General features: G+C 32.2%; 2 protein-coding genes, 1 long non-coding RNA gene and 1 other non-coding gene across 5 annotated transcripts; 1 reads left to right on the top strand and 3 right to left on the bottom strand.

The window, feature by feature from the left end:
• Positions 1–23,433: 23,433 nt before the first annotated feature.
• Positions 23,434–24,114, bottom strand: LOC105772028 (uncharacterized). Its single transcript, XM_012593380.1, has one exon. It carries the CDS (start codon positions 24,112–24,114, stop codon positions 23,434–23,436), a length of 681 nt encoding a protein of 226 aa, XP_012448834.1.
• A 20,174-nt stretch (positions 24,115–44,288) lies between these two features.
• Positions 44,289–46,701, bottom strand: LOC128041965 (uncharacterized). 2 transcript variants are annotated; one of them, XR_008197158.1, is made up of 4 exons: positions 46,478–46,701; positions 45,693–45,754; positions 44,671–44,730; positions 44,289–44,545 (listed from the first exon to the last, which is right to left on the bottom strand). It is a non-coding gene; the product is annotated as an uncharacterized LOC128041965 (long non-coding RNA). The 2 variants fall into 2 exon arrangements; XR_008197159.1 differs by having other exon boundaries at positions 44,289–44,542.
• Positions 46,702–54,906: 8,205 nt separating this feature from the next.
• LOC105773660 (pyruvate dehydrogenase E1 component subunit beta-3, chloroplastic) lies at positions 54,907–57,333 on the top strand. Its single transcript, XM_012595729.2, has 4 exons — positions 54,907–55,158; positions 55,242–55,348; positions 55,462–55,505; positions 56,211–57,333. Exons 1-4 carry the CDS (start codon positions 55,050–55,052, stop codon positions 57,181–57,183), a joined length of 1,233 nt encoding a protein of 410 aa, XP_012451183.1. The 5' UTR covers positions 54,907–55,049; the 3' UTR covers positions 57,184–57,333.
• A 10,826-nt stretch (positions 57,334–68,159) lies between these two features.
• On the bottom strand, positions 68,160–68,267 carry LOC128042122 (small nucleolar RNA R71). The gene has a single exon (XR_008197328.1). It is a non-coding gene; the product is annotated as a small nucleolar RNA R71 (small nucleolar RNA).
• Positions 68,268–72,089: the final 3,822 nt, after the last annotated feature.

Raw genomic sequence — 72,089 nt, 5'->3', positions numbered from 1 at the left:
AAACATATATATATATATATATATATATATATATATGGAATGAAATTTCGTGGTTGAGTTGGTATAATCTAAAAAAAAATTTGAGTTGGGTTTTTGATCGGTAATGCCTCGTTACTCTAATCTGGCAACGGACACGGGTCGGGTTGTTACATGCTAAACTTCCAGAATTGTTTCAAATTAGTCCCTGGCTATTTTTAAACTACTTTTAGGGTCCCGTGGACTCATAATAAGGGTTGTAAGAGTAACTTTTACTCTAAATTGGAATGATTTAGCAAAACTATATTAGGTGCATTCTACTAACATTATCGAAGATAAATTAAAAAGATAATCGTAGACGAAGTATAGACCAATACTGTGATGCTAAAAATTGGAATAGCCTTGTATGTATTGAAATTCTGACATTCTAGAAGGGTTAAATAGTGATAAGAGTGTAGACAGTGGAATACTAAGTTTAACAATGTATAAACAGTGATAAGAGTGTAGACAGTGGAAGACCAAGTTTAGCATTACATAGCATGAATCATTATTCAATTGTATAATATTCTATTATGATATGATTTGATTAATTATGACCTGACCCTGTATATTATATTGTTAATGGCTAGTATATATATTTGTAATTATGATTGATTAATTGTATGAAGTGTTAGTAATACCCGTGACCCTAATCTGACGATGGAGGGGGGTTAGGGGTGTTACAAATCCAATATTAGATGAGTCCTCATAATGAATTTGACAAATACCAGATACCAATCAGATCAATTATTGAAACAGCCCAACTCTCACCTTATTTTGACGGAGGTAACATTTTAAGTCAGCTTAGGAAGTTTTAGACAATCGTAACACATATCATAAGAACGCCAAGTTTGGTAAATAAGTTAAACTTTCGATAACCTTTTCTATACAATATGAAACATTCAGATTTGGCGAATAACAAATTATTCAAATTACCTCTTTAAATAGCATAAACAAATTCAAATATAACAAACCTTAAACTACTCATGATTTCAATTACACCAAATTACCTGTACTGACAGACTACTATGGCGAATTCAACATACAGATAATGCCACTGGGAACTCTTTTAGGAGTATCTTTTAAGTCAAATTGAAATTCTACCATAAGACTAACCAAACATAGATACCATTATACTTATTAGAAATTTATCATAGCATCAACTAGCGGGGAAGTCTCAAAGCTTACCCAGATCACGACATAGAAGTATTTGACCAAACTTCGCGTCAAGGACGTTACAGAATACGTCACACAAATATTATAGAATACGCCACATGGGCTTCATCGAACATGCCATTATAGAATACACCACATGGGCCTCACCAAATACGCCATTTTAGAATATGCCACACGTGATTCACCGAATACGCCATAAAGGCCTTACAGAACACGCCACGAAGGCATCACAGAGAGTTACATGTCTACTGTCCTGTTAGACTATTTGAGAGGATGCCATGGGGTTTCTCCCACATGGTCTTATACATAACTTCATGTCATGATCTACCAGTCCAGTTCATATCTCATTAGAGGCATCACCATGAGTATTTTCATTGTCCTACAATGTTAGAAACACAAAAATATATAGACTTTTTCAGCATCTTTTGAGCTTTAATTCATGCAGTTTCGTAGTAAAATTTGTCAAAATTCATACTTTAATTATAAAATAATTAATTTGCACTTAAAGTATTAACATGTTAAATTTTAATTATTTTTATAATAATTTTTCACAAATTTGGTTTATTTTCAATAGTTTTGTAAAAAGTGAAAATTGGTTCGATAGACACCTTGAAAGACTTGAACCATTGGGGAATTTTTGCATCAAGTGAACCAAGGGCAAGATTAAATATTTTTCCAGCCAAGGTCGGTCCAAATGAAGATCATTTTATATACTTTATATTTAATTTTTATCCAAGTTATATTGGGTTAAAAATTAATATAAAGCCTAAAGGAGAAAATGGCCTAGTGTGTTAAGCACTGAAGACTGATCCAATAAGAAAATTTACAGCCCAAAATCGACCCAAGAAGCTGATCCAATTAGTTTTGTAATACCCAAATTTTGCCCGGCCCAAACCCAATAAATACAAAACCAAATAAAATAAATTCTAAATAATAAAAACAGTTTAATTTCTTTACAAATTCAGCCCAAAAATAAAACTATTTTAGCCCAGCTAAATTACCCAATACCATACCCAAATATTAGCCCAAACCCGAGCCCAAAATGCTCTAACCCAGTTCATAGGGCCCGATTCAAAATGAAACCCTAGCCTTCAAACAATTTTCAGCTCCAGCCGCCGCACGAGGAAACTGGTTCATCCGCACGAGTGCCAGCAGTCTTCGACACCAGAAAAAGAGAAACAGAAACAAACAGTACCCACGAAAAAAAACGAAAACCGATAACAAACAAAAAGAGCAACAGAAAAAGAAAATAGAAAAAATAGTAAAGAAAAAGATATGTATTTTGATTCTTTTTTTGTATTTATTTTTTCCTTTTTATTCGATTCGGCTATATAAAGCCAGTTCCAACGTTGTAAAAGGACGATATTCTGGCTATTTAAAGCCATTTTCATTATCTGTAAAAGGGTGTCCGGTTTTTTTTTAAAAAATCAATAAAAAGGAAAAAACGATAAACAAAAGAAGGCGATTCTCCATTTTTTCTTTTCTATGTTACTTTGAGATTTGTTTTCTTTAGTAGCAAAATAGAAGAGAAATACGAGAAGGGCTATATAAAGCCATTTTCATGATCAGAATGAGGAATGAAGCGATTAGAGCAACTCGAATCTTCAGGCATGTGGTAATCTTGTTATACCTGAATCAACAAGAAAGGGTAGGCGACATCTTGGGGCATCGACAAAGCACTGTAGATCTCCTAAACACATGTCAAACTCAAAATGGTCTTCAAAAAGTTTTTACAGAGAAGTTCAAGCTACGATATCTGGGGCACCCAATTCTCCTATTATTTATATTGAATCTGTTGTTCTTGGAATACTTTTTTTCTTTTCCAAGATATACATTCCCAATAAATTTCTTTATTATTCTTCTTTACTATTTGTGATAATTTACGACACCCTAGGAATGGTGTAAGGAACTAGAACGATTTAGATCATGTATCCTTGAATGGTGATAGGAAATGATTGATTAAAAGCCACATATTTCTACCCTTGGATTACAGTGGGAGAATGGTGGTACAAATTTTGCGTCCCAGTGGATTAAACTTTAAGGTTTACAGTGGGGGGCAACCTGCCTAAAGGTTTTTCAGAAAAGCCAGTCAAGCGAGAAGGCGTTGTAGCACGCCAGTGTTAAAGCCTTAATAAGCTTTGAGTAATGATAACCTAAGTCATGGAAATGGATCATTCTCAATAAAATTCTGCATTCATGCAAACACCATTCACACATGCCTAGTTAGGAGCATTTGATTCATTCTGATCATGAGATCCTAATCACTAGGCATAATTAATTTCATAAACGAATTATACAGGTCATGTTCCCCAGAGAACAGATCGGTGAAATCACAAGTCCTATATCCCTGGCCAGCAGTGGAATAGGTTGGGAAACTACAGATCTTATCTCTCTAAGCAATAGTGGAGCAGATTGAAGACGGTGAATCCTATCTTCCTCCGGAGTAGGGAAATAGATTTAAGCCACAAGTCTTATTTCCTTGAGCAGCAGTGGGATAGGTTGGAAACTACATATCTTATCTCCTTAAGCAATAGTGGAGCAGATCGAAGACGGTGAATCTTATCTTCCCCAGGAGTAGGGAAACAGATTTAAGCCACAAGTCCTATTTCCCTGAACAGTAGTGGAATAGGTTGCAAACTACAGATCTTATCTCCCTAAGCAATAGTGGAGCAGATCGAAGACGGCAAATCTTATCTTCCCCAGGAGTAGGGAAACAGATTTAAGCCACAAGTCTTATTTCCCTGAGTAGCAGTAGAATAGGTTGGAAACTACAAATCTTATCTCCCTAAGCAGTAGTGGAGTAGATTGAAGAAGGCGAATTTTATGTTCCCCCAGGAGTAGGGAAACAAATTTAAGCCACTAGTCCTATCTCCCAGGTCAGCAGTGGGATAGGTTGAAGATTACAGATCTTATCTCCCTAAGCAGTAGTGGAGTAGACCGAAAATGAAAGATTTTACCTCCCTGTGGTTACAGTGGAGTACATTGAAGCCAGTAATTCTACTTCCCTGGGCAACAGTGGAATAGATTGAAGATTTCAGATCTTATCTCCCTAAGCATTAGTGGAGCAGATCGAATATGGCGGATTTTACCTCCCTGTGATTACAGTGGAGTACATTGAAGCCAATAATTCTATCTCCCTGGGCAGCAGTGGAATAGATTGAAGATTACAGATCTTATCTCCATAAGCAGTAGTGGAGTAGATCGACGATGGCAGATTTTACCTCCCTATGGTTACAGTGGAATACATTGAAGCCAGTAATTCTACTTCCCTGGGCAACAGTGGAATAGATTGAAGATTTCAGATCTTATCTCCCTAAGCATTAGTGGAGCAGATAGAATATGGCGAATTTTACCTCACTGTGATTACAATGGAGTACATTGAAGCCAGTAATTCTATCTCCCTAGGCAGCAGTGGAATAGATTGAAGATTTAAGATCTCATCTCCCTAAGTAGTAGTGGAGTAGATCGAAGATGGCGGATTTTACCTCCCTGTGGTTACAGTGGAGTACATTGAAGCCAGTAATTCTACTTCCCTGTGCAACAGTGGAATAGATTGAAGATTACAGATCTTATCTCCCTAAGTAGTAGTGGAGTAGATTGAAGATGTCGGATTTTACCTCCCTGTGGTTATAGTGGAGTACATTGAAGCCAGTAATTCTATCTCCCTGGTCAGTAGTGGAATAGATTGAAGATTACAGATCTTATCTCCCTAAGCAGTAGTGGAGTAGATCGAAGGTGACGGATTTTACCTCCCTGAGGTTACAGTGGAGTATATTGAAGCCACTAATCTTATCCCCCTAAAATTGTAGTGGGGCAGACTGAGAATAGCAAATCTTACTTCCCTGGCGGTGTAGTGGAATAGATTGAAGCTACAACAACGAATCTTACTTCCTCGACATCACAATTAAGTAGGTTTAGGTTACGAGTTACAAATCCTATCTCCCCGATGTCACGGTGGAGCGGATCGAGGCACCAATTCATATACCTCTGAAGATACAGTAGGATGGAATGAGGCAACTCGAAGAAGAAGAGCACCAAGGTCCAACGACCGGGCAAAATTGGCCATTTTTAAAGTCTTTGCTTCATTCTCATTACACGACAATGAGCAAAGAGGAGTAGTTGTAATACCCAAATTTTGCCTGGCCCAAACCCAATAAATACAAAACCAAATAAAATAAATTCTAAATAATAAAAATAGTTTAATTTCTTTACAAATTCAGCCCAAAAATAAAACTATTTTAGCCAGCTAAATTACCCAACACCATACCCAAATATTAGCCCAAACCCGAGCCCAAAATGCTCTAACCCAGTTCATAGGGCCCGATTCAAAATTAAACCCTAGCCTTCAAACAATTTTCAGCTCCAGTCGCCGCACGAGGAAACTGGTTCGTCCGCGCGAGTGCCAGTAGTCTTCGATGCCAGATCCACGCGCTCCATCTCCAGGCTAGATGGGCACCTGCAACAAACAAACGCAAGAGAAACAGAAACAAACAGTACCCACGGAAAAAAACGAAAACCGATAACAAACAAAAAGAGCAACAGAAAAAAATAGAAAAAATAGTAGAGAAAAAGATATGTATTTTGATTAATTTTTTGTATTTATTTTTTCTTTTCTATTTGATTCTGCTATATAAAGCCAGTTCCAACGTTGTAAAAGGACAATATTCTGGTTTTATAAAGCCATTTTCATTATCTGTAAAAGGGGGTCTGGTTTTTTTTTTTTAAAAATCAATAAAAAGGAAAAAACGATGAACAAAAGAAGGTGATTCTCCATTTTTTCTTTTCTCTGTTACTTTGAGATTTGTTTTCTTTACTAGAAAAATAAATGAGAAATACGAGAGAGGCTTACCTGTGTTTCGAAACTGACGAGTCTTTGAGTCCTAGTCGGCTTCATTGTGATCGGAGATCGAAAGGGACGGAGTTTTCATTGCGGCACGATTTTGATTGAAAGGGGGCTAGGGTTTTTACTTTGTTTCTTTTCGTTTTTAAAGTTTTGTTTATTTTGTTTTTTTTTCTTCTGTCTTTTAATTTTAAAAAGCGTCAAAACGGTGTCGTATTGTTCAAACCCGAAGACCCGATCTGAATGGTGACCCGATCCGGGTAGGATCCGCGCATTTTGGGGTCGAATGGTCTATTTTTCAACATGTCCCTCTTCGTTTTGATTAGTTTCAATTTGATCTCCTTTGTTTTTTAAATTTATACCGCAAATTTAATTTAATTTTCATTTGAATCCAGATTTAAACGATGTCGTTTCTGTGATTGATTGTGTTTTAAAATGCTTGCGTTTAATTGCTAAATTAGTCCTTCAATTTTGAAATAGATTTCAATTTAATACAAATCTAATTTTCTTTTTCAAATTTAACAAATTTTTTTTAAACTATAATTAATCCTACTTTCATATATTATAGTATTTAATATTCTTTATAATATTTAATTTTAATAGTGTTTTAATTATTATTATTATATTTTAAAATGTAAATAAATTATTATTTTAGTTTGTATTTTGTATTTTAAATTCATTAGACACTAATATTTTGAGTCTATTGTGTATTTATTTTTATTTTTGTTTTCTATATTGTTATTTTAATTTTGTTTAAGATTGGATTTAAAATTAGTTGATCATGGTTCTTGATTTTAAAAATGTTTATGTATTTAATTTTTCTTTCAAATTCCTTTTAAATAAATCAATTTTATTAATTCATTATTTTTAATATTATTTTAATATTGACTTAATATTATTTTTAAATTAATTATTAGTATAATTTCTTTGGTATGATACACTATTCTTCTAAATTATTATCCATATGATTTAAATTTATCAACATTATTTCAAATTCTTGTTACATATACTTTTATTTTTAATTTGATACATTATTACTTATGACATTATTCTTAATATATTTAAAAAAACCTTTTTAACATGTCACTTTATATTTCGCAATAATGTATTCTAGAATTCAATATTTTTGTTTTCACAATAATATTATATGATTATTATATGTATAATTTATATGGAATTATTTTTAGTGTATAAATGTGTATGTAAAATATATTATAATTCGTAACTTATAAAATTTTATATTCTATGTTTAAAACATTATTATTATTCATTTCAATTATTTTAATTAGTCTACTTGTGATTAAATTATTTTTAGATTTTCATATTAATTGTTATCTTTTTTATTTGTAATCAAAATGTCTTTTGGAGATTGATCATTAGTTTATTTGATTATTAATGTTGGTGTATTATATGTTTAGTTGCCCCATATTGTAAATTCAGTTTGCTATTCATTATCTACTTTTGCTATTTCAATTTTATTGTTTGTAAGAATTGCATTTTATTAAAGCATTATAATTGTTTTATTTCAAAATTCTTAAAAAAGTGTGGTGTTCATAAGTTCTCGAGAGAATTGAGCCCTAACTTCTGGGCTTCAATTCTTCTAGATGAATTTAGATCATCAAGTGTTCATTTTGTTAAAACCATACGATTGTAAAAAAAAGAATATATATATATATATATATATATAAAATTCTTAAGATTACAAAATGTTGGATCCTAACTTACTAGATACAACATTTTGTTGTCTCGATTTTAAAATAAAGGCAATGTTTGATGTTTAAGAACTTTGAGAAATCGAAACCTAACTTACTGGATTCTGATTTCTCGTTTGACTTAAATAACCAAATAACCTTATCAAAATGCATGAATTTTAAAATTTTAAAATTAAAAAGACACTTAATTTTGACGATTGAATTGTTGCACCCTAACTCACTGAGTGTGGCAATTTATTTCTTCGAAATAAGTGCGTCTTATTATTCAATTTGGTTTATTCAAATTTAAACTTCAAAGGATTGTATTTTAAAATCTTTTCAAAATTTCGACATTAAGACATTAAACAATCAATTTGGTACCAATTTTGGGCGTTACGAGGGTGCTAACCCTTCCTCGTACGTAACCGACTTCCGAACTTATTTTCTCAAAATTTCACAGACCAAAATCATTTTTAATGGTGAACCGGTCACACCTTAATAAAAGATCGGTGGCGACTCCCATTTTATTTTCGAAGTCGATCCCCGTTTTTCAAATTTAAAAATAGTTTCGACAAGTTTATTTAGCTGATTAAATTAACTACAAAATAACCCTCAAGTTTCTTTAAAATCCTATTCAAACTCCTCCACTTTTTGTGCCTTTGAAGATTTGCCCCAAGCTAAATTTAGCAAAGTTTGAAACATTCAAACTTTGCTCCATATGTGGCTAGCTAAGGGAAGTGTGTGGCTGCTAATTATTTTCTATTTTTAGTAGCCACTCCCACCTATAAATACCCCCTTCAGCTATTAACTCAACACACCTTCTTTCCTACACATCTCTCTCTTTCACTCACTTTCTCTATTTTGTTTTTCCCTTTTTCTTGTCCATTTCCCTTGTATATTTCCCTCTTGAAAAAGAGCCATGTTCCAACTTGGGTAGCAGCATTCAAGTGCTTATAGAAGCCTCAGTTCAACAGAATGAGCAGAGAAGGAGGAGCGGAGCAAAGTAGTCAGGCTTCGGAGAAACACGGGTTTTGCTTCTAGTTTCCTATCCTTTAACTTTTCTTGTTGTTGTTATGAACATGTCTATAAATATTTTTTATGTTTTTATGTAATTTTTTTGCTTAAGTAAAATCATGATTATATTATACTTGCATTAAAATTGTAAGGTAACTAATGAATTAATTATTAATAGTATTGAAATTGTAATTAATTGAGACAATACTTAAGCAAAGCATATTTAATCTTCTAAGGTAGTTGAGGTTAAATTAGCGACGGTATTAAATGGTACATTAGTCTTGCATAACTTGTAAGATTATTGTGATTAAACTGTTTCAATGTAGGTATACATTGTTACTTCACTTAATCTTTTACTTGCTTATTAAAATTGATTAATTGTTTGAATTGACATAGTAATATGTTCAAGAGATTAATTAATTTTGTAAGTCTCATATGCTATAGTTAACAAATTACCAAGTTACCGTGAATTTATTCGTAACAACATGAACATTGTTTTAGTAATATTAAGTTAAGAAGTGTAATTTGTCTAACACAATTATGTCATATTGATTAAACTTGTTTTTCAGAAATAGTGCATTGAAATTTTTACCTTTTAATTTTTCTTAGTTAATTTAATTAGTTAAAATCTAGTTTTATTAAACCTTTTTTCAAAACAAAAGATTTTCCTTCACCAAAGTGTTTTTAATTGCATTTAATAAATATTTTTCTTTCACAGTCCCTCTGGGTAGAATAACTCGACATTTACTTGTCATTTTTTTACTTGTTGCGATTGTGTACACTTGCACATTTCCGTCGTTCCAAGTGCCATGGGTCTTAGCCATATGGCCTTATACATTTTATTCTCATCTTGTGTTCTGGCAGTCCAATTTACATCTCATCGGAGGCTACACCATGAGTATTCTTATTGTCACCGTGATTTGCCTATCTAATTAGCAATATACTTGCTTTATCAGAGGCATCACAAATGGATGTTTTCTCAAAAGCCACTTTCCTAGATTTGCTCACATACCTGACTGATTCATACTCTTTCATATCATATTTCACATGCATACTTACCCCACATCCTCTTATTCCTACAATAACTATTTTACCTCATTTATGAACATGTATCACGTTATGATACTTCATACACACTTAAAATTTATCCAAGATAACACCAGTATACGAATTCTAATTATAAATTAATATAAATGAGTCAAATTAAGGACTCACCTGAAACTTATTTATACTGTAGCTTGGAGTTCTAAATCTGATTGTCTTTCTCAAACCAACAGTAGTAACTGCTTAAGAGAACATGGGACTTCCATCAAAATCTCATTTACAGATAGTTTACTAACATCTTGATTATAGATGACCCCCATGCAAGGGCTCTTATCCACACCCTACTATTCCTATGCTTCCAACACTCTTACTTTTTCAAAATCATAACCTGTAGAGTTATCAGACTTACAAGGAGCTTGAAGCATCTACAGATTACCCCAAAGTCTTTAGCTTCAATTTAAAGAAGAAGGAAAGAATATTTGAGTTTAATAATAATCTAAAATTTGAATCCAAAGGAAGGAAATATCCCTTCAAATATGCCCTTCTTACCATATATACCAATTTCCTCTTAGTGGAACTTGACAAGAGTCAACTATATATAGAAATTTTCTTTTAAATATCCTACAAGAACAAGGAGAAATATAAAAGAGAATCTTGTACAAATGTTATTTGACAGTCACTTCAGTTGGCTCATGACCAGATTAATTTACAAAACCCAATTGGCATAGTGTTCAAGCAGACTAGGAGCACCATACCTTTGGTGATACGTCTCTCAAGGCTTACTCTTCGTTTCTCATACTCTTCCTTTGACTACAGAATACCCCGAGACGAAATCTTTATATACTCCTAGAGGAAAATATTTTATGTGCCAAATTTTAGTTCGCCAAAAGTCTCTAGATTGGCGCCAAAATAGGTAACATTCATATCTACACGCCTTCTTCTTGAATTTGCCAAATTTAGGCTGTTACAAGTACCACAATAGAAGTTTGTGGTGGCAAAATAGAAGACTCAAAGTATGCTTTGGGGTGGATTTTGTAATTTTTATTTTATTTTTTTCTAGGACGGAATTATAGAAACTTTGGTTGGTTTGAGTCATTTAAATTTTTATGCTTTTATTTATGTGATAAGCATGATAATATTTATTTGACTATGAATACATGTTTACTTGTCATGCATATATTGATCATTCATGATTGAAACTAGACATTAAAAACCTGGCATGTTTTTAGAATATTGAGTGGGAAGAGGTTTCTAAATAAGACCTACGGCCTTCATCAATAGTCTTTTGTGATGACATGACAATTTAACTACCTCATGGTAGGATTACCATGTGGACCTCACTGAGGAGATTTCCTAAAAGTAAGTATAACTGTCTTGTAATCACATGATAATTGTACCGGCCGTGTAGTAGGTATTAACATGTGATATAACAAAGAGTTCTTTCTTCAAAGAGGACAAGTAGTCACTACATGTTACTCACTGGGATTATCTCAAGATGACTCATTTGTGGTACATGATGTAATAGGTGTAGAATTGATGGTTATTCACTTAAGATCTTCTAGTTAAGTAACTCCCTATAGAGCTCTACTTAAGTTACAATGCTAGTCAAATGTCATGCGAGTAATAGTACGTGTGAATGCCTAAGGAATTATGTTCATGTATAAATTTGATGAAAATTCATGTTCTTACTAGTTGATCATGATCACACCATGATGACTTGATTCAATAGGTGTAGGAATTATCGTTGTAATGACTTACAAGTATTTTCAAGGTTTAATGTAAGACGTATGCATCATCTTAATGCATATTGTAATGTTGCAAAACATTTTCAAATATTTTCTTAATACAAAGATATTAATGAATGAATGCTTTATTTTCAATTCGAAAATTGCACCTATGCCATTATTAGATATACTCACTAAGAACAAACAAAACATAAATAGTTATAAGTAATGAAAAAGGAACCTGATGATTGTTCTAAGATGTGGGAAACTTAAAACAGTTCATGATAATAAGTGCCCTCTGGCCACTCAAGCTGAGACTAGAAAATGCTAGGAGGAGTCTGATGAGATAACTCATTGCTATATGCTGGAAAGCGTGATCAGCACCCTTTATAAGCAACTAGAGAGCTGTAAGGCTACCAAAGAAATTCTAGACAAACTAGAAGACATGTTTAGAGGCCAAGCTATCTAGGCTCAACAGTTGACTATTACTAGTTTGATGAATGCCCAACAAAATTCAGCACTCTAGTCAAAGACTATATGTTTACTCTTATAGGATACTTGGTCGAGACCACAAATAATAAAGCCAATTTGGACCAATACATTTAAATTGAGATGGTGTTCAAGAGCTTGTCCAAATATTTTTTCAGCTTTCGGGCCGCATATAACCTTGGGAAAAAGACCCTAACGCTTACACAACTCATGAAGGAGTTACAATCTTATGAGTTGATGTTGAATGGCAGTAGTCGGTCCAAAGAGCATAAGTAAACATAATTGCTGCTTTTATCTCAAAAGGGAAGGGAAAACATGCTAAGAAGACAATGTGAAGGTCTTTAAGGCACCACAAGTGGAAAGGAAGAAAACCAAAAAGTCTAAAGACTTATCTAAGTCTAAATGCTCTTTTGCAGTAAGAAAGCACACCTCAAGGCAAATTTTATAGAGTGGAAGGAATACTTGGCCACCAAATGAAAAGGTGTGGAACTCTTTATGATAGACAATAGACCACTGGGTCATTGATTTGAGAGTCACTAATCACATATATGTTTCTCAACAAGGATTAGAGGAAAAAAATCTCAGTGATAAAAGTCTATCATTTCGAACCAGAATGAGACAACTGTGGCAGCTGAAGTAGTGAGAGATGTACATCTTTATTTTGATAATTCTAGGAAGATTATTTTGAAAGACGTTTTCTATGTATCAAGTTTCAAAAGAAACTTGATTTATGTTCCATGTTTATATAAATATGGCTTGACCATGAATTTTAATAATATTATTGCAATATTTAGAAATCACAAACTTATTTTTAATGGATGGATGTCAAATAATCTCTATTTTTTCAAACCAAAGATGTACACACTACTTAAGACTAAAATTTTAGGAAAAAACTTCAAAAATTTCTTACTCTAATGAGATGTAATTTTGGCATTTGAGACTTGGTCATATTGACATAGAAAGAATCATTAGGCTTGTGAAAGATGACACTTTAAGTTCACTTAAAGAACATTATCTCCCACTATGTGAATCTTACTTGAAAGGTAAGATGACCAAGCGATCTTTAATGCAAAAGGAAAAAGGGCTTTGAAACCCTTAGAGCTTGTGCACACTGACGTATGTGACCCTATGAGCATCAGCGTGAGAGGTGGTTAATAGTATTATATAACCTTTATTGATGATTATTCTAGATATAAGTATGTGCACCTAGTGCACTGTAAAAGTAAAACCTTTGAAAAGTTTAAAGAGTTTCGTACAGAAGTGGAGAAACAACTAGGTTTACCCATAGATGCACTTCGGTATGATCGAGGTGGGGAATATTTATTAGATGAGTTCTTAAAGTACCTCATAGAGAATGAGATTCTATCCTAGTTAACCGCGTCAGACACACCACAATAGAATGGCATAGCAAATAGAAAGAATCAAACTTTGTTAGACATAGTTCATTCGATGTTAAGTTATTCAAAGTTGCCAATCTCTTTTTGGGGATATGCAGTACAAGCGACTTGCTACATTCTGAATGATGTGCCAACTAAGGCAGTATTGAAAACTTCATATGAATTATGGCATGGCAAGAAGCTGAATCTAAACCATTTAAGGATTTGGGGATGCCCGAACCATGTATTGGATAAAGATGTGAGAAAGTTATATTTACAGACAAAATTATACATGTTTGTAAGATATCCAAAGGGAACAAATGGTGGTTTGTTTTATAACCCAAAATAGTAAACAATGATAGTGTCAACTCATGCTACTTTCCTTAAAAGAAGTTACATGAATGACTTCAAACCTCGAAGTAAAGAAGTACTCAAGGAACTTCCTAGAAATACACATAACCATACAAAAACAGTTTTAAAACCAACTCCTAATAGTAGACCTGCAAACAATTAGTAGCATAGGGTGATTCGTTGTAGTGGGAAGGTCTCTTGTAGGGCTAAATTCTTTCATTCTGGCGGAAGTGTTTTAAACATTGAGTCCGTTAAACTTGAAGATGATGACCCACCCACATATGAAAAAATGATGTAGCGTGTTGATTCCAAGCTTTGAGAAATAACTATGAAAGCTGAGAAGGATTCTATGGATTCCAACTCAATGTGAGAACTTGTAGACTTATCGGAAGGGATAACACCCATAGGATGTAAGAGGATCAACAAGCGGAAAAGAAATACTGATGGAAAAGTGGAAACTTATAAGGCCATACTTGTAGCAAAAGGTTATACTTAGAAAGAATGTATTGATTACAAAGAAACCTTATCTCTTGTTGTTATGCTTAAGTCAACCCACATATTGTTATCCATTAGAGTGACTCTCAATTACGAGATTTGGCAAATGGATGTCAAGACAGCACTTTTCAATGCCTATCTTGAAAAAAATATCTATATGATGCAACCCATCGTAAGTATAGCTAAAGGAAATTAACATAAAGTTTGCAAATTACTTAAATCCATATATGGAATTAAACAAGCATCTCACTCATGGAATCAAAGATTTTATCAAGTGATCAAGACTTTTGGATTTGAGCAAAACATAGATGAACCTTGTGTTTATAAATGTATTAGGGATGAAAAGGTGGCCTTTCTCGTTCTATATGTTAATGACATTTTACTCATTGAGAATGATGTAGAGACATTGTCATCGGTTAAATTTTGGTTAACCTAGTAATTTAGCATGAAGAACTTGGGAGAAGGTAATTTTGTTCTAGGTATTTGAATCCTAAGGGATCGAAAGAACAAAGTGATAACACTATCACAAGTTTCACACATAGATAAGATATTTGAACGTTATGCAATGATTGATTCAAAGAAGGGAAATCAACCTTTTGTATCGGGATTTCATCTCTTTGGAGAACTGTCCTAAGACAACAAAAGAAAGAAAGAAAATGAGAAAGGTTCCTTTTACTTCGGTAATAGAAAATCTCATGTATGCTATGTTGTGCACATGTCTAGATATTCGTTTCGTAGTGGGATTGGTGAGTTGATATCAGACGAACCCAAGACCAAGACACTAGTAAGTAGTTAAACATATACTTAAGTATTTACGATGAACTAAGGACTATATACTTTTGCATTTCAAAAAAGATCTTACTCCTATCGGATATACTGATTCTGACTTCCAAATGTGTTGAGATTTGAGGAAATCGATATCGAGCTACATTTTTGCACTATGCAGCGGGTCCATTGTGTGGAGAAGTGTAAAGCAAAGTTGTACTGCTGACTCCAATATGGAGGCCGAATATGTGGTTACTTATGAGGGTACCAAAAAAGCAACATGGCTTCGAAAGTCCCTTCCAAATCTTAAAGTCATTCCTAGTATGGAAATAGGTATCGCACTGTATTGTGACAACAGTGCAACAATAGCTAATACCAATGAGATGAGAAACCACAAGAGGACAAAACATATTGACTGGAGGTATCATATCATAAGGGAGGTAGTTGCAGACAAAATCATGGATGTAGTGTAGTTAGGTCGCATACGAGGATAACCTTGCAAACTCGTTTACTAAGAATATACTAGCTAGGAATTTTGAGAAATACATGGAGAGCCTAAGAATGCGGAATATGACTCATCTACTTCATTAGGGCAAGTGGGAGAATATTGGATCAAGAGCCCTGAGTGTAGTATATTCGTTTGTAAAGTTGTAATTTTTCGAATAGATTGGATTTGTGGATTACATTAATATACCGTGTATAAATTTCCTCATGTGGATTTTGCATGCAAAGCAAAATAGACGAAAATATTGGCTCACTAGTTGTCTAATATTTAAACTAATACTACTCGGTATTACGTGATCAGATCGTAATATGAAAAGATAGTTTATATTAGTAGACAAAGCTAAGCATGTCCTTAGTCTAATAAAAAATGAGCAAATCGACTAAAAAACTAATATGTTGTATATCAAGTCCAATTGGGGAGATGCATTGTCTTAAGCATCGGAGCGGATGACTCCTAGAAGATAGAGACATGGATGTGACTGACTAGAATGACAATACATCGACTAGACCCAAGAAGAATAGATCTTGAATCTATTTATAGATTTATTCATTTGTGGCATTCAAAGTGTGAAATACCTTAATCTTGAGTGGATGACAGACTATATATGCATGACTCGTATACTTTGATGTATGTAAAAGCTTGATTTAAAATATAAGGAACCGAAAGCCAGTGCGTTGTGTCACATTTCAAAAATCGAGTTAGTAGGAATTAGGTTAGTGAATTGAGAGAGTGGTCATGCCTTGTTTATAAATAAATGTTGTGAAATTACGTCAAGAAAATTGATCTGGTTCTGTGTTGTTTTTGTGTGTGAGAGGTCTTGTGTTCAAAACCCTTTTCTTGAATTTTTGTTAATTTTATCCCAATCTCTAACTTTGAATATTAAGTTTATCTATTAATTTTGCTCAATTATTGATAAGAATGAGCTTGTTGGTTCGGTGGTAAGGCTTCATCTTACCCAGAGGTCCCAAGTTCAAATCCAGTATGTGCGCAAAGTGGAATTCTTTTTCCTAATCCCTGTTTGTGCCACCGATGTGGTAGAAATTGGGTCAAATTTGAATTCTGAAAAATCTAATAGGTGGGTAGTTAAGGGGATTTCGTGGGATATGGGCAGTTTTTTTTAAAAAATTATTCCAAAAAGTTCTCGCCAAAAATCTCTCATTCCTAAAGTCTCATTCCTCTTCTTGCTCACATCAGTTTTTTTCTTTTCTTTTCTTTTTCTAGTTTCTTTCTTTCCCTTTCTTTTTTTTATTTCCTTTCTTTTCGTATTTGATACTGCAAATTGTTGCCACTATTTTGTCTTTTCTTTTTGTTCATTATTTCCTCATTATTATCTTGTTTTCACGTTATCATTCGTTGCCTTGTGTACCTTGTTCGTTTAACCCAAGCAATTTTAGGTGTTTTACTATTGTGTTTCTTTGTAAGTGTTTTACTTTCACTTCTTTGGGGGTTTTGGTATGACTATTATGCTTTTATTATTTTTTTTGTTAAAAGGGAGGTAGTAAAATGTGTGTGTGGCCGATTAGTGTTGGACTAATCGTAAATTCGTTTCTTTTGATTAGGTGAAGGTCAGAAGGCGATTAACCCTCTAGTGAACTAAGGGTTGGTAAGGCTGTTGTTGCTTCAATCAAGGGTAAGTGATCGAATGTTTGTAAGGGGTTGATTTTTTGGGACTAATGTCGAATGTTTAGTATATGCGTGTGGTCGATATAGTATTCGAATTTAGTTTATTATTGACAATTAGTACCACCACTTCCACATTTTCATATATCCTTTAGCATTTCAAAAGTAAGTATTTACCAAGATTTAAACCAAAACTATCATACCAATATAACATATATATGTTAACCCTATGTACATGCCACATAACCAAAACTAAAACAAGCATAAAACTACCAAATCGATGGAAAGATAGTGTGAGCTTCATGGTGGTCCACCCGACGCGTTCCGCAAAACCGATAATCTTCATGGAAAGGGAGACAACGAGTAAGCATTTAGAATGCTTAGTAAGTCCATGCAAAATTTACTTAGCTTACTTTAACATAACTTACTTTAACATTTCAACAATTTATGCAATTGTAATATATTGATATCTAACATGGCATCTTTGGCAACCTTACACTTTCATAAACATTTCAACGAATATATCAAATGGGTTAGTTCAAATACATATCATGAACTTATAACACAAATATATATAACATTCCTTCATATCAACTTATAACATATGTACAATTTCATTCATGTATATATATATTCATTTCGACCATTTCGTTTCCATTTAATACCATTTCCATTTTTGTCTTTCACCCTGAGAACTGAAGTAAATTGAACTTTGGATACACAGGACAGATTTGCTCACACAAGTTATAATATTTGAATTTTCTATCCATATGCACATTTAACCCTGTAACATCATCATATACACACTACTTAATCAAATATCAATTTCAAATTTAATCATTATCATGTATCTATTCATATTAGTCATTTATTTCATGTTTATGATATAGTCCTTTTGATGCCAAAACACATTATTTACCTAACAATTCGAACTAAAAAGTAAAATAATATAATAAAAACATAACATGAAATAATAAAGTAAGGCTCGTATGAACTTACCTAACAAAATGATAATAGACAAGGAGTCGGGGACTAATCCACAATTTCTTATTTTTCTCGATTATATCCGATTGATTCAAATCTCGATCTATAATAATTAATTTCAGTTTATCAATTTTAAACATATTTTAACATCTTTTCATAAACATATATCAATTCAATTTCATTTTTGGATCCCTAAAGTTTTGCATTTTATTTAATTTAGTCCCTAAAATCAAAATTGCTATAACTTTCAAATTTGAGTCTCGATTCCGAAATAGATCTCAACTTCATCCTTCTATAGCTCTCTATTATCAATAATTCATTAATTCAACATCATTTTTGAAATATTTACATTTTATTCCCTAAGCTCAAAACTATCAATTTTCACTTTACAAATTAGTCATTTTTCATATCTAAGCATCAAATCTAACAAATTAATACTAATTTCATCAAGTATTCAAAATAAAAACTTTTATAAATTTTAACAGTTTTACAAAATAGTACCCAGATTATCTAAAATCGAGCTGCCACGATCTCAAAAAATAAAATTTACGAAAAATGAACTTAATTTGACTTATCATGCAAGAGGACCAAACATGAAAGCTTCAAAAATGGCTTATTCCTTTTTTTTTTTTCATTCTAAAGGTGGGGAAAGAAATGGTTGAAGATGACCATTTGTTTATGTTTTAACTTATTTTAATATTAAATTAACATTTTTTAACATATTTTTCACTTAATATAAGAACTAACCGTCCATTTCTTTTGAAAAGTGGCTAATTGTCATTTTAAACCTTGGATAATTACTAATTATGCCTTTTAACAAATAAAATGTATAGTGATTAACTTTTATCACTTTTACAATTTAGTCCTTGTAATTAGTCATTAAATCGGAAAAATTACTTATTCAAAATTTAATTCACCTATAAAATAACTCTGTAAATATTTAATAAAAATATGTTCGGGCTCGATTTATGGAATCAAGATCTCGATACCTAATTTTTTGACACCACTGACTTTAGGATCGAAACACTTGTACCTTAACTAACTATCCAATTAACAAATTTGTCAGACCAAAATTTGATGTAACACTATAATTACTCATAAATATTAATTAAAAAATTTACGGACTTGATCACCGGAGAACGAGGTTTCAAAACCATTGTTTCTGGCATAACTAAAATCGGGCTGTTACAATGTCTAAAATTTATATTTTATCTTCATAAAAAGTACTTTTTGACAATAATGATAAACTCTATCAAAATTATCAAAAGTACTTTTTAAAAGATTTTTTTACTACACTTTTCAAAAACAGTTTCCAACCTTAATGGTAGACTAGTATCACGGGGCTAGAACTTTAGTTTCGCAAACCACAGGGCTTTAGGCGATTTTTTTGCTCCAAATCTCCCTAAGTCAGCCTAACTCTCACAAAAGTGAGAATTCTCAAAGAAATTCTGTAAGGCATTGAAAATATAGCGGAAACGCACTTGAAACAAAAGAGCAACAAAGAATAGAAAAGTCAAGGAAAAATAGCACGTCAAGTGTTTGAGTAAATGCTATCGAATACATTCACAACTATGATTGAGCTCTATTTATAATTGAGCTCCCCAAAAACCAACTGTATGGATTGAGTTACATCGACGATAAAGATAAGAAGTTTATCTAAAATTGAGAGTCTTAAAGATTTAAACTCTATAAATCTTATCCTTTTAGGATTTACACTATTTACCCTAATAACTCTAGTTTTACTGGAGTTTTTCACTAGGCTACCAAGGTTTCAAGTAGATGAGTTTTTTCATGCATGGGTTCCACAAGTCAAATCAGTTCTATCGAGTTAAATGAGCTCTATTTCATCAGTTGACCTTTATGGGACACTTTTTGCACAATCATCACGGGTTTTGATCCACAGTACATGACGTTAGTCCTAAGAAATGGGTTGTAATGTTTTTGTCAATAGAGGCCACCTAGCATTATTTCAAAAATAATTCTTTCAGATTTTAAAAATGTTGATCACTCTAATTTTTATTTTGTGAAATAAAAAAAATTCATTTTAGAATATTTAAAGTCTATTTACAAAATAATGTTCTTCTAAACAAATTACTAGTTATTGATCTGGTGGTAAATGTCTTTTAAAATTGTTTAAATTCAAAATTTGCATACAATACTTCTATTAACTTAAAATGGAATGCAAGTTTTGATTGTATAAATAATAAACTAAATCCTCGATTTTCCTAATTTCAAGGCACTCTTCTATTGAAAACTACACTAGAAAGACATGGCTTGGAATAAGCAAATATAAGGAGTAATTTTTTCGGGATAATTTCATATTTGGTACCTATAATCTTATAAAATATATAATGTAATATTAATAGTTTGAAAATGTTCAATGTGGTACAAAAACTATCAATTTATGTATTATTCAAGACCTATACTTTCATAAAATATCTAATAACATACCTACTTTGAAATGTCTAATGTGGTACTGGAGTTAACATCGTTAGTGAATGCAAAACTAGCCAAATAAAATTCAACATGTGGAAACTTTTCTTTTTGAAATAATTAATTTCACATGGATAATATATCGTTATGAGAAAAATTAAATAAAACAAAAAAATTAAACTAAAATAAATTAAAGAAACAAATAACTTAGTCTAAATTACATATAGTTAATAAAAAATTTAAGTAAATACTAAATTTACATAAGCAAAAACATCATCTTTTTCATTAAAGTAAATACTAAACTCATCTTTTTCGAAGAGCTTCCCATGTGAAATTAAATTTCCTCCACATGAAACCTTAAGATGAATCCACATTTAGAAGCAAAGTTGGAGAATCTCATGGTAGTCAACCTTCCATTCAAAGCTCACTAAGTCAAGAAAGAGACAAATATCGGAAAATTTTGATTTGTATAAATTTTAGAAATTTTAAGGTTTTAAAAAAATTAGAGAAATTTTGAGTTATAACTTCGCTCTTCAAATCCTCTTAGAGAAAAATCCCAAGCTTTTTAAAAACTAAACATATGTTTAGGTTTAATTAATTTAATTTAATTCTATTTATTTTGTTTTATTTAACTTTTCATATAATATTATATTATCTATGTGGAATTGATGGTTTGAAAGAAAAAAATTCACGTGTCGAATTCTCATTGGTTGGTTTAACATATACTAAGGATGTTAACTTCAAGTATCATAATAATGTATAAATTGATAATTCAATACCACACTGAATATTTTCAAAGTATAAGTACTATACTAGGCATTTTACAAAATTACAGATACCAAATAATACATAAATTAATAATTTAAGTATCACATTGAATATTTTCAAAATATGTATATTATATTAAATATTTTATTTTTTCTACTAGAAAAGTAATAATATTTTAATATTAATTCTGGAAATAGTGACTAGGACATACAGTTACCCCGTACCACACAAGATTATAAAGGTGAAATTATTCCCTATGCTGCTATCTAGATTTTGTGCAAAGTATTTAATTGAATACATACAAGTCATTGGCATGGTAAGGGTTGAATGAAATGGAGAGATTGAAAATAATAACACATTCACTACAATCCAAACCCATTTGCACAACTTGCTTACTTCCCAAGGGTAGACAACAAAATGGGATGGCAAAGCCTCCCATCAAAGGCACAACGAAAGAGACTAGCTCAATTCCAATAATAATTTTTTTTCTTCTTCTTCTTTCTAATTTATAATGATAAAAGAACTTTTTTCAATTCCTTTAAAAAAATGGAGAATTTTTCTCAATTGGATAGACCCATAATTGCTGGTATTAAAAGTTTCACATTTGACTAGCTAGAATGGAATTGATAAGTTAATGTAATAATTATACAGCGGGTTGTTGCCAGCCCCCCTAGATTTGCCTTTGGATATAGTATTAATATTTTAAAATTTTCACGGTATTGTTGTTGTAAGAGCACATTTAAGACATGAAAAGTTAACAATATATATTTGTTAAAAAATAAGTTCTCATAAGTAATACTTTTTCACATAATTTTAATTGAGAACTTATCCTAAATATTATAGAATTATAACCACTCACAGTTTTAAAATCTTATAATTAAGTTCAGTTGCATTCTATCATAATGAGCTTTAGATAGAATTATCATATTCGATGATCATATCTTTCATTTAAATGATTACATAAGTCAAATGGATACTGCATATACAATTTTAATTAATTTCAAGTTTTTAAACATATTTAATAACAAAAAAAATTAATAGTGAATCAAATCTTTAAGATTTCAAATATCATACATAAAATAATTGAACTATCCATCTTTCTCTATCTTTAATAAAATAACAAGTTCTTTAAGCCTAATCCTCAAATATCATCTAATCCATAATATTGTGCTTTCATTCAAAAATAAATTTTATTATAACATATTTATATATAAGTAAAAAAGGTTTATTAGTAAACTTATGAAATTATATTTTATTACTTATTTATATTTATATCGGATATAATGCAATATTTATTTACTTCATCATCTAAATACTTTCATAGACAAATCTGAAAAAGTTTTCCCTATTCAATGCTAGAGGAATAGAGTATAACGAAGTAGAGACAATGATTCTACTCAATGAGTTATTCTTTCAATTAAACTAGTGAATCACTAGCCATTCTCTCCAATTGAAAATGCTCTCTAAGTTTACAAATAAAAAGTTAAGTTTTGATATTATTAGTAAAAGTTGAAGTTTTAAGTTTTCGGTAATCAAGTTTGGGTCTTATAATAAGTAGATTTAATTCTATATAATAGTGGCTTAAACATGTATTTGTAATAATATCGTACTTATGATTGTATTGTATTTGTACTTAAACTCTAAAAGAAATATTTTAATAAAATCAAAGTGTTTAGATACGTAGAATTATTATATGAAAGTGTAATTATATTAGGATAGTTGTGTTTGTAAAAAATTATAATTGTTAAGATAGTTATGTTTACACGTACAAAGTAATTATAAGGAAGTGTAACTACTTATGATAATAATTATACCAATTTAGAAATTTTAATTTTTTTTTAAATGTGTTTGATTTATGAAATGTAATTATTCATAGAAAAAATTACAGGTAATCATTGGAGAGAATAATTGGATGGTATACCATGATTACTTGATGAGGGATGACTTTTCAAACACTCAAATCCGGCCCCAATCTTTCATGAAGGAATGATGGATTAAGATCAAACATTTTTAGTGAATCTAATAAAAGTTCAGCCTTTAGACATTGTAATGATTGAGTGAGAAGTTTATCATTGAGCGTAATTTGTGATATGAAAATCTTTAAATTTCAGAAAGTAAAGAACTAAACCTTAATTTATTAGATTTAAATATGGATTTGATTTACAGTATCTCCTTGCTCATCATATTCGTGATCCAAAGGTTGGGTGTTTCTAATACCTTGAAGCCTAATCTGCGTATTGAAGTTGTGAATAAACTCTTCAACTCTCCTGTTGAGTTCCTCATCTGTCATTCTCCAATACTCGTTTTCATCTTCTGCTTCATGGTGTTTAGTCTTTGAACTCTGCAAATTGTTCACTTTATCAGACTCGTTTCTTGGGATAGTTTTTGGTTTAGTTGCTTCATTATCAGCTTTCATGGGATGTTGTTGCAAATTATCATCCGAGTTTCTCACTCGGATTTCATTCTTCTTTCCATCTTCATTGGGACTGCTTTTTGTGACAATTCTAGTGTATTGTGAGACAAATGACGGAACAACAGTAGTACATGTCCTTCTTGCGCCGTGCAAGGCATATTCACCATAAAGGTCGAGGTTGTGATCTTTGGAGGAAGCGAAAGCGCCATAATCAGCTGCAATAAAGAGGATGAGAGTGTTGGAAATAGCAAACCAGAACTTGGAATTACTGAAAAGAGTGGATGGAGAAAGGCTAAAGACGTAGATGATAGAGATGTAAATCACAAGGGAGAAAAGGAAGGCAAAGGAGGGCATTCCTTTCCCCTTCTCATCAAAGCTTTTGGATTTGTGGGTTTTCATTGGAATATTCATGTGCTTGGCTAGATTAGTTAGTGGAGATGAAGAAAATATGGCTATTTGAAGCAACTTTTTAGGGTTTTAAAATGTATTTTTGGTCAAGTTCCAAGATCAAAGGGCTTTTATAGAAAAAAAAAAAAAACCAAAGGTTGGCAAATAATTGACCGACCACAATCTCAAATATCTCCCACAATTTTCCATGTACTTCTTTTGTATGTCCCACGACCTTTCTTTATAACCCATCAATTATAATACGATAACTAATTGACCTATTATAACTTTGTTTAATAATGAATATAAAGCTTCAAATGGTGAAACATGTATGCTTGCATAAATACATACTTATTTCTTATCTCGTGAAACATGAGATTTTTTTTTTAATAAAAAAGACAGAAAGCATAAGTAAAGACTATTCAGCTCAATCCTAGAACTCTCAGCAACTCTATCGCAAGCTAGTAGTACCTAAATTTCAGGTGAAGCCACTCGAATCAAGCTAACCCTTGTAATAGATTAAACCCCAATTCTGTAGTGAAATTTTCACGATAGTAAAATGAAAATGATCTCAAAAATAAATTTAATTTTTCGAATTTAATGAAGTTTTAAAATGAAAATAAATCGTAGTGAACCATTGAATACAGAAATATTAAATATATTTTATCATAAATTTTTTACGGTAAAGTCGTAATGATTTTAAAGAAATTAGAATTGGATTGAGAAGATTATTTAATTAAAAATATATTGAAGTTTATTTTGGAAAATAAAAAAATAAATATTGAGTTGGATCAAATTGTTAAGTATTGGGTTAAAAGCTCGAGAAGTATTTGTAATTGGACCCGATATAGGAGAGACCCAAAAGCCCTTCATGTTAAAGGGGTGGACGACGAACCCTAGTAATATTAACTAGGGTTGCCGCCACCTATACTTTTAGTTTAACTAGGAGCTCGTTTTTCTAGTTGAAATAAGCTTTTACAATTCAATAAGGGTTCTACCTTACTCCCTATAAATGGTTGGCACCGATAAGGCTGTTTACACAACTTTCAGATATCATTATTTTGCTCGAAAATAGAGAGACTTTTATTCTCTAAGAATTAAATATATTTTCTGGAATAACGATTCTGTCGATTTCTATTTGAGAAGAAATTTTCACTTTCACATTAAAGAAAAGAAAACTATTTTTGGTTCTCTATTTGATTCAATTCGTTCTATCCCACACTCGGACTCGAAGTAGTTCGTGGTACGAGAATAGCAGAGAAGTTCGTTTGGTTGAAAGCCAGGAACGACAAGGATTCATCTATTCGAAAACACAGGTGCAAATTTGGTTTAAGGTTTATTGCTATATCACAAATTGAGTCGGTTTACAAAATTTTTATTTTTCACTATACAAAAAATCGTTTTCGAACCGAATTTTTTCCAACACTCTAATTGAAAGAAGGAACATTACTATCAAGTTAATCTAATACGATACAATTTGATTCGACCAACATGGTTTATCTATATAAGAAAATAGAGTCAATCCTAATCAGAAGACATCACACTATCACAGGTTATTGTGACATATATTTCTAGACTCAACATGCACTACTTTTCAATCCTAGAATCGACTAAATATTAGCTTCGGTACCACTACATGTAACACCCCTTACCCGAACAGATTGCCAGGTCCGAGCTACAGGATGCCATATTCGTTATCGGAGCAACTATTGTCAGTTATACAGTAAAATAATCATTCAAACATACAATTATATGTTAAACACATTTGCATTATGATTCACAATCAAATTTGAACCTTAACCAAGCTTATGAAAGCTCTTTTGTTGACCCTAACATGAAATATGATTAAACTAAAAATTTTCAAACCATACCAAATGGTTATCACGATATCCAGAGCTTGGAATCATGATTTCAAAGGCATTAATTCTATCATACATAACAAGAAAATAATAACATACATTCATGCCCCTAAATATGCATACAAGTATAAGAATGACACATCTTATCAAAATTAATCACATATGGAGAAGAGAGAAAATTCTGGTCTTAGTTTATATTATAAACATAGCACAACCTAACATTTTGATTCCAATAGTTGGAAAAAATCGGGTTCGAAAACAGTTTTCTTGTACAGCAAAAAATAAAAATTTTAAAAATCGAGCCAATTTGTGATATTTATAGCAATAAACTCTTTACTGAAATTGCAACTATGTTTTTGGCTAGATGGATCCTTATCATTCTTGGCTTTCAATCGAACGACCTCTGTTATTCTTGTACCATGAACTACTTTGAGTTTGGGCTCGAACAAGTCTAATCAAACACAATTAAAAATAGTTTTCTTTACTCTTAGTGTGAAAGAAAAACCTCCCTCAATAGAAACCGACAAAATTTTTATACTGAAAATAGAATTAATACTTAAAGAATAAGCTTTCACTATTTTTGGGCAGAATAATAATATCTCATAATTGGGTTTTTAGCCCTATCAGTGCCATCTATTTATAGGGAGAATAAGTGAAATCCTTATTGAATTGTAGAAGTCTATTTCAATAGAAAAACAAACTCCTAGTTTAACTAGGATCAAGTGGGGCCCCCTAGTTAAACAAACTAGGGTTTGTCGTCCCTCTCTTTAAACATGAGGGGCTTTTAGGCTTCTTCCATATCGGGTTCAATTACAAGTACACTTTTAACCCAATATTTTATAATTCAATCCAACCCAATATTTGTTTTTTCTATTTCTTAAAATAAACATCTTAAATTAATTTAAATAAACTAATTTCTCAATTAAATAATTTTCTCAACCCAATTTTAATTTCATTAAAATTATGGCGACTTTAATGTAAAAGAATCCATGAGAAAATATGTTTAATATTTCTACATTCAACGAATTTACCATGACCAATAAATTTATTTCCATTTTGAACTTCAATTATTTAATCAATTAAATAATAATATGAAAACCATAAATTCATTTTTCAAGTCATTTTCGCTTAGAGAAAATCACATTCATTTCAAGTGTTTCACATTTCTCTAACTTTACCATTTACATCCATTTTTGTTTATTTGATTCAATATGCAATTCATTTCTAGTTTCAATGAGCTAACAGAGGGACAGATTGAACATATGTAATTAGGGCTCAAATGATTTATAATTAAGTTCTAACTTTTCGCCTATTAATAATAAACTCATTTAGTCATGAAGTCATTTCACTATAGTATTGTGACTGAACATTCCCTAATGACATATCATTATGAAAGCAACTCAATCAGCGTTTGTCCAATGACCTTGTCATAAGTGTGTTACCCTCATAGGATATTCTTAATCTCTTTGGGATAAATCTGTTCTCCCAATATGATTCTATTTTATCTCATGGTAACCATTACATCTTCCTTCATGAAAAATTAATTACTATTAAATAGTAATCAAGTCATTCATCAAAAAGACGAACGACCCCTGGCTAAGTTTACTTTTCATCAACCATGTAATGCCAATTAGAGGATACCATTTACCCACATCTCAAGCTATGAATTACAATGCTTTGAATGATGCTACATACTATAGAAGTTGATAACTCTGGAATATAGAGTTATCTTCGATGCTTTTAAACTAATAATTCATGCAAATTATGAGTGGTTGATAATAAATTTCGTAGTTTTTATTATAATTTTGTTTTGTTGAATAATGCTAAGGTAAATTTGTTATCTTGATTAATTTATATACTAAACATATGATTTTTGCATCTTTGAAGGTAGTTGCTGCTTTAGGAAGAAAGAACTTGAAACTCACTTATTGATGTTCAATGCTGTAGCATCTCTACAGTAAAAAACCTAAGAAATTGAGCTAATGTTTTGTCATCTTTGGATGCCCCAAAGATGGTAATTGGACTTCAAAGTTCCTCTTAACCCAATTCTAGAATGGATTAAAAATTCTGGACAGCTTAAAGGAGCCGAAATCATCCACATGCATGCCTAAACCATCCACATGCATGCCCAAACCATCCATGTGACTTGTTCTTCACCTACCTCAACCACCAAATTAGCCATGGAGAGGATCTCGCAACTACTTACCATCTATGGAGAAAATTAAGCAACTTCTCTCCACAAAGCAAGCAAAATCGTCCACCCTCTCCTTTAAATCAAGCAAACCTTCCACCCTATTCCCCAAATCAAGGAGGTTGACCACCTAAATGGAGAAATCAAGGGATGACATGCTAAAAATAGTAAAGAACAAATGGGCTTAACAAGTATAAATAGGGGCAAGCATTTGGGATCAGTTATAGAGCAATTCAGAGGTGTTGAGAGCAACCAATATTCAGAAACTTGAGAGCATTTGTGCATAGGTGTAACCACAAAAAATATATATACTTTTTCAGCACATTTTGAGCTTTAATTCATGCAGTTTCGTAGTAAATTTTGTCGAAATTCATACTTTAATTATAAAATAATTAATTTACACTTAAATTATTAAAATATTGAATTTTAATTATTTTTAAAATAAAATTTCACAATTTTAGGTTATTTTCGACATTTTTACACAAAAGATGGAAATTGACTCAGTAAACACCTTGAAAGGCTTGAACTATTGAGGTAATTTTTGCATCAAGTGCACCAAGAGCAAGGCTGAATATATTTCCAGACAAGGATGTTACAAATGATGATTATTTTATGTACTTTATATTTAATTTTTATCCAAATTTAATTGGGTTAAAAATTAATATAAAGCTTGAAGGAGAAAGTGGCTTAGTATGCTAAGTAGAGAAGACTGATCCACCAAGCAAATTGGTAGCCTAAAACTGTCCCTATAGCTAATCCAATCAGCTGATTTTTTTTTATTCTTGCAAAACAACCCTTTAGCTTTCTTTAAACTCCATTCTAACCCTTCCACTTTTCGTGCCTTTGAATATTTGCCCCAAGCTAAATATAGCAAAGTTTGAATTATTCAAACTTGCTCCTTTTCTGGCTGGCCAAGGAAGAGTGTATGGCTGCTAATTATTTAATATTTTTAGCAGACATTCACACCTATAAATACCCCCCTTTGTTACCTCATTCAACACACCTTCTTTTCCCACACATATCTTCTTTCTTCTCGTCAATTTTCCTTTGTTTTCCCATTTCCCTTTGTCCATTTCCTTGATGATTTCCCCTCTTGGAAAAGAGCCACTATTCACCTATTTTTAGCAATATTTAAAGTGTTCATACATGCCTTGATCAACAGAACGAGCAAAGAAGAGGAAAAGCGTATTAGTCTGGCTAGAGAGAAACGTCGGGATTACTTTCTAGCTCCCTTCTCTTTAGATTCTCTTATTTATGTTATGAGCATGATGATGGATATTTATTGTTTTGTTATTCTTTATTTAATTAAAATGACTTAAATTAAATTGGTGTTGGATTAATTGCATTATGTTCGCTTAAATTACTGAACTCATGTTTGTGTTGTTATATGTCTTGATTAAGTAAAATCATGTTTATGTTATGCTTGCATTATAATTGTAAGGTAACAATTGAATTAATTATTTAAATAGAATGAAATTTTAATTAATGGACGCGGTACTTAATTGGTGCATGTTTAATCTTCTAAGGTAGCTGAAGGTTAAAATTAGCGACGGTATTAAACAATACATTAGCCTTGCATAACTTGCAAGTTTATTGTGATTAAACTGTTTTAATATAAGTATATGTTGTTGCTTCACTTAAACTTATATGTGCTTATGAAGATTGATTAGTTGTTTGAATTGGCATTTGGAAAATGTTCAAGAGATTGGTTGATTTAATAAGTATGTATGTGCACTAGTTAGAAAGTTATCAAGTTGCCATGAAATTTTTCGTAACAACATGAGCATGAGTTTAGAAATTCTAAGTTAAATAATGTGATTGATCCAACACATTTATGTCATCTTGATTTAAACCCATTTTTTTGAAATCATGCATTCAAATTTTTACTTTTAATTTTTCCTTAGTTAATTACTTAGTTAAGTTTTAGTTTTTCAATCACTTTCTCAAAGTCAAAATATTTTCAATCACCAAAGTATTTGATTTACATTTAATAGATATTTTTCTTTCACAATCCATGTGGGTAGGATAATTCGATACTTACTTGTTAACAATTGTGTACATTGCACATTTTCGTCGTTCCAATAGGAGTAAAGGAGAAGAGAGAAGGAGGAGCAACATGAGCAGTGCCACGGAAAATCACTTAAATCAACTTACAATTTCCTTTCCTTTAATCTTTTATTTTTTTCATTGTTGAAAAACATGATTGTAATTTACGATTTGTCTTTTAATTTAATGATTATGACTTAATTTTGTTGATGTTTGTTGATGCTAGACTGATCACATTTCCTTACCTTATGTTATTAATACTTTGCTTATGATGTTCTTTGCATTGGTTGTTATTCATTCAAATAATATTATGAACATGCTTACCCATGCATAATTAATGTTGGGAAGTGCATGAATAATTTATTACTTTGAGCAAGATGCATGTTTGACCTTTTAATGATTGAATTAGTAATGATATTTATCAATATTGTTACCTTGCATAATCTCTAAGTATGATGCTTGCGTATGGACCTTGAAGTGAATTGAACATAGAAATATGCTAAAGAAACTAAAAGGTAAAAAAGTAGAACTTCATAGCTTATAAATTTTGGGTTAGTAAATTGTCAAATTGCCATGAATCTATCGTAACATACATTAGCACTGTTTTTAGTAATTCTAGGTTTAGGGAAGATGATTATTCTAACTCCTTCAAGTCATAGTAATTAAATCTTGTGATTTGCTACTTATGATTCTGTGTTAACACTTTTATTAGCTTTACATACCTAGTAATTTTACTTAGGTTAATTAGTTAACTTAATTCACTTTTAATTATTTCCATCATTAACTTGCTAATTGATAATTTCAAAATATTTACGTTTCATATACAGTCCCTGTGGAGACGATACCCTTACGCACTACTTTATTACTTGCTAACAAATTTGTACAATTGCACATCATGCAATAATTTCATGATAGAAGTCGTATACCTAGCACACCAGCTTTCGATTCGTTATCTATTTAAACTCAAGCTTTTTCTTACATCAAAGTATACGACACACACATATAGTCTGTCATCCACTCAAGATTAAGTTATGTTATACTTTGAATGCCACAAGTGAATAAATCCATAAATGGATTCAGAATCTATTCTTCTTAGGTCTAGTCTGATGTGCTATTAGTCCAGTCAGTCACATTTATATCTCTATCTTTTGGGAGTTATCCGCTCTGATGCCAAACACAATGCATCTCCCTAATTAGACTTGATAGAAGAAATATTAGTCTTCCAATCGGTTTACTCATTTCATATTAGACTAAAGACATGTTTAGGTTTGTCTACTAATATAAGTTGTCTTTCCGTATTACGATTCGACCACATAATACCACTTAGTATTAGTTTAAACATTAGACAACCTGTGAGCCAATATTTGTTTCTATTTTGCTTTTCATGCGGAAACCATATTAGAACATTATACAAAGTATATTAATGTAATCTATGAAATATTTTATTAACCAATTTTTTCTAAAAAAATTATAAGTTTACAAATGAATATACTACACTTAGGACACCAGATCCAACATTCTTCCCATCACCAAAAGTTACCTTTCCAACAGGAGAATCCTCAAAATCAGTAAGATAAGTATTGTTACCTTTCATGAGCCTAGAGCAACCACTATCAAAATACCATACTTTGTCAATAATAGACTTTAATGAACAATGTGAAATAATTAGGCACTCAGTCTCCTTCTTCACCTATACTTTTTCTACATTTTCCTAGCCGATGAGCCATAAGGAGTGCGCACTAAATGCCTCCACCTTAAATCATACATCATCTGGAAGAAACGTGGTCTTATATGACCAAGGGGACCACAATAGTGGAAAATAACCTTATGAGATTGAGAAATCTTCCAGTATGAATTGAGTATCATAGGTTTAGAACTTCCACCAACTTCTTGTGAATTGGAAGCTTTTACAAAAACTAAAAAGCTTGTTATAACAACTTTTCCTTTATTAACAAAGCCCAAGCCTCCTTTACTTGGATCTCTTTTTCTAACAGTAAGAATTTCATCAAGTTTACTGCTACTACTGGTGAACTTCTTAAGCATAAGATTAGCATCTACAAGTTATATTCTAACCTTTACAAGATTGTCTTAACTTCTCTGTAAGAAAAGCCTTTTTAGCGACTACCAATTTACCTAATATATTATTTTCCTATGACAATTGAGTGTTGATTTCACAAATTAGACCCCATTTGCGTAGCATCACTTTATAAATCTTTAAAAAATCTTCATCTATCCTAACATTTGAATCTCTATCAGAATCTTCATCGTCAATACTACTGGTAGCGAAAGTAATAAAATTTTTATGATCCTTTTGTAAATCAGATCCAATGGATGAATCCTCATCACTCCAACTAACACAAAGTTAATTCATTTTCTTCTTTTGAATATTAGCACATTCAGATTGGATATAACTATATCCTTGACACTCATAACACTACACACCCTTCTTCTTGTCTTTTTCTATTTCCTTCTTAATGATAATTCCCTCTGACTTGTTCCTGGGAACATTAATATTAGCTTTAAAATTTTTAAATCTCCTTACTTATTTCTTGAAGGCCTTATTGAAACTTTGACTAAGTAACACAATCTGCTCTTGAAGATCTTTAATTAAAGCGTTTTCAGGAGTTGGCATGTAACGCCAAAAATTTATTGGTTTTGAATTGCTAAATAATGTCAAGTGGTTTGATCTGGTTCAATTGTTAAATGTCTAGATGTGTGCTTGAGGACCTGTGTTCGATTCCATTTCCTTAGGGATTTCTTTCTTAATTTTGTTTCCATATCTGATTTGGTTCGTAAAGGTTATCTTTGATTTTGTAAATTGGCTGACAAGAATAACCATGTTGGTTCAGTGGTAAGGCTTAGCTTACCCATAGGTCCCAAGTTTAAATCCTGTTGTGTGCAAAAAGTGGAATTCTTTTTGCTTCTCCTTGTTTTGCCGCCCATGTTGTTAGAAATTGGGTTAAATTCAAACTCTGGTTAATTTTATAGGTTAGTAGTTAATGTGGGTTGTTGGGATATTATGTTTTCTTTTAAAAAAACTTGAGAAATTTTCTCCTAAATTTTCTCCCCACTTTTGTCATCCCTTCCTCCCTTTTCTCACGTTCTATTTCTTTTATTTTATTTTCTTTTCTTTCTTTCTCTTGCCTTTTGTTTTCTTTTCTCTGTTTCTTTTTCTCAATTCCTGTTGCTGAATTTACTTTGTGTTCTTTTGGATATCTTTCTATTTTATTTTCTTTTTCCCGTTAGTTTTGTTGCAACGTGGTTCACACCTTCTTTGATTTCTCCCTTACTATTGTTCAGATGCCAGACTTTCTTAGTGCTATGCTAGCATCTTTTTACTTAATGTTGGTGTGCGAGCTTTAGAAATTTGGTAAAGTTTCATAGCTTATGTAAGTATATTCATATGTGTTATTTTTAATAAGTTGATTTTGGGACTTGTTGAGATGTTTCTTTGATTCAGTTGATGTCGACGAGGTTTGTGTTTGTTTAGGAAAGGACTTTATGATGGGTAACCTTCTAACTAGTTGAGAGCTTTGGGGAACCGTTTCTTTTCTGGGTAAGTGTTCGAGTGCTCAAATTTAAGGGTTGAATGAGGTTGGTTGGTAATGGTTGAATGCTTTCTGTCTCTTAGGCCGAATACTCAATTTGAGTAAATGCCAAATGGTAGTTTCGATTGTAGAGTTTCTGCTAATTAGCTAAATTGTGGATGTTGTGTGTACAGAACTTAAAGTGTTGTTGTTCTGCTGACATCCCAAAATAGATTATGTGTGTGAATCTATCTTGAAAACTCATAAAACTATGCAAAATCGAAACTGTCAACACCCCAAGATCGTGTGGTAGGCCGTGTGGGTCACACGGGCATGTGTCCGGACATGTGGGCCATATTTACCATCAGGTAAGGGCGTATAGGCCGCCCGAGCATATGGACCCATCCTAAGCAGGTTCATTCGGGGTGTGTTTTGGGTCGTTTCTTTGAGATTAATGTCCTTTTTGTATCTGTAAATTTGTTAGGATGTAACCAATTAAGATTGTCTAGTATGGTAATGATGTACGTATGTTTTCTGGTAACATGCTAAGTTACGTAAAATGGTATAACTAATTTACAAACTCGTATTCGTTATTGGCTTGTTTCTTTCTGCTTTGTTCATAAATGAGCATGTTACATGTAATTACATTATTCTGATTACAGCTGAACCTATGATATGACTATGCATGTGTATTGGGTTGGGTTATGTTTATGTTGAGGAGGAAGTTCTAGCAGACTACGTTTTGCAAATTCTGGCAGTATACCCACAAATTTTCTATTATTATTCTAACGGTTTTCCACAATAAATCTAATAGTTTGGCTACAAAATTTATAGTGGCTAAAGACCATGATTATGGTGTGTTGGGTTAGATGGGTATTATATACTCTAACTGGTGTATTGGGTGGAACAGAGTTGGTGTGTAGCGAATGGGGGTAGGATATGATTTTGTATGACATTTTGCATCACGATGCATGCCATGCTTCTGCATATGTTCTGTTCTATTGAAATTTGTGATTAAATTCTATTATCTGTTATGTATGTGGGCCAAGTCACACACTGGGCTTTCTAGTTCACTCAATTTATTAATCTTTTCAGGTAACCCCCAGACTTAGGATTGGGCGACGATTAGGAGCTCGGTTTGGTCTCATGCTTATGTTAGTTAAATGAGGTTTTACTTATGTTTTACGAGTTTTTAGACTGTGTTGGTATTTTTTAACTTTCTTTTGTTTTTTTTTAAATATTCAGAAGCTATCTTAAACAAACTATCTGTTTTTCTGAAAAATAAATTTGACGTTTGTTTTGAAATTAACAAAATATGGTTTTTCGCTGTAAAATATTTAAATGAGCATTTGACTTTAAACAAATAAATAGATAAAGAGATTTACTCATCGACTTTTTTTTCTTACAAACGTTTTGGAGGACACACAAGATAACCAATAAGCCTTATAGATAATAAATCAAGGCGAGTCTTTACTAAACTAATGACACAAGATTAAGACATGTTTTACTAAACGTATGTACATGGTTTCAAGAAATTAATGTGACCTTCAAGATCCGGTCATAGCGTCTAGGCCAGATTTGGGGTGTTATATAACACTTCCTCATTTACTTGAAGAGCAATATTTCTATTTCCTTTTACTCTCTTGCATTTAACCTCATCAAAATTCATCTCAAAGGTCTGCAATGAACCAATAAGTTCATCAATAGCCAATCTTTTAAGATCCTTAACCTCTTTAATGGTTATGACCTTAATAGAGAATCTATTAGGAAGAGAACTAAATATAATTCCCCAAGTAATATGATCTCATTGACGGGCTAGATACAATCCACATAATCAACACAACCAATAAACTTTGAAAATTTTATAGAAACTTTTTCAAATATGGAAACTACCTAGACCATTGCAGTTATTCTGGGAGTGGGCATTCCTTCTCACTTTCTATATTTTAAAATAGTTTCTTTTGTGCCTATCTTCTAGATGTTATTGTTAGCTAACTAGTTGTCTTTGTTGGAAATTTAGTTTAGAAAAACAATTTTCAGTCACAACGAAAATTTAAAACTTTGAAATTGAGTTGATTTGTAATATTTATAATAATAAATATTCTACCGAAAAGTACCTGTGTTTTGCGCAAGGCAGATCCAAAATATTCTCGACTTTCAATCAAACGACCTTCTCCACTATCCTCGTACCCCAAATTGTGTCGAGTGTGGGCTCAAGCAACACGGACCAAATATAAAATAAGAAATGATCCAATTACTTTCAGTAGGAAAACAATTCTCTCAATAGAAACTATTAGAAATTGTAATTCTCAAAAAATAAAATTTATTCTTAAAAAATAAATTCCCACTAGTTTCTGGCAAAATAACAATATATGAAACTTGTGTGTAAAACTTATGTTAATAGCTCTTCTAGTGTCATTGACCTCCTCTCTGTTTTTTTATTTCTTTTTCATTTTCTTTCCCTTTTCTACTCTTCTATATTTTTTCAACTTTCCCAACTGAAGAAAATAACCATAATATCTTGCATGATTTCTCATCAACCAAGGCTCAATAGCCTCTTATATGACAAGGATTTGTTTTTTTCTTTTCTTTCATCAAGATTGTCAAAAAAAAAGAAAGAGTAAAAACTTTGATTTGTCTTTTCTTTAAATCTAAAATATTAATAAAAATTCCATTTCATGCAAGTCAAGTTCAAGAACCTAACAAAAATAAGATAAATATTTAATTTCTATTGTTCTAATAAAAAGGTATTTAAAAAACTATATTTTTATTTACACTAAGATGTAAAACCTAGAAAGCTTTGAGGTTTTTTTTTTAAAAATCATTTTTTATTTTTCAAAAATGTCTGACCATATAGGGCTTAATCACCCCTTACTCAAGTGGCAAGCTACTTGGCCTAACCTATTGGGCTACTTTCTCTTGTATCAGATAAAAAAACAAGTTCAGTAGTCATTAATTAAATAAAACCTTTAAATTAATTATAATTAATTAATTAATTTACATAACTTAGCTATAATTTCATTAAAATCATGACGACTTTATTTTATTAGAATTTATGTGCAAACTTATTTAATAATCAATTTTTTTTATTCTGAATAAAATTTAACTATGAAAACTAATTAGTTTAATTTTCACATTGGACTCGATTATTTAGTTACTTTTATCTACTATAATGAAACCGATCATTGCTCAACCTAGTAATGATTAAATCATTAATCCTAATTAAATGACTCATGTCCATGTTCCATTTTCATAAACCATACAATGTCAGTGAAAGAAAACAATTTACTATTTAATGAGCTATGATTCCACTATTGTAAGTAAAACTATGTCATGCATAAGTTATACACCCAACATACCAACTTTCAGCTTACTACTTTGAGACGCATAAATTTCCAATACATCAAATTATTTAAGTCATGCAAACATTGTTATTCACTTACTCCAAATTTAGGTAAGTCACACTATGAATGTCAGAATTGAAGTAACTCATAAATGAATCTAGGATTAATTCATCTTGGGTTCACTCTAATATATTGTAAGTTTAGACAACTACATCTATGTCTCTATCTTAGGAGTCAATCCAACTTCAATAGCCAAGACAAGTTATCTCCCGATTTGGACTTATAGACAACATAATAGTCTTAACATGATTCATTACCTCATTCATGACCCCATGGAAATATTTGTATTAGTTACTAATGTAAGATGTCTTCTCCATTACAAACATTCTTTGTTATGAAACTTAATATTAGTTAAACCTTCAATAATAAATAAGCCAATATTTGTTTAATCATTTTGCTTTTCTTGAAAAAATCATTTGAGGGCAATATATATATACAAAGATTATGAAATTAATTCAAGTGGAAATTTTGTAATCCAAAATAGTTTTAAACATTATAAGTAATTATGACAAAAAAATAAACTAAGGGCACAAATCCTAATAGCTCTATGGTAAGCATACTAAAGATAGTATTGTTGTTGAGAACCTATTAGAAGACGCTCCTGTTGAAATAACAATAGATTCAACATCCCCTATTTAGCCCTTGGCAGCAACTAAAAAAGCTAAGGTAATTGATCATTCAAAGGCTAAATCTGACTCTCCTAATGCTAACATTTAAAGGTTAGCTAGAAGAAGATGAATGCTACTAGCTACTTTATGACTTGGATAAGTCTACTTCGTGAAGGGGAGTTCTTTGGCATCTTTTCCCCAAAAGGGGAGAACAAATTGGCAATGAATGGAAACAAGTGTGCATCAACAAGTCTTAATCATGTTGGTGTCGATTTTGTTGACTAGTTAAAAACCTTTAACTTTTTATTTTCCTCATCTTTGGAAATAATATAGCTTGTGGTAAGTTAAATGGATGCTTGATGATTATCTGTATACTCCTTATTTCTACTTTAATAATTTATACTTATATATCACTATGCTTAATGATTGAAAATGCAAATTGATATGGGGAGTTGTTTAATTGATGATCAAAGATGTTTCTGGTAGAGGATTATAGTAATGACTGATCTAATTCCCTTAATTTAGCTTTTTAATATATGAAAATTGTGTGATTCATTTGTTCTCGGGTTTTGTCAAAATGCCAAAGGGAGGATTGTTTGGATATTAATTGTTTGAACTCAATATTGCAACCTAATTTAAAAAAAAAGACAGAAACACAATTTTTGTCTAAAGATAGTGTTTCGATATGAGTTTCAACAAAAAATATGATAGTCAATGTACATTATGGTAAACCAGTAGTTTTGATTTGTAACATTATGTCTATTATTTTATTTTGAAATAAGCAACAAATACATAAATTTCATGTAAATAGGAACTAGATAAATTATGTTTGAGTCCATTTACTAAATGAGACTTTGGGAGACTTATAATAGTTCAATTTTGGTGGAACTCTTTTGGGTAATTATAAGAGGCAACCAGATCTACTAAGGAAGGTTTTTAAAATGTGGATTATCAGCCTATTATCTTAGGATTTCTCAAAATTAAAAAAAAATTTGATAAAGAGATACATCCATGGTTTAAATGTTGTATTTACTTCTTATAGTTTGTCAATCTTTATAGCTTAGAACCAAGTTTTGAAAGTTTTTTTTTTTTGAAACAAAAACGACCACAAGGGTCAACACAATTTATTACGAAACATCACGAATTACAGCATTATGGATATCCGACGGATAATCCATTTCAAACAAACTGTTTATGGCCTCGCTAAACATTTTTTTACAAAGTAAATGGGCTACATTATTACATGACCGTTCGATCCAAACTAACTTGGCAGATTTAAAAAAATTAAAAGCAGCTTTGCATTCCTTGATCCTTGCGCCAATAACAGTGACGTCCTTGTCTAGATAACAAGTTTTGAAAGCTTTATTTGTTCATCTTAGGGAACATTTTACTGGATAGATCTTCATTGTTATCTTAGATATTCATTAGTGAGATTATTCATTTGGGATTGAGGATGTTTAAAGAGAATGAATGTAAACAATTGTACAACAGTGGGACTACTATTATCCTTGTATGAGTTGAGTAGATAGATCTTAAATCATTAATTGGATTGGGAAATTGTTTAGTAAATTCATTCTTGGAAGAAATCTCTACAGAGGTAGAATTGTTAATTAACACATCAAATTAACAAATAAAAACACATTCAAACACCACCCAATTATAGCATTCAATGTATCACTATCCAACAAGGAAAATTGCATAATCAAACACATAATCATGCATAATTATCTACTAATCAAGAGTTGAAATTCATCTCCCAAAATATTATAGGTCAAACTACCAAAATATGCCAAAACATCAAAATAGACATTAAGTTGCAAAACCAACCTAGGTAGATGCCATTTAACCAAATATATAAATACAAAATATGCATAACTTGACTTCTGAGCTGAGCTGCTAGGTTCAATGCTTGTGGACTTTTGATCTACTTTAACATTCGCTCAAGTCTATACACGGAAACAAAAATAATCGTATGTTGAGTAATGTATGCGCAGTGGTGCTAACATAATTCAAAATCACTTATAAACATAATAGTAATCAAACAAACAAACTAAGTACATAAGTACATTTATGATCATGAATTATTTCATCATCAATATACTTATAACAAAGTATTCATATAAATCATTAAACCCTTAGTGTCACACCCCAAATTTGACGGATCTGAATAAAAGGCGAGTAGATATGAATGTTACCTATTTTGGCGCACTATTGTAGTATAGTCCGCCATTTTTTAGAATTTTGGCAAGTGAAAATCTTAGCTCATAATGTGTTCGCCCGTGAAGTATCCAAGGATTTTGTTTCGGGGTGATTCTCAATTGAAGAAAGAGTATGCTGATCGAAGAGTATACCACAAAGTTTTGGATTGAACATGACGTTCTTACCAAGTATATGGGAAATATATGAGGGATTAAATCGTCTTTAAGAGCATGCCTTATGAGAGTTACCGCCAAAAGTATGGTATGCTCGATTTGCTCGAACATTGTGCAATGTGGGTTCTATAACGTGATTGGTTGGGAGTAAATAAAATAAACTGATTGGTCAAACAACATATGCACCAGATTCTCTTTTATATTTTTCTCATTTTTTGTAGGGTATTTAAGGGACAATTTTTGTATAAATTCAACACTTGTTAAGATCCACTAAGAGGATTTGAGTATATATATATGGCAAGAAGGAATATTCTGATGGTTTTTCTTCCTTTTGTTCTACACTTTGGTTTTTCTTCTTAAACCTAAATATTCTCTTCTTTTTCGTTAATCTGGAAGCTAAGGTTTTTTGGGTTAATCAGTGGATGTTTCAACCTCCTAGTAAGTCTGATAGCTCTACATGTTATGATTTTGAAAGAATAAGGATGTTAAAAGACATAAAAATAATAAGGTGTGAATAGAAGGCCTGCATTAGGGTTGTCTGAAATTGAGATGTTGGTAAACTATTTGTAAATGGGATTTTAATGGAAGTTTTATAATCTTTTAAGCAGTTGCTGCTGGTGGTTCGGGTAGGATCATCGAAATAGAAACTCTAAGTTGAAGTAAAGGTGAGTCTCAGGTGAGTCCCTATCCTCGACCCCTACATTTCATTCTAAAAAGAATCTTCATATGATTGATGTTCCTGTAATGGTACATGTGTGTGAGCTTCATGAAGTACATGAAGCGCATAATTGTATGGTGCGTGGTATGCATGAGTGCAAGTGTTTTCTAGGAAACAATTGTATGTTTGTACATGAAGCGCATAATATGCTACATGATTATGTTAATGTGTGGTAAACATGCATGGAAATATGATTATGTTATGGGCATGACTGAAGTTTGCATGAATGTGTACTTATGTTATATGTATGATGGGTAGTTGAGAATGTTGAAGAAATGGGGGTTCGGCAGAATGTCAGGATATGACGTGATATATGTAATTATGGATGTGATCCCTTCAGTAGGGCAACTATTTTGCAAACTGGATTCGTAGATCACGGTCTAATATTACGGAATAACCCCACAGTGGTAATTTGTTGAGTCCATCGGGATAGTAAACATAAAGGCCATTATGGCAGATATGTGGAAAGACCATGGCTATGATGCATTCTATGAAAATTTTGCACAATGAGTTCTAATGCTTTTGTGGCGTATTCAATAATGCCTTTGGGGTGTATTTCGGAATGCCTTGTTTAGTATTTTGTAATGTCTACGAGGTAAGTTTTGCATCGCCTAAGTGGCAAGTATTTGTTAGCCCATTTTCGTGGCAAGATCTAAATATGGGTTTGAAAAAATTTCTGAAAGGGTTTTCTCTACATATATCTGATATATGAATCTGCAATGGTTTCTCCAGAATAGAGAATTCGATGTGCTCGAGGTTATGTGTAGTGTAAGTGTCAGCCAAACAGGAGTATTTTCACTCTAAGTATAGAGGTTAACTGGTTTCTATATAATCCACCAAACATGGGTATCTCTCTTTTTGAAATATAGTGTTTTAGGATTCCATTGAATGGCTTAAAATATTGCATCCACTAGAATTGGTTGTTCCCTGGATTGATTTAAGGATATGAGCTGACCAGTATTCACACAACCGTAGAATTTGTGTATGAGTTCATCAGAGATAGGATCTGTTTGTAAATCGTTTTGAGATGATTACCCAATGTTTGTCTATATAAGAATCTACCAAGAAAAATAATTGTGTATAGTATTCTAAGAAAAGAATTCAACGTCTGTTTGTATAAGAATCCATCGAACGTAACTTCTGCATGAATATCACTCTGAGAAATGTATCCATCTTCTACCTTTCTAAAGAGTAAGAAATAAGACCCGCGTTGAGGGGTAAATTTTGCAATTCGCCTAATGGGTGAAATGATTATATGGGGATCAAGTGTAGAGTTTTGAGTATAGGTATACGTCTAAAGTTTAAGAAAGTGTCTGCCAAAGACTGAAAAGTAATTCGAGTTGAGGAATTCAGCAACAAATGTTCAAAGGTAAACTTGGTTAAAATTCACTAAATTCATTTGAACTTATAAGTGTCTGATTGTGATGCAGGTTCTGAGGTAAAAGCTGATATGCCAAAAGGGACCCAACCAAGAATGCATCAAGCGGCAGTTCGTGTTGCGATACCATGCATACAAAGGGCACCATAATAATATGACGCTTAGGGCTCTACGCCATGAAAAAGTTCGTCTTTAACAAAGTTTTAAGTTGTAACGCCATATATTGCTTTTGAAAATCTAATATAATTATTAAACTTTCTTTTTTATTAACCTCTTGTTTAAAGAATAGTAATTAAAGAAATAAGAAGTTTGTTTTAGAATGGTTCTACGCTTGTTGTAAATTTTTTGCTAAGTGTTTAAATTTTGTAACATTCGATATCTGGATCCAGTAATTCGGGTCGGGTATAGAGTGCTACACTTAGGCATTCCACAACCATACATCACATATCTATATTCATATAAACGTAATAATTGTTAACAAATATTGAAGTTAAGATGCACCCCAGGATATCAAAATTTGTTTAATCAAATAAAAATCATATTTCCTATTATCATTATAATCATATTTCAACAACACATTTACTTCGCATATAATCTCATATTTTTAATCCCTATTAACAGAATCGAACTCAAGGATGAATACTCGGATCAATCCACTAACACACCAGTATACACACCAAAGTGTCGAAGTGCTAATCGAACATAAATGCACAAATCCCACCAACTACACCAGAATACACTCGTACCCCCGAAGTATTTAAGCTGTTGATATGTTCTCAACCCCCAAGGTATTAGAGAACTATCACAATATATATGCTCATAGAGTCGAAACTCTCACCTATCAAAATGGACCCTATAGCATGCCAACTATACTCGTAACTCTATCCAACAATGTTAATAAGACATTTTTCCATTATTAATTATCACAACATATGTTTCCATTAAAATAGTTATCAAATAGCACATAGAAAACAAATACATATTTGATTAATATCTCAAGTAGTCACATATTCACATATTCACTTATCTTACCTCAATCATATCACATAATAAGAAAATATATGTACCTTTCGGTCACATACGATGTATATATATAATGAAATCGAATTATGAAAGCACAAATTGAGAAAAAAGGCTATTCGTCTACAATTTTTGCTTTTTCTTTGTCTCATGAAGACCCTCCTTTGTCTTTAGCTACGTAAATTGAATTTAGTTATGGAAAATTCAATTAGTCATGCAATTTAAACATAAGTCACAACAATATAAGTAGGAATGCATTTATTTCAAATTTTCCCTCCAATTCCTATGTTTGAAACACTCGTATGTCACGATTTACTCAATTGAAATTAAATTTGACTTAATAAATATAGTGTAGAGACCTCATTCTATCATTTTTCATTATTAACCCTCAAAGTTTTCATCCCCTACGATTAGGTCCCTAACAACACATAATCAACACTACAGCAAAACAGACTTTTACCGGCGTTTTTTTAGGCCTATAGCGGTGTTTTTAAGCGCCGCTAAAACTATTTGCAGCGTTTTCACAAGCGCAGCAAAAAATGCCGCTATAAACATCGCCGCTAAATTTTGCGATGTTTATGTGAAAAAATGCCACTATAGAACATGATCATTAGCGGCGCTTTTATCACAAACGCCGCTAAAGAACATGACATTTAACGGCGCTTTTATCACAAACGCCACTAAAGAACATGATCTTTAGCGGTGCTTTTATCACAAACGCTCTAAAATAACATGATCTTTGGCGGCGGTTTACCCACAAATGCCGCTAAAGATCATTACCTTTAGTGGCGCTTTTATCTTAAACGCCGCTAAAGATCATGTCCTTTAGCGGCGTTTACAGAAAACGCCACTAGCTTTTAAAAATAGTAAATATTAAAAATCAAACATTATTAATATTAAAAATTAATTAGTATTGAATATATACTTCTAGTCAAAAAGATAGTATTTAATCATATAATAAATTAATATTTTTTAGTCAAAATATTGAAAAATCATGTTAATATTTAAATAGAAAAATTACAAGTTCAAATAGTGCAACGAATTGATTGCAAAAAAAATGCACAAGTTCAAAATGTGCAGTAATAAACTTGAAAATTTATAGACTAAAATGGAAATTAAAAAACCCTTTGAAATTAGACTAAAATATGTTTACTACATTCACTGTTTACTACAGGGGTTTATTGCTTCTATAAACTCCAATTAGACATTGAAACAGGGGTGTTTATATATTACAAGAGGCATGAAAAAATAGGAGTCCATCTCCACACCTCAGAAACCAGGGCAAATGCATACCCCAACATTGCCCTCATATTCAGCATCCATCTCCAGCTGCTTCAGTGTTCGGCGAGCCAAAAGGAGTCCAACACAATAAGTTGTGTTCAAAATGTCATTAAATAAGATAATATCCTCAAACAGAAGAAAAAGATCATCTTAACATCTAGAAAAGTAAATCCCACCTGCTGCATAATTTGTAAGGCCAACTTCAAGTCCATAGCGAGGAAGCTCATGTCTGTAAGCTGTTGCAAGAACTATATCACTAGAAATACATGAACATACCCGTATCCAATACATATACACAAGTCCGAGTATCATAGAACCACAACAAGTGCTAAGTGTAACAACTCGATGGTTGCAGTTACTTTTTTTTATCTTATAGCATCATCCTAAAGCAAGATTAATTGGGGAAACATCTCCATTCTTGAATCCTAATATCAATTCCAATCCCAGGCTTGTATTAAAATGCATTGCGGGGTACAAACAAGTGCATTTCATTCAAGTAATTATCTAATCACAATGCAAAAATTCTCAATGAATATCAATGACTTAAACCAAATAAAAGGTCCCAAACTTGGTCTATTATTATGTTCATTAACATCATAAAAAATCATCAATTACATCCTAATAACAATTTTAACTCCAAAGTTGACTAAAGAAGCTTTGTAGGATATGAAAACACAAGTGCATTTCCATTCAAGTAAATTGTTGTGTTGTAATCACAAAGTTCAAATGAAAACAAATGACTTGAACCCATAAAAAATTCAACTTAGTCTATTGTATTAATTAACATCAACATAAAAAAAATCAATTACTTCCTAATAACAATTCCAACCCCAAAGTTCAATTAAAAAGCATTGCAGGATACACAAATGCAAATGCATTTCCATTCAAGTAATAATAGTGTTTTAATCACAAAGCTCCAAATGAAAACCATGACTTAAACCCATTATAGATTACAAACTTAGTCCATATGGTCATTAACATGAACATTAAAAAAACAATTCTAAAATAAATAACAGGGAAGTTCCTCCTTAAAATGCAAAGATTAAATAGTTACTTATATCCAATTTATAAAACATTATGACATAGTAGAGGTGAAGAGCAACCTGTAACCAAGAAAATAAATTATATTTCTTCTACGGTCTATAGAGAACTGACAATCGAAGAACCAAAAGTAATAGACATAATATAAATTATTAACCTGAGAACTGCTGATCTTTTCTCTTCCAGCAACCTGCACAACTCGACCTTTAACCCTACAACCTGCATGTGAATGTTTATAATAAATTAAAGAGTAAAACATCACAAAAGAGGCCAACAAAATTCTCATGCATGAACTTAAGGCAAGCAAATATACATTTTAAGTAAGATGTAGCCTATTATCTATTCAACTTGCCAAACATTAATCTAAACCCACAACAGCCACTTCAATTTCAGCACTTCAATGAAATGACAGCCATTGTTGGCCCACCGACATAACCAGCACCGATGCAACAGATCTTCACCATTTCTGATATCTTACAACATTAAAAAAAATCCAATTTATTTGGAAGATCATGGTATTTTTTATTAAACATCAGAATTAGCAAATATTTATGTTAACAGCAATACATTAATTAACTGAGATTCATTTCAAGGTAAAACAAACCCAAGACAAATACTGATGAAACACAGAGAGAAGTCAGACTCAGATCTATGGTTTCCCAAATTAAAAGCAGGACACTAACACACTCTGAGATCCGACATGTAAACCGACCAAAATACGCAATCAATCTACAAATTCCTTTTAAAACAATAAACAAGAAGTTCAGTGAACACATTCATGTCAGAGATCTGACCAAAAAAATGATGGAAACAATATGAGATCCACCAACTAACAAAACCCAAAAACCATAAACAACCAAAAAAGGAGTGACCCAAAAGAACAAAGTTGACAAGTGAAAATCAAAAGCCAAAAGACTAAAAAGGAAGTAAAGATGAAATTACCTTGGTGGGTTTTGAGTTGTTAGATCAAAGAAAAAGAAACAGAATCAGGGTGAAGAAGAAGAACAATGGGAAAAGGAGAGAAACAGGAAAAAAAGGATCTTTGAGGTGAAGAATGAGAAAAACCACATATACCACTACCAATCTCAAGTAAGCAAAGATAAACCAATATGAAATTAGTTAATCACATTGAGTCCAGAAATGAGAACTGAAACTATGCACTTGTAAGAAATGAGAACTAAAATAATGAAAAATGATAATAAATGAAAAGGACGGTGTTTTGTAAAGTTAGGGGTTTGAGGGGGGGAAATTAGGGATTTCGAAATTTTTGGGATAATATGGTGCGATTTTTTTTAAAAGTATTTGCGGCGTTTTTACAAAAAGCGCCGCTATTGCTTACCTTTTGCGGCGTTTTTCATAAAAACGCCACAAAAAATCATTTCATTTTAGCAGATAAAATAAAGGATTTTTAGCATAACAAAACGACGCCGTTTTGTTCAAAATGAAAAGATTTTTTCTGGCGTTTTTATGAAAAACGCCGCAAAAGGTAAGCAATAGTGGCGTTTTTACAAAAAAAGGCCGCAAACTAATAATTTTTAGCAGATAAAATAAAGGATTTTTAGCATAACAAAACAACGTCGTTTTGTTATGCTAAAAATCCTTTATTTTATCTGCTAAAAACTATTAGTTAAGTGATTTTATAAAACATTTATTATTACTATTTTTATAAATTAGATTTTTGTAAAAAACTAAGTACTTTCAAAATAAATATCGATATTTTAATAAGAAAACAAATTGGATTTTTATAAATATCGTATATTTGTTATAATTTGTCCTATCCAAAATAGATAGTTACCTATCCATATCAATCATTACTTTTTATTTATTTATTTATCAATTTTTTAAATCTAATATTTAAATATATCAAATGGTTTAAATTTCATCATTTAACAAATCTCAAGTAAACCATTTAATATATATAAAGTTTATCTATTATCTCTTAAATAATTTAAACTATAATCATAATTTTAATATATTAAAATTTATATTATCTCTTTTACAATTATATAAGAAATTATTTAATATATAAATTAAAAACACTAATTAATCTAAACCCTAAACCCCTAACCCCTTAACCCCTAACCCTCTAATCCCTAAATCTTGAACCCCAACCCTTAAACCGTAAATCATAAACCCTAAACCCTAAACCCATAATCCCTAAACCCATAATCCATAAACCTTAAAATAGCATCTTTTAAACCTTAAACCCTAAACTATAAACCCTAAACTATAATGATAATTAATTCAATATTTTAAAATTAATACTATCTCTTTTACGATTATATAAGAAATTATTTAATATATAAATAATTAATCTGAACCCAAAACCTTAACTTGACCCCTGAATCTTTAAACCCTAAATCCCTAACTCTTAACCCCTAATGTCTAACCCCTAACCCATAAACCCATAACCCCTAAACCTTAAATCCCAACCCCTAAACCATAATCCCTAATCCATACTCCCTAAACCTTAAAATAGTAACTCCTAAACCGGCCTTAAATCTTAAATAAATTATATACCGTAATACCTAAACTATAGTGATAATTAATTCAATATTTTAAAATTAATACTATCTCTTTTACGATTATATAAGAAATTTTTAATATATAAATTAAAAAACAATCAAGAATCATGTACCTAAAAACTTTAAAATTATTTTAAATAATAGTACTTTAATTCTTCCATGTGCTTTATTTCAAATTATTTCTACGTGTCATTATTTTTTTCTGAAGATTTTAAATATTCAATTAGAAAAAATTTAAATTTTATTTAATTAATATAAATAAACCAATAAAGATAAAATATTTTTAGCGGTGCCTTTTCAAAAACGCTACTAAATCCCCCAGCATTAGCGCGCTTTCTCAAAAATGCCGCTAAAGTTACCAGCATTAGCGGCGCTTTTTCAAAAAACGCCGCTAAAGACCCGAAAGGTAAGAAAACGACGCCGTTGGGCTTTAGTTTTTTGCGGCGTTTTTACAAAAAATGCCACTAATGCTCATTTTTAGTGGCGATTTCCATAAAGCGCCGCTAATGCTCGATTTTTACCGGCATTTTTTTGTCTAAGCGCTGCTAAAAGCCTGTTTTTGTGTAGTGCTTAATTCTATACCATCTACAACATTTATAACATGATATTCCCATATTAACTAACTAACAACACCCATGCATGACTTTGAATCTTTAACAACCAATTTCTAAAGCTTTCCAACAACGGAAATCTACATTAAAACATATGAATTCATTAATCTAGCATGTGGGTATTATTACTCTAAGATTATAAACTAAATTTCCATAAAATTTCAATTGAAAATTTATACCTTACCTTCAAATTTTAGGATCGGCAATGGAAGAATAAACTAGCCTATTTCTTTCTTTGTTTCTTCTTTGACCGATTGTAGAAGAAAGAGAAGAGAAAAATGTATTCTCTTTCATCCCACGATCACACTAATATATTTAATTTTGATTCACAATAACATTATGAGTGGTGGAATCCAACGGTTGATAATATTGTTGGGCACTAATCCTTCATTTATGATGGGATAATTGTTTTTAAGGATCTGTCGATTGTCTTAACAAGGACTTATCTCAAGACTTCAATTATATCTTCTCATATACTCCACTTATGGTTTAGTCCCTATGCTTTATATATATTAACTTAACCCATTTAACTAATTAATTCGATTTAATGGTTTGACCCTAAAATTTCATAATTGACATGTACTTATTTGATTCTAATTTTCGATTAATTCAATTTAAAAATTAAATTTTCGGACATCGTAAAAGAACACAATCAAAATAATATCTAAAAGATATCCAAAGTCAAACCAATAGTTGTGGAATGACCTAAACACAGTGGTATTTGAGCAAAAACAAGTCGCACATAAATGATAGGGGATGAAAGTGGAACTTAAAATATTAAAGTTTGGAAAATTTATGAATAGTTTAGGAACAATATATCTAATTTCTTCAAAATATTTACATCACGTTTAATGCATATTATACGGGTTTAAAAGAAATATGTAAAAATAATTATTTTGTAAAAGAGAAAATAATAAAAAACGAATATGAATAATTTGGATAGAGGAATAGGAATTTCAATTATTTTGAGTTTAGGAGTCCCCGTAGAAATAATGAAGAGAAGGAGGCTTGAAAATGACCAAGAATGCGTGTTTTGGGCACTGAAATTTCACCATCTCCGCAACAATTAGAAAGTTTTGGTTGGCAGTTTGATATTGATCCATTTCAAACCAACTTGTTATTTGTCTCTCACCATCAAAGGAATTTTAGTCTATGTATTATAAGTTTGATTTTGAAATTCAACCCATTGTAATTGGAAACATGGCATCTTCAACTGTCATTGTCCGTTTACTTATGAATGCAAATTGCTCTTGACTCAATAGTACAACCTTTAATCATAAAATGAGAAGATGAAATTGTCTGTTTAGATAACTTATTTTCATAAAGGGAGGTGAATGAAAAGGAGTTGAAAATCTCCTACTTTCTTTACCTTTATTCCATTTTTTTAGTGCCCCGGTTTGGGGGAATGAGATGAATATATAGGTTTTATATTTTAGATTGTTATCTCTTTATTTTTTTAAAAAATTTTAACACTCTTATTTTTATTTTCTATTTTTTAGGTTACTAGGAGTATTTAATTTTAAACTTGTTTGATATTTATTTTTGAATTATTAGATATCATTAGATTAAATTTTTAGATTATTATCTGTTTATTTTAAAATTTATTTTGTTAGATGAGTAGGAGTCCTTAACTTGTAATTTGGTTAACATGGTTTTGATCAAATAAGCTTGTTTTAAACCACAATATGTTGATATATGATTGATTAACACTTCAAAATATTAGTATTTTTCTATATTTTTAATTTAATTTTGTTATTATATAAATTTAGAAAATATATGTAGAACAAGTCATTTCCTTTCCTTTCCACAATTAACCAAATACAAATCTTTTCCTTCCATTTATAAATTTTAATTATCCAAACAGGAAATAAATATATCTATTTTATGTCCTCTACTATTCTTTTCCATTTCCTCTACACTATGTTTGGATCGGGGCAAAGAGAGGAAAAGAAAAGGAAAGGAAGGGGAAGGAAGTTTGGATTAATATTTTAACTTAAGCAATGGAGAGTAAAGGACTTTCTTTTAAAATACTTGATTTTCATTTACCTTAATTTGGGGATAAAAGCTAGAGAAAGGAAAGGAAAATGATTTTTGAAGCTATAAATTAATTATTTTTGTCCTCCTCATTTTCTATATAATTGTCAAAAAATCATCCTAATAAACATTTTCCTTTCCTTTCCATTGGTTAATCAAACAAAATTTGTTAAAATTAGTTTACTTTCCTTTCCTTTAATAATTTTAACCATCCAAATAAAATAATAGGTAATTATTTTCTCTCCTTAACCTTCCTTTTTCTTTTTCTTTTACTTCAATATTGTTAATCCAAACATAAGCTAGGTAGTTGGTACAATTGAATGATCAAATTGTACAATAACAAATTCAATCCAAATAGTAAGAACTGCTATTTGCTCAATTTAGAAATTTTCTTACTATTTACAGCTCATTATTTTAGTCTCAAGTGATTAGTACATGTTTGCATACTCATTTACTTCATAATTTTTTTTAAAGTCTTAAATGTTAAAAATGCCTTTGTAAACTATCAGAAAAAAAAAATCATTTAAGCCCGTAATTGAAGTATTTCTTGGTACAACGCCGGTGTCCATTGCACCAATTGAATTAAAGGAGTTGAAAGCACAACTATAAAAATTGTTAGACCAGGATTTTATATTCCCTAACATATCACCTTGGGGAGCACCAGTGTTGTTTGTTAAGAACAAGGATAGTTCTTTGAGACTTTGTATTGATTATTGACAACTGAATAAGGTGACCGTAAAGAATAAGTATCCACTACCGATGATCCATGATTTGTTTGATAAGTTAAGATAAGATACATTGTTCTTAAAGATTTATCTTTAATAAAGGTATTACCAGTTAAAGGTGAATGAGTCTCATGTTTCTAAAACAACATTCAGAACACGATATTGACATTATGAGTTTTTGGTTATGCCATTTAGACTCACTAACACACCAACAATTTTCATGTATTTGATGAACCAAATCTTTCAACCGTACTTGGATCAGGTTGTAGTGGTCTTCATTAATGATATCCTCATGTATTCCAAAACTGAAGAAGATTATTATCAAAACTTGAGAATTATGTTACAAGTTCTTACAGACAAAAACTATATGCAAAGTTTTAGCTATTTTTGGCTTCAAGAGGTTGCTTTTTTTGGGCCATATTATAACGACTACGAGATGTGAGTTGCTTTGAAAAATATTAAAACCATATTGGAGTGGAAAACACTTAAGAATATTTTAGAAATTCAAAGTTTCTTAGGTTTGGTTGGATATTATCAAAGGTTCATAAAAGGATTTTCAATTATTGCTTCACCAATGACCAAAATACTTCAGAAAAAATGTCTCATTTGAATCAAATGATAAATGACAAGAGAGCATTAAGAAACTCAAAGAAATTCTTACTGAAGCTCCAATTTTAAACCAACTTGAATTGGGTAAGGACTATGTTATTTATAGTGATGCATCACACAACGATTTCAGTTGTGTTTTGATGCAAGATGAGAAAGTGGTAGTTTATGCCTCGAGATAGTTGAAACAGCATGAAAAGTATCACCCAAAAAATGATTTAGAACTAGCTGCTATTGTTTTGGCTTTCAAGATATGTTAACATTATATATATTGGGAGAATGCTACATTTATGCAGACCACAAGAGCCTTAAGTATCTGTTATCTCAAAAGGAATTTAATTTGAAACAACGAAGGTAGATAAAGCTTCTCAAAGATTATGATTTTATTATAGACTACCAACTTGGTAAAGCAAAGATGCATTGAGCAGAAACCCCTTTACAACTAATAAAAGTATATAGTAATTGAAATTTCTAATTAGATATTGTTGATTAATGAATAATCTTAATTGTATCTTATTTAACTTGTAGCATAAAAAGCTATGAATGCTCGACTAGAGATGATGAGTGGTGGTGCTTTGTTGGCTGAATTGAGAATTAGACCGACATTACGTAAACAACTAAAAGAGGTTCAATTGAAAGATGATAAATAATGAATACGTGAAAAACAAGTTGATAATGGAGAATCAAAATAATGAGTTAAGTGCTAATGATTGTTTATGTTTCAGATGAAGAGTGTATGTGCCTAGTGTTAATGAGTTGAAGAAACATATCCTTCGAGGAGCTCCTAGTATCTCAAAGTTCATTATTGGTGGCCAAGGATGAAACAAGACATGACAAAGTTTGTATCGAAGTGTTTGACATGTCAATAGATGAAAGTTAAAACACCAAGTTCTTTCAGGTTTGCTTCATCCTATGGCAATACCTGAATGGAAATGTGGTAAGATTACTATAGATTTTGTGGTAGGGTTGCCACTTACACCAAGAAAGAAGAATTCAATTTGGGTGATAGTTGATAGATTAAGAATTCAATTTGGGTGATAGTTGATAGATTAAGAATTCAATTTGGGTGATAGTTGATAGATTGATAAAGTTTGCTTATTTTTTGTTAGTTTGAAATTTAAACCTTAATTTACTTGTATTGGAAATAATATAAATTTGAATGGAACATGCTAAACACAGAGACATGGAAATAATGACATTAGGTATAATATAAATGATACAAACTTCAACAACAAAGATTTCAGGTTAAACTTAGGAGCAAGTTCATCCCTCTATTATAAAAGTGAGCAATTTAGTCTTACATTTAATTTCAAAGCAAATAGGTAAAACTGTAAATGATAGTAAGATTGAAGTCCTTATCATGTTCTAAGTCAAATTTTTAGACATTCAACATTACAACATTTAAAATTTTTATCTTTTCGCTTCAAAATTAAAAATTAAACATAGAGAGGCTGCACAATTCCTTTTTTTTTTTTTTGCAAAATAAGTGAAATACAAAAAGGATTGTTGAGAACAATCCAAACAAGTTCAAACACAATTTAAAAAAAAACAAATAAAACAAAACAACCTAGCCAATACTACAAAGTAGACAAAAACACTTCAACAACAGACTTCCCCGTTGTACTCTGCTACAGCAAACAGCAGACCATCCCAGCATCAATCACTCTACTTCAGCAGCAAAACACCAAGTAGCTTTAAAGAAGTTTTCCTTGACATGCTTGCCATAGCAAAAGATTCTGCAAAAATCGAGGCAACCGCCATACCAATCAAACCTCAACATGAGACTACAATTCGAACCTCAACCACTACCAAAAAAAACCTCCCAAAATCACGAATAGGTTTTGTTTTATTTGTTTTTTTTTTAAAAACTGTGTTTGAACTTGTTTTTTAAAAATTCTGATGACTTTGCTTGAAGACTAAAAAATAAAAAGATACAGGACATAATTCTTGTTATTTGGATATAACAGCAGAGAGTATAATGGGGCCTTGCAAATTAGATCATGCTGAGATGTTTAGCTTGAATGTTAGGATCCATGGCATGCCTTGAGTTTTGCGTGAGCATAATTTTTGAATTTTACTAAGGATACGTATATTCATTTGCAGGGTTAACTGTATGATTACTCGGAAAAATATGAGTTCCCACAAAATTTCAATTTAAAATAATCAATATTAACAACTAAAAGAAGAGTATTAAGTAGCAGAAAAGGGATACCCACAAAGGGATTATGAACAAACAAGCCGATTCAGATCAGAAAAAATTAGATTGAGAAACCAATTATTCAAGAACGTGAAGAATTGGAAAATACAATGATTAGGAACAAAAACGATTACCGTCTTTTTATTTGTCGACAACCACTTGATTTTAAGTCTTAGAACATAAATTCGTCGGTGAAGAAGACCTACCTGGACCCTCCATTGAATCCTCTTTTGTTTCTGTAGGTGAATAAAAAATTCTGATGATAATAGCTTTCTTAGTCAACTGAAAAAGAAAACTAAAAAAAGGGGAGATTAATGGTTTTTTAACTAAGATTTAGGGTTTAAAATTTTTAATTAATTAAATTTATTTAATTAAAAATCTATTCTCATCCCAAATTGGCACTTAAAATTTAGTTAGACTGCCACGTAGGATTACCGTTAGGAAGCTAACAGAACTTAACGGGAGAGTGATCACTTCGTAACAAAATAATAACATAAGTGACTAAAACATAACATTTCGAACATAAGTGATTAAAATATAATCTGAAGCAAACAAAAGTGACTATTTTTATAATTTATCCTTAAACCTAAATGAACTAGTCTTTGATGAAAAGAATGCCTTATGGGTGCATTCCACTCCAAATAAATCGCCCAACATTTAAAAAAAAAATTAATATCAATAAAAATACCCTCAAATTCTCCGCCTAGTTTACTCCTCTCGTATAAATTTCACTCTTCCTTGTTTAATTTATTTCCATTTTTGTTTTAAATAAATTTCATTTTCTTTTTTACTTTCGCCGCTGCAAGTGCAAATCCAATGGCTGCCATCTTCCAAGGAGTTGGGGCGGCTCCTGCGTTATCATCATTACCCTCCAATTCTTTCGATTCCAAAAATATTCTTTTTTCTCCTCGTAGATCCTTCTCCGGTTCGTTGTTCTTTTTTCATTTTTCATTTTCATTTCAGATTTTTTTTAAAAAAAAATTGTTTTTGAATACTGTTTTGGTTCAGTGAGGAAAGCGCCGAGCTTTGTGGTAGTCAGATCTGATGGAACCATGAACTTGGATTTGAATCCTAAAGGTCGAAGGGCTCAACAATTTATTGCCAATGCAGTTGCGGTAATGCTTCCTTTTTATTCCCCTCTCTCTGTCTCTTCGTTTTCTACGTTTTGAAAATTCCTAGTGTCATTTCCTATGATGTTACTAATTTAATTGTATTTTGATTTTTTTAGACCAAAGAAGATAGCTCCGCAGCGTCGTCATCTTCGAAACCAGGGTAATTATTTTCGATTTTAGAGTTCAGAATTAACTTTTGAATTAGTGTTACATTGTTGTTAATTGCTCTAATTTTGTTAAATATGAAAGATGTTGATATTATTACTGTTGTATTAGCATGGTATTGCTCAATTTTTCTTACTTTTCTGCCTAAGACATAACCCAAAGCTTGCATTGATATTTTGATTCTTTTGTATTATTTTATAACTTAGTCTTTTTTTTCAGTTCATGCCTTGGTTTTGACGAACATTTTTTTTCCTCTTTTCATTGCAATCCTGCAACTTTAGTTGAGATGCATGCTTAACTAAGTCTTGCTCATATTATGGTAATGTTCATGCATTTTATACCAGTCAGGCATTAACCTCTTTCTAACATCAGTACAGTCTTTCACAAGTGAATTTGTTTTTCCATATCAATGTTGTTGTTGGCTTATAGTAGGTCTTTCTAAAATGACTGATTCATTGCAGTCTGTCTACTGTCATCAACTGATTGTCAGAGGCATATGCGTCAAAGGTTGAATGGGTGTCACTTGATTCTTGGGTGTATGCTTGCATGTATCTATGTCTGTTTCGTGTGTTGCAATGGAGCTATGTTCATCATTAATTTTTTTTTTATATTCATACTTGTCACAATCATGTCTTTTGTTTTGTTATTTTATGAAAATTGTTGGAGTGATATATGTAACTAGATCTATATTGTATCCCAGGCATGAGCTTTTACTTTTTGAAGCTCTACGAGAGGGATTGGAAGAAGAAATGGAGAGGGATCCCCGTGTGTGTGTCATGGGTGAAGATGTGGGTCACTATGGAGGTTCCTACAAAGTGACCAAAGGACTAGCTACGAAGTTTGGGGACCTTAGGGTTCTTGACACCCCTATTGCGGAGAACTCTTTCACTGGCATGGGAATCGGAGCTGCTATGACTGGCTTGAGACCCGTTGTTGAGGGTATGAACATGGGATTTCTCCTCCTTGCTTTTAATCAGATCTCAAACAATTGTGGTATGCTTCATTATACGTCTGGTGGCCAGTTTACCATACCGATAGTTATTCGTGGACCTGGTGGTGTTGGACGGCAACTTGGTGCAGAGCATTCTCAACGCCTTGAGTCCTATTTTCAGTCAGTACCTGGAATTCAAATGGTTGCATGTTCAACCCCTTACAATGCCAAGGGATTAATGAAGGCTGCTCTCAGAAGTGAGAACCCTGTTATACTTTTTGAGCATGTTTTGCTTTACAACCTCAAGGAGAGAATCCCAGATGAGGATTATATCTGTAATCTTGAGGAAGCTGAGATGGTAAGGCCTGGAGAACATGTCACTATTCTAACCTATTCAAGGATGAGGTATCATGTGATGCAGGCAGCAAAAACTTTGGTGAACAAGGGTTATGATCCTGAAGTAATTGATATTAGGTCATTGAAACCATTTGATCTTTACACCATTGGTAACTCAGTTAAGAAGACACATCGTGTTCTCATTGTGGAGGAGTGCATGCGGACAGGTGGTATTGGTGCTAGCTTGACCGCTGCCATCACTGAGAATTTCCATGATTATTTGGATGCTCCAATCATCTGCTTATCTTCACAGGATGTGCCTACACCATATGCTGGAAGATTGGAGGAATGGACTGTAGTTCAGCCTGCGCAAATTGTGACGGCGGTTGAGCAGCTCTGCCAGTAGTTGTGATAGCAGTAATAGTGATTCCATAGTTGAAGTTCTGTTAATCTTGTCGTGTTTAGTAAGAAAGCAGTTCTTTTGCAACATCGTTTTCGATCTCTAATTCCTGTTCCTTGGCAATTTTGTCAGTTAAAACTTGCAAGTTTTCATCAAGTTGAGGCCCTTGTGATCTTGTTCTTTCTTGACTAAAATGGCAAGTAAGATCCTTAAGCAATAGTTATAGGTAGAATTATGGAAAATAGCTCTGTACTTTCCGAGATCTGATTGATAAAATATATTTATAACTCGTTATGAGGGGTATTCTGAAACCATGAGATTGGTGTGACCTGAGCAAAATGTTGAGGAGAAATGTGGTGGTTAAGCCCGGCCCATGGACAGGTCTAGTCTCACTCTTGTATCTTTAATATGAATGCTTCTCTAACAACCTTTCATACATCAATCAATACAACTCTCACACACAAAAGGCTATCGACTTATCACTCCCACAATAATTCCATGTAAAATGCAATAAAAAGCATCTAAATTCAATATTTTATCTTCCAAGGCTTTTTGAATCTCTAAGAATTTTATTTTAGGTTTCGTTTTCTATTGCTTACCAAAATTGCATTTAGGGTAAAAAACGCTTTTGGTAAGCAAAGCTAATTTTAACTCGCTTTTAAAAATGTTTTTGAACCAAAAAGAAAAAATATTATTTTAATTTTGATTGATTTTTTGGAAAAGCCAAATAACATTTTAACCATTTTTATATTTCAACGTATGTTATGTAATATTTTTAAAATTTATTTCAAATATATAACATTATATATTTAAATTTGTAATGGTCATATTTTAATAATATTTAAAATATATTATATGTTCAAATTAAATTTTACAAATAATTAATATCAACTGCTTACAAATATTTAAAATTTATATTTAATATATCAAAATACATTATTTAAATGCATATTTTTATTTTATAATATCATGTCTAAAATGAAAATTTTATTTACCAAAAGCACTTTTTACAATAATATTAAACACTTAAATCTTTAATCATTCAAAAACAATGAAAAACTAGCCTTAAGTATTATCTCTAAGAATTATCTTCAATTGCAAGTATCATGATGCTTGGATTAGGACTCTCCAAAACTTGTTGCCGAAAGATAAAGGATATGGACTCTTCAAAAATCATATTTGGAATTGAACTCTTTTATCTTGAAATCTTTTAAGTGTGTTGCGTCAAAAGATAGATATTTGCACGCTTTTTTATCTATAAGGATAAAGATAAATACAAAGTAAAAAACTACAAAGCATGTTGCAACTTGATTCCTAGGGCAACTTATCTCAGCTCTTAGCTCGGGACTCTTTTATAGGGCAACTGAACTAAGATTGGGCCTCTACTATAGCTTTTCTATATGAGCAATCATACTTGTCATCCTTTTTTCCTTTTTGGCACTTAATCGAAGAGTTCTCTGTCCATGCTAAAGTTAGACCCGTAATTAAACAAGTCTATGATAGGCTGAGTGATATTTTCACTTATAGACAGAGTTGAATTTATTGTGAAACATTGGAATTCAACTGATCAGATAAATTATTGTAGTAGCATCTATTAGCCTTTCCTAAGACCCTAATTACTTGAAAATGTTGAAAGATGCATATCCTTTTGTTTGGGATTATTTTGAAAGGTGTCATTACCATTGCCTCAAAACATGTGGGATAGTTAGTGGATTCAAACAAGCATGTCTATTGGCTTTTTGCCAAGCATGTGAATGTTTCAAACCCTGGAAAGGGTCTTTTCCTAGGGACTTTGAAACCTAGCTTTTTGCATGAACATCAAGCGTTCTTTTATGTTTCAGTATTGACATGTAACCCATCATGGTAATGTTGTTTTTTTTCCTCTTTATTTTCACATCACATGTCCATGATCTGCTTTTTCAGTATAAAGGCTTCCACCTGCTAGCCATGCCATCATCTTTCTTATTTTTTTTTTCTTTAATCTCACTCGCTTGGACATTGCTACCTACCTAGCATATTGCATGCTATATATGTATGTATATACATTGGTTTTCAGGTGATAATTGGTTCATTTTTCAAGATTAGAGCTTAGGTAAACTATTCATAATATTTTGGTCCCTACTCTTAAAATTCAATTCTGATAGAGTACATTAGTTATAAAAATAGTTCATAGACAATCTAATCAATTAACCCTTGCAAAATTGCAAGTACAGGTCTGGTACAAGATTATAACATAAATTGTGAATCAATTCATTTGCTTTCATTCTTGTATTACTTTTATTTTGTTTTGTTGTCATACAAGGACTCTCGAGGTTTCTTCTGCGTTTATGTTATTATATTTTATCAATGCAAAGACATTTCTTTTTCTTATAACAAGTAAAATAAATAATAAATAAATGGTTGGTCTTAACAGTAACTTAAGTCTATGTTATGCTATATATTGAATATTTAAAAAAAAAAAACAAAGTGTCAGAGCAATATTTATTAAAAAAAAGAAAGTGAAAAGTGAACAAATTATCCATACGGATATTTTAAGGGGAAGAAATGTTGTGGTGAGAGTTTATGTAAGGTTATCATTGAAAAGTTTTTGGCATTTTAAAATGTTATGCAACTGCCCACCACTATTTCTACTACTTAAGTCTTAAAGGGAAGTTTATGGCAAGGTTAAGGTTTCTTTTTGTAGTTGTTTTAGTTGTCCTTAAAGCTCAATGGAAGTTGGGTATATAAATTTATCCAATGGAAGTGGGGAGAGCAAGGGTGGCCACTCCTCTAATTGCTTGCATGCCTCATTCGAAGATTAAATAGGTAGGCCACAACTTATTAATTATTCGATTAATTGACTTCCAATATAAATTTAAAAAAAAATTTTTTTATCCAATTAATTTTCATAAAATCATTTTTAAATTCAAATGTGGGCAGTTACAATTCTTTTTGGGTATTCCAAATCATGATTTTTTTCATGAAAGAAAAGGAAAAGAATTAAAGAGATGATGATTAATTAGGAGACAATGACTAGGAGATATAGTTTGGTGATTAGTTCTTGAACAATGACACACAAGACAAAAAAGTGGGTTTTATTTATTTAAAATAAATGTTGGAGAATTTCTTGAAATATGATTGATTAAATTAAGAATTAAGTTAAAACAACAATAAAGAAGTAGTAGTAGAAGCTTGCATCATCCAATTCGTCATGGTGCATAGATTTTTGGGGAAGTCTAGATGTTGAAATTAAAAAGAGAAGAAATTTTCACTAATTTGATGTTTTGTTTCTCCATAAACGTGTTGTTTCCACTCTTTTCTTTTTCCTTCTTTTTTTGGGGTTGAAGCTGTTTCTTTGTGGTTGCAGGGACGTGTACGCTGCTATGGTGCACACTTGCTCATGGATTGCGTCGTGGGAAAAGAGGAGACTTTCCATTTAGATTTACATGGGCATTTTGTCAAACACCAGCCGACCATCGATTTGGCGGCCACCATTTTCCCACTCACTCCCGCACCATTTGCTGCTCCATCTCTTACTATATTTTGGGGGGTGGGAGAGGCTTTGTTAAGCCCTTGTGGGTTTCACGTGGACACCATACTTGCCTACACTTTTTTCTGCAGTCTAGTCATTTGAGTTCAGTAGCCTTGTGATGTCTTTGCCATCAACTTAAATTATATTATTAATAAAAGAACCAGGCTTTTTTCATGCAAATTCTAAAAGCTAACATTTTGCAGAACACGTTTTAGAACATTAATTGAAGAGATAAAACTTCCATAATTTTGGATGAACAAGTCGGTCCCTGCCAGGGCCTCCTTAATTCTTCCTAACCAAGTTAGAACAGAGGCAATTCCATTACAACTTCAACCCTTTTGCCTTCGACTGGGGGCCGCTGCAAAATAATTACAAAACATCAAATGGTTAAACCACTATTTAGGGTTTGAATTTTTTAATTATTTCTACATTGGAGTCTGAACTATTTTTTGGTCCAAGTTAGACTCTAAACCTGACAGTTGTTCTTATATTGAAGCATGAATCAGACAATTTTCCCACATTGGGGTTTGAATTTTTTTACCAAATTAGTCCATGAACTTGACAATTATTCTCATATTGGGACTTGAACTTGACAGTTGTTCCCACATTAGAGCCTAAGCTTTGGGATTTTGAAGGACTAACTTGGACAAAAAAAGTTCAAGGGACCTAACTTGGATCAAAACAAAGTTCAGACTCCAATATAGAAAATGTTTCTAAGTTCAGGGCTTAACTTGGACAAAAAAAAGTTCAAGCCCCAATTTGCAAAAAGTTTTCAAGTTTAGGCCTTCAAAAGTGATTTAACCCAACATCAAATTATTGACTTTAATTTTTTTTTTTTATCATTGCTTGAATTTGGCCTTTGCCTATAAATTGAGAGTAATGAGAGACTTTGACACGTATTCTTCAGCATATTCAATCATCAATGTGAGGATCCAGATACGGAGAACATCTATTTAGTTTATTATTACTATGACAATGGAATATCTCTAACCTAAAACAACATATGTAATGGAAACCCAACAAAACGAGTTCCCACAAACTTGAGCAACAAGGTCACAAAGGATAAAAGAACTCGATTGACCAACCATAGGCCACCTTATGTGAGGCCATATCAAGCCTAGACCCATGGCTAAGACTTTTTATTCCAACGAATCAAACTCCTTCATGCCAGAAAAATGACCCGTCAACAACATGGACAAAAACAAACGCGATTAAGAGAGGTGGCCATTGACTATTCAACGATTATAAGATCGACTATTATGAGTTCTCTTAAAACCTTTAAGACTTTTGCGCAGTTCCCTTTATTTAGAATATTTGTTGGAGATTCGAGCAATCAAGTATCTTGGCAAGACAAGAGAGAAATAACTAGATTCCCATGACGATTGGATGGAGAAACAACCAAGGATTAGAGGAGGACTCTTTTGAATCTTAAAGACAAGATTTGGGAGGAATAGTGTGGTTTTAGTAAGAGGAGAACCAATAGTAGAGAAGAGAAGGGGGAGAGAAGTCGGTTGCCCTTCAAGGGTGGAGATGGTGTCGGATGATGACAATGGAGTCAAAAGAAAGACAATGACTAGGTTTCTCATAGAAAGAGAAAAGACATAATATTCCACATACATTTTAGCTTAAATTTAACACACTTAGGTGATGTAGTACCATATATAAGACATTAACTTATTCGAGTTTATTTAAAAAGAATTAAATTGAAATTTGTTATTATCATATCTAGCTCTAGCAAGTAAAGTTATAGTGTAAACTAAATCTTAGTTTCTTAATGATTGGATTGTGTAACTCATATGACTAATGTTACTTTAATATTTTTAGCTAGTACTAAAAAATTGTTAATAATTTGTGAAATTAATAATACCACATTATTAAGGAAAATATAAATATAAATATAAATATAAATAAAATATATAATAATTTTTGTTATTTAAATAGTTATATCAAATGATTAGCCCATTAGACTAGTGACTATTTATTGATTTCTTATATATATTATATTATTAAAGAAATCTTGTTCCGGACTTGAGTTTAATGGTGCAAAATTTTTTAGTTTATTATAATTATTATTTGTATTCTCATAACAATAGATTTGCCCAGGTGACCTACAATTTTTATCCTACCTTATGAATTGCTGAGATTTTTCTATGCTCCATCCTGCATCCGTTTAGGCGAATTCAAAGTGTCTATTGAAATGGTTTATGAGCAAATTACACCACACAACATTTTCCTAGATAGATTTACATTTTTCCGCCTCACCTTAAAATGTTTTGAATGCTTATGTTCAAAGAACTCCACATTTTTTAAAAAAAGTGTTGCAAAATAACACATCTAGTGTCAGGAGTTACATGGCAAGTGATATGTTACTTTAATTTGCACCTTTACACATCTTATATAAGGACTATTTTTGTATGCCATTTTCACTCTTGATTTGGTTATTTATGGCTTTGTTGTATCCTAGAAGGAAAATAAAAACTTTATGGCTTTGGTTATTTTCATGCTTCAAAGTCTTAATTTGTTACTTATTATGTTTTTTTCTTACTATTTTTATTTGTTAAAGTTCATTACCAATACCAATATATGTTTAAGCTAGATAGGTTCAATAGAACAAAATTGCATAAGGTGGAAAGAAATATGGTGTTTTTGTTAACTACATTGAAGATCTTTTTTATATATATATATTCTTGATCCGAATCCTAAACCATTACTATAAGAGACCATAAATTCTAATGCTATAATAAAAGAAACAAGCAAACACTAAGAAAATGTGTGCATTCATTGTGGATACATACTAAATTCCCTCACAAATAGACTAAATGACCTTTAAAAAAATGAGTTCGTCAAGGGAAATCTGGATTCCACTTGAAAGCTCCTATGGAAATAAGAAGACTAAATGCATGAATTGTCATATTTTGAATTTAACATGACTAATACAAAACCTATAGTAGACCAAATGCATGAATTGTGAGCTTTGCTTTTAAATTAAGTGAACAAGATTCCCGATTCACTCTAAGTGGGTGAAATGTTATTCAACTAGCCTTTTTCTTGGAATGGATATAGATGAAGATATGACATTTTTTTGGAATCTTATAAATTTCAAAAGTTTATAACTTGCAAATTGAGGCGGAGAATTTTACTTGAGATGAACTTTTCTTGGTTTGAATGTGAAGAAAAGCTTTGAAAAGACATAAAAAGGGCCTTGAATTCAAAAGAAATTAAAAAAAAAAAACACGAAAAAGATTGATAAAATGTGTTTTTATTGCGGAAAGAAAGGACATTTATTAGATATTATAGATTTAGAAGTCTTGAAGCTAGATTGTTTCTTGTCTTGTAAGCACAAAAAGCTCATCTTGTCAAATAAGGTGTAATAGCCGATTCCAATTAACCCGGAAATAAGAATAAGTAAGGGACCAAATTGAAAGAGATTGTAATTTGGCTGCCTATACTAGAAGAAACGGGGAAGCTAGAAACCATATTGGAAATGGTTGAGATCTAACTATGGATCGGTTAGGATGAAATGAATCGGTTCCTTAGTGGGAAACATCATAATTAACTATGGTCGGCTCTCTTAGAATTGGAATTGGCACAGGAAGGGCTATAAGTAGTTGGGAGATGGCTTCCCAAAGATGATTTTCTTCTCGATTCTGATTCATTTCTCCTGTTCTTCATCTTCTTCGGTAGCTCGAAGGAGTAGGCAGGGAAGGTTCTGCATGGAGCAGACTTCATGAGGATAGAGCTGGAAAAGTAGGGAAACCAACAAACTGGTAAGGTTCTTAACCCTTCCGTATACGTAGAATAAGTTAAGGACATCAGAACCAACTTAAGGGTTCTGCATGTTTCTGAAAAATGAGTTAAGGTTAAGAATGTTAAGTATAACCCATGATTATTTTTGGTTGTAAGCTACTGCTTGGAGGATGGAAGCTCCGGTGCTCGAGAGAAGGGATAAACCAGGAAAAGATAAGGTTTCAGGTGAGTTTCAGACTTCAAACTCGCTATTCTAGTCTACGCTATTACGCATGCCATGTTTGCATAAGCATGGATTATGACGATATATTCATGCATTGCATAATTATGGGAAAACCTCAAGGGGTTAGATGAAGTTAGAATAAGAATAAGGAGAGGACCCATTAGTTATGGTCTTAGGTGAAGCTCCAAACCTTGCGGAGGGAACACCGTAGTGTTCGAGCGTCAAGATTAAGAGGTGTAAATTAGGTAATGAGAGGAGGATTCGGGAAATGAAATCATGAAATGATATTTATCGTGATGAGGTATCAACTGGTCCTTTAGGGCGACACCGTGACGATGGTATATGGTGTAAGAAAATAGATGAAAGATGCTATGACAGTATGTATGTAGTACATAGTGTAAGACCATGAATGAAAGATGCCATGGCACCAAGGTATATGGTATAAGGTAAACAGTGTAAGACCATAGATGAAAGACTCTATGACAGTCATGTATGATAAGTAAGACCACAGATGAAAGACTCCAACGCATCATAAAATAGTATGCTAGAATGGCAGATCGGAGTAAAAACCATGGAAGAGAGGCTTCATGGCATCCATAGAGATGAAGTCTGTCGGGACAGTAAACACAAAATAGAGTAAGTCCACTGGGATAGTAAACACGGAATAGATAGAGTCTCCTGAGACAGTAAACATGAGGTAAGTCCATCAAGATAGTAAACACAGGTAAGTCTGATGAGACAAGGGATCGAGATAAAAAGGGTATAAAACCATAGCTAGGCTACGACATCTCATAGAGTCCGCCAAGACACAAACACAAAAAGGCAGCCCGGATATCAGGTGTAGGGTATAGGTCTCAACGACCAGTACAAGAAACCCCGCAGTTAGAAGAAAGGTAAAAGAAAGTGTAAGTATGGTAAGCAAATAATGAGAAATCTACCAAGAATGGTGAAAGTTGTAAGAAATAAGATATGGCTAAAGACCCAACAGGATATAGAGAAAGTGGGATAAGTGAGAGTAGGCCTTGTTATGGAAATGAAGAAAATGGAATTTCCTAAGGATTACAAGATAGGATCTGCAATCAAAAACCACCAATAAAGGTGCAAAGAAAGAATATGAGGAAAGTGAATTCCCACATAAGGAAGAAAGTCTGATACGAAAACTATGCCACAATGATAGTGGTAATGAGGGAAAGAGCAAGTGAGATGGTAGGATCATATAGCCATATAACGATAAGTCAGTGGTTTATTACGGGGAAAGGTGAGGTCCCAGGTTAGACATGAGGATAAGGTGGATTATTGGAAGTAATCCCTCCACAGTTATCGATAGGCTTGAACAAGAATGAGATCGCTAGAGTGACGAGGTTAGAGATAAGACAACACAATACGAAAATGACAACCAGCCTTTCGGGACTAAGGTGTGGATAGAAAGAAACCGTCAAGGACAAGTGTGAAGAAGTCTGCCAAGGAAGGAATGTCCCAAGAACCCTTGGACAGATAGTTGAGAAGTATAGGTTCACGAATATGGTAAGGTATCAGGTACACGGCCCAGTGAAAAGATTAACCAAAGGATGGTCTCTTGACGATCCATGTAACTCATAGGATCAGGTGAAGTCTGCATTTTTGGATGATTATTCAATGTTTTTGGTGAATATTATGCCTCTAATTCTTTAAATTCATGTTTTTATACTTAGGAGAGCATTTAGGAGCAAAATGAGCGAAAACTAAAAAATCAGAGCAAGGTAAAAGAGCCACACGGGCTGACCCCTTCCACACGGCCGTATGAGCCACATGGGCTACCACACGACCATGTGGTAGGTCTTGTCAATTTTGCGAATTAGCAATACAAATAGTAGAAAAATGAGATTTTTTGGTTTTTCAAGAATTTTAAGACGTATATATAACAAAAATAAGACGGTAGGAGAGAGCTGTCATAGGATACTCAAGAAAACAACTTGGAAAACAACATTAAAGTTAATTCTGAAGCAGATTTTTGTCAAGATTGAAGACTCCCAGTTGATTTCTTAGGAAGCCATCATGAGTTTCTTTATTTTTATTTGCAAGCATTAAATACATAGGCAGATGAACCGTATGATGAATTTAGTCTTTTGATTTTTATTTTACGTAATAAATACTTAGATCTTCTTCTCAATTATGTGTGCTTAATTCTTGGTTTAATATTTTTAGACTATTGATCCATGTTTGATGTGCTTAAATCAAAAGAGGAATAGACCTTGTTTAAGAGTATATCTTACGTAATTGAGTGGAGTTGCATGCAATCCTAGAAATAGGACGACATAAATCTACCATATTAGAGTCAAATCTAAAAGAGGAATCCATAAATCGATTTAATGCGATAATATGAGTTTTAATTAGAAAGAAATTTCAATTAATCAACCTAGAGTCAGTTGCTCTTACTCACGAAAGAGATATTAGCATAATTTAGGGATTTCTACGGATCAAGATACTAAGTAAATAAAGTGCATAATTTAGATTGATAACGACAGATGAAATCTAGGTGGATTTATTCCTGGGTATTGTTTTGTTTTTTGGTTGTTAATCCTTTATTTTCTTGATTTGTTCTTTTTTGCGTTCGTAGTTAATTAATTTAGTTAATTTTAGCTTTAATCAATCACTCAAATTTATTGGTTAAATAATAGAAAGATGGTAATTACTAGTACTTTTAGTCTTCATAGGAACGATATCTTTGCTCCTTGTAGCTATACTATTAATTGATAGGTGCACTTGCCTTGCCTTAGTCAGATGTTTAGTTAGTTTACGACTCATCAAGTTTTTGGCGCTGTTGTTGAGAATTAAATTATTAGGAAAACTTTATTTCTATTAATTTAGCCATTTTTATTTTTATTTTAATATTTTTGTTTCTAATTTAATTTTTACATTTTAATTTTTCATTTGTTTGATTCTAACAGGTTCTTTTGGTTTATGACTAGAGGAAATTTGTTGGAACCGTTAGTTTCTAATAGTGAGATTGAGAAAACTGCTCGCAGAAATCAGAGAAAAGTTAGAGAAGCAAGGGAAAGTAAACAGATTTTAATAGATGATCAAGAGGAAAATGATATTACTGTGGAGATGGAAAATAATCAAAATAATCAGCAGCCTCCTATACCTCATGCTCATCGTACTATGTATGATTATGCTAAGCCTACTTTGATTGGGGCTAAATTGAGTATCGTCAGACCGACTATTGCTGCAAACAATTTTGAGCTAAAGCTAAACACAATTCAGATGGTACAATAATATGTCCATTTTAATGAGTTACAAGATGAAGATCCAAATGCTCATTTGGTTAACTTTCTAGAGATTTGCAACACATTTAAGATTAATGGCATTATTGATGATGTCATATGCTTACGATTGTTCCAATTCTTTTTGAGGAGCAAGACAAAATAGTGGTTGAATTCACTTCCACGGGGTTCTGTCACAACTTGGGATCAGATGACTGAGAAGTTTCTGTTAAAGTACTTCACACCGACTAAAACAACTAAGTTGAGGAACGTCATCTCTTCTTTTTTCTCAAATTGAGTTTGAGACATTATATGATGCATGGGAGCGATTTAAGAATCTTTTGAGAATGTGTCCTCATAATAGGTTACCTTTATGGTTACAAGTTCAAACCTTTTACAACGGTTTGAATCCCTTGATTAGGCAACTAATTGACGTAGCAGTTGGTGGAACATTGAATACTAAGACACCTGAGGCACCTCAAGAGTTTATTGAGGAGATGACACTAAATAACTATCAGTGGCAAGTCATGAGAACAGAATTAATTAAAGCAACTAGTGTTTTTAATATTGATGGTTTGATTTGGAATAACATGATGAATTTAGTAATGCAATGTGATACAACTGGAGTAGGGATAATAAATCTAAAATGTTTACCCTTCGGTTCTAACATGAAGCATGAGAGAGTCAACTTTATGGGTAATAATTCTAGACCTCAAAATAACCCATATAGCAATAAATATAATCTAAGATGGAAGAATCATCCAAATTTCAATTGAGATGGTTAAGGTAATCAAAGGTCACAACCCTATTCGGGTTTTCAACAAATTTATCAGTAAGAAAAAAATTAAACTTTGAGGAGATGTTAGCTAAATTTATTTCAGTGTCTGAAACATGATTTCAAAACACTAAGAAAGCTCTGAAAAATCAACAAGCATCGGTTCAAGGGTTTGAAAATCAGATTAGACAGCTTGCTAAATTGGTTTCAGAGAGATAGCAAGGTATCTTACCTAGTAACACTGAAGCCAACCCAAAGGAGCAAGTCCACGTAATCACTATTCGAAGCATGGAAGGGTTAGTCAAGCCTGAAAAGAAAGTAAATCTAGAATTTGTTGAGAAAAATGATGGTGTTGAAAAAACAAGAAAGAGTATAAGCCGGTGGTCAGAGAATACAAATCACGAATTCCATATCCAACAATACTGAAGCAAGACCGAATAAAAGAATAATATGGTAAATTTCTTGAACTTTTGAAAAAATTGCATATTAACTTACCTTTTGTTGAAGCCCTTTCACAGATACCAAAGGACGCAAAATTTTTAAAGGAGTTATTAACAAATAAAAGAAAGTTAGATGACTTGTCAACTGTGGAGCTCAATGAGGATTGCTCAACTATTCTCCAAAACAAAGTACCCACCAAGCTTAAGGATCCAGGGAGTTTTACTATTCCTTGTCTTATTGGTAGCTTAAATGTTGAAAAAGTTTTGCCTGATTTTGGGGCTAGTATAAATGTTATACCTTATACAATGTTCAAACAACTTGGTTTTAGGGAACCAAAACCTACTAGGATGAGCATTCAATTAGTTGACAGATCAATTAGGTATTCTAGGGGTATTATTGAGGATGTACTTGTGAAAGTAGATAAATTTACATTCCCTATTGATTTCGTTACATGACATGGATGAGGCTATTGAAGTTCCAATTATCTTAGGTCTACTCATTTTAGCCACTGCTAGAACTGTTATTAATGTGGTGAACTTGTGCTGAGTGTAAGTAATGAATAGGCTACTCTTCAAGCAAGTGATTTTGTTAGAGTTCCTATTGAGCGAGATGATACTCGTTATTCTATTAGTGTTAATAATCATACGGCTTGACATTCTTTGCAGGAATTCACTAATGAATACGTGTTCGAATAGTATCCGTCTCAAGGTGATAAAAATTAAGGGACGAGTGGAGAACGAATGGTGCAACTTGATGAATTAGAAGAATGGTGAACAAAGACTGATGAAAACCCAATAACAATCAAAGAAATAACTAAGCAATGCCATAGTGTGCATGTAAAGATAATGAACCAATTCAAAGTTGGGGATAAAGTGTTTGTTTTAAAGCTTAAGTCAAGAGGGTTGAACCAATTTGTTGTACAAAACGTATTTCCATACGGAATCATTAAGGTAACACACCCTGATTACGACACATTCAAGGTAAACATTTTTTGTCTCAAACTTCATTTTGGTGGTGATATTAATAGTGAGAGAAAGGAGCTCTGTCTCCAAAATATGCCTTAATTGTTAGCTTGAAAAAAGGAAGTCGAGCTTAGACTCTAAATATGCGTTTCTTGGGAGGCAACCTGAGTGCTTTTATTTTATTTATTTATTTTACTTTCATGTTATTTAATTTAAAAAGAAAACATTAGTAAATTTAATTTTATTTTTATTACTTTAAAAAATGAAATAAATATTAAAAACTAAAAAAGTAACCACACAGTATAAGATAATCCACATGGCCTAGAGACACGGCTGTATGGGACACACAGGCGTGTGTATACCAGAGCTAATTTTTCCAATTTTTTTCAACATACACGGCGTCAGTGAGTTACATGGCCTACAAACATGGTCATGTGAGACACAAGACCGAGCACATGAGCATGTGGTAAACCGTGTCACCTACACAGCCTCAGACACGGGTGTGGGAGAAGTGAACAAGCATTGCAAATGGCTTGGCACACGGCTGTATGTGACACACGGCCTTGGCACATGGGCATGTCCCAAGCCGTGTAGAAATTGGGCTTATTTATTTCAATATTTTTGTGTTACACATTGGCTAAGAGGCCTTACACGGTCTCTAGCCACAGTTGTATGACCTAACACGGGTCAATTACACAACTCTGTCTTCTATTCTAGTTTAGGGTTTCTTATTATTATTGTTATTTTACTTGTTACTTTTGTTCTTGCCATTTTACCTACCCAAAAACCATAGCCACCGTCACCCACTCTAGCCATTCCAACATTCTCGATCTGCCTACCTCACCACTGGTCCCCTCCTCCCGTCGTCGATCCATCCACCGGCTCCCACGCAATCGCCCTTTTTCCTTCCCACCTCAACCTCGCCCCTGCTGTTCCCTTTGTTTCTTCCTTGGTGCATCGGGGTGAGAGACACCTCTCTCCTTCCCTAGCTCGCCGTCAATTCTTTTCCCTCTCCTATCAATATCTATCGCCACTATTGCTGAGTTCCTTAAGCCACTCCCACCCAGTCGTCCTTCCTTCCCCTCCCCCACGAAGCCACATCCAATACCATCTGATTCTCCTTTTTCTCAACCTAACATCGTCGCCCACAGATCCATCATCTTTGTTCGTGCCTTAATCATTTCATGACCGCCATCGAGTGCGCCACCATCGCTATTGCCAATCCCACCATTTATCCTCCCCTTTTATTTATTTATTTTATTTATTATTATATTTATTTTATTATTGTTATTAGTATTATATTTTTTTTATTATTAGAATTGTGTTTATTATGTTTATTATTATCACTGTTGTTCGTCTTAGATTGTTAGTTTAGTTTAATTAAGTTTTTCTATGCCTAATTACTATTAGTTCTAGTTGATATTAGGAGTAGATTTTAGGTATAGTAGTTACGTGATTCGGTGTTCGTCGTGAGATATATTGCATGCTAATTTGTTTTATTTTGTATGTCGATTTGTTTATCTGCTAGATTTGTTATTGCGTGATGATTTTTCTGGGTCTTTGATATTTGGTGGTTATATTTTATGTCATGTACATGATGCTTAACACACGAGGCAAGAGCAAGATACCCACTCAGTCCAAGAAACGAAAGGCTACTAGGACCTCATCTTCCCTCTCTCCAACCATAACCACCTACCACCGGTACCTCACCTTTGACCATCCAGCATATGAGGAGAGGTACCAGCATCTAAAGGACAAAGCACTAGGTTTGGGTTAGTGTATCGACTGGGCAGTCCTTCAGACTGTGGGTTTATTTGTATTGTTTCATACTTTACTAGACACAACCTTATAGGAGCGATTCTTTGTGATCATGGAGCCGACATATACTGAGCTTACTTTAGAGTTTTTCTCTACATTCTTCCTACAGACAGTGCTATCATCGAGGGACGAACCACAAGCGATTTCATTCTGTCTCGGGGGTATCACTCGATATTTGAGTATTACAAAATTT

This window comes from Gossypium raimondii, chromosome 6, assembly GCF_025698545.1.
Source record: "Gossypium raimondii isolate GPD5lz chromosome 6, ASM2569854v1, whole genome shotgun sequence".
NCBI classification, from domain to species: Eukaryota; Viridiplantae; Streptophyta; class Magnoliopsida; order Malvales; family Malvaceae; genus Gossypium; species Gossypium raimondii.
This window is presented reverse-complemented; position numbering and strand designations above follow the sequence as displayed.

Bases quoted from the DNA above. Each gene is read 5' to 3' on its own strand.
- LOC105772028 (XM_012593380.1), bottom strand. From the start codon at position 24,114: ATGAATATTCCAATGAAAACCCACAAATCCAAAAGCTTTGATGAGAAG.
- LOC105773660 (XM_012595729.2), top strand. From the start codon at position 55,050: ATGGCTGCCATCTTCCAAGGAGTTGGGGCGGCTCCTGCGTTATCATCA. The intron at 55,159-55,241 runs GTTCGTTGTTCT...GTTTTGGTTCAG, and splicing joins TCCTCGTAGATCCTTCTCCG to TGAGGAAAGCGCCGAGCTTT. The intron at 55,349-55,461 runs GTAATGCTTCCT...TGATTTTTTTAG, and splicing joins TTATTGCCAATGCAGTTGCG to ACCAAAGAAGATAGCTCCGC.